A 72,089-nucleotide genomic window follows, 5' to 3' on the forward strand; every position below is an offset into this window, starting at 1 on the left:
GTTGAATTTTTGGTACTATGTTTTTTCCTTTAGGCATAAACAAGAGATAGGAAGTCCTGGATCTTGGCTGAGCCTGTTCTGATCAAGGAAGTGGGGTGTGTACAAGTAAGTGTGTACACAAACCCTAGAGACTGCAGAGGGAGAAGACAAGAGGAACTCTTCCTTAGGCAGGGTCACAATCAAACCTACAAGTTTCTTGGTGACATTGGGCACCTAGGACATCATAAGATCAAAAGGAGTTTACTCTTTCATCCAGGAAGAGTCCCACTCCCTAAGCTTCTGTTCCTCTTCTACAGGCTACCTCAAGATATTTCTTTCCTTTGAAAATATACTAGACTTTGGTGCCTCAAGGTCAAGGACTTCACTTGGGTTGCTTCTGAGCATTAATCTTTTTTTTTTGAGACAGGGTTTCTCTGTGGCTTTGGAGCCTGTCCTGGAACTAGCTCTGTAGACCAGGCTGGTCTCAAACTCACAGAGATCCGCCTGCCTCTGCCTCCCGAGTGCTGGGATTAAAGGCGTGCGCCACCATCGCCTGGCTCTGAGCATTAATCTTAACCTGTAGTGGGGGACTTGATTTTCTTGTAGGAGAGGTGAAGCCAATGAGCTAGTGGAGAAGAATGACTGAAGTTAATGTTTCTATAATACAGTTCTTAATATAATAGATGCAAAGATTCAGTGAGCAAAATAAGGAATAGGCCATTCACAGTGCTGAATAAAGTGAATGCTTCCATCCAAAGACTAATTTTTAAAAGTGTATAACCATCATTCAATTGCAAATTTATATTTAATTTTACTAAGGATATTGAAACATGAAGAAAAACCATACATGCAACTTAAAGTTTTCTAGTAACTGCTTTTAAAAGGTAAAACTGGAGGTCAGTCACAATGATGAACACTTTAATCCCAATACTCTGGAGACAGAGGAAGGCAAATTTCTGTTTGTTCAATGCCACTCTGGACTACATAGTGAGATCCTATCTTTAAAAAAATAGTGAAACAGCAGTCCAGCAAAAATTGCACAGTGGGTAAAAGCAACTGATAGCCCTAAATTGTTCTCAGACCTCAATCCATGAGCTGTAACTCTGACGTACACATACACCTACATATAGAGATGGTTTCACACCTAGGAGTACATAGCCAGTACTGATTGGATTCAGTAGGAAATATAAAAACAAAAAAAAATCAGGACATGAAGTCAGGAAAGGAGCATGGTGGGAGAAGTGTATTGTAAACATGTATGAAATTCCCAAAGAACACATAAAACGTATATCTTTAAAAGAGTATAAGTTAAACAGAGGGACAGCAAGGTACCTCAGGAGGTAAAGGCCCTTGATTCCCAAGCCTTACAAGCTCACTTTGATCCACACAGCACTCAGTAAAGCTAGACTTGGTGGTGCACATCTGTAATTCCACGTTAAAGCTGGACTTGGTGGTGCACATCTGTAATTCCACGTTAAAGCTGGACTTGGTGGTGCACATCTGTAATTGCATGTTCAAAGCTGGTCTTGGTGGTGCACGTCTATAATTCCTGTACTCCATAGGAAAGAGGAAAAGCAGTGATGGGAGAACTACCCAGAAGCTTGGGGCCCAGCTAGCTGGAACACACTAGATGCCCGCCAATGGAAGAATGGATGAAGAAAGTATGGAATATATACATATTAGAGTACTACTCAGCAGTAAGAAACAAGGACTTCTTGAATTTTGCATACAAATGGATGGAAATAGAAAACACTATCCTGAGTGAGGTAAGCCAAACCCAAAAAGAGGAACATGGGATGTACTCACTCATATTTGGTTTCTAGCCATAAACAAAGGACATTGAGCCTATAATTAGGGATCCTAGAGAAGCTAAATAAGGAGAACCCAAAGAAAAACATATAGGCATCCTCCTGAATATTAACCTTCAGCAAGCGATGAAAGGAGACAGAGACAGAGACCCACATTGGAGCACAGGACTGAAATCTCAAGGTCCAAATCAGGAGCAGAAGGAGAGGGAGCATGAGCAAGGAACTCAGGACCTCGAGGGGTGCACCCACACACTGAGACAATGGGGATGTTCTACTGGGAACTCACCAAGACCAGCTGGCCTGGGTCTGGAAAAGCCTGGGATAAAACCAGACTCTCTGAACATAGCAGACAATGAGGACTACTGAGAACTCAAGAACAATGGCACTGGGTTTCTGATCCTACTGCACGCAGTGGCTTTGTGGGAGCCTAGGCAGTTTGGATGCTCAACTTACTAGACTGGGATGGAGGTGGGCGGTCCTTGGACTTCCCACAGGACAGGGAACCCTGATTGCTTTTCAGGCTGAAGGGGGGGGGCTTAATTGGGGGAGGGGGAGGGAAATGGGAGGCAGTGGCGGGGAAGAGACAGAAATCTTTAATAAATAAATAAATTAAAAAATTAAAAAAAACAGTAAGAGAGACCTCGTCTCAGGACCAAGGTGAAAGAAGAGAACTGACTCCCAAAAAAGTTGTCTGACTTCCATATGTGTGTCTTGACACCTGCGCATCTGCACACATACACATTATAACAATCAATAATAATGAATTCAATGTGCAAAGGAAAGCACATCCATTTGATTTGAATAAGGTACTTTGTTTAAGTTAATATAATACAAATATTATTTCAACAGATCTTCAGGAGTAAATCCAGGTTGAACTTTACACTAGTAGCTCATCACAATTGGGACTAATCATAGTCCATGTACTCAAGAGCCACATGCAGCAACTGGCTCCTATACTAAATAGCATAGACACATTGGTGTCTATGTGGAAGTGGCCATGCCTTGCCTACTTTCTCCTCAGCTGAGTTATTTGCCACACTTGCAGTCAGGCAGCCATTTAGAGAATCCATGTCGACACTGCAGTGAATGAGAAGAGCCATGGGCAGATTAGGGGAGTTAAAAAGTGTCTCAATCCTGGTATTGGTCCTTCATGTTCCTGAGAATTCTACAGTCACAGTCCCTCTCAGCTATCAGCCTACTGCTAATCCCTCTAGCATCTGATGTGGGATTCCCCTCTGTATGCTGTGAATATGTTTTATTACCATCGTTAATAAAGAAGCTGCTGTGGCCTATGGCAGGGCAGAATATTGCTAGACAGAGAAAACTAAACTGAATGCAGGGAGAAAGAATGCAAAGTCGGAGAGACACCATGTAGCTGCTGAAGGAGAAAGGTGCCAGAACCTTACTTTTAGGCCACAGCCTTATGGTGATACATAAAATAATAGAAATTGGTTAATTTAAGATGTAAGAGCTAGCTAGGAATACATGTAAGCCATTGGCCATACAGTGTTGTAATTAATATAGTTTGTGTGATTATTAGGGTCTGGGAAGCTGGGAAATGAAAAAAAAATAGTCTCTGTTTACAAGTTTCTTTCCTTCTCCAGGCCTAGGAACATGGCACTCACCTCATGTGAAAATAATGGAATCACTTTCCTAGCACGCATATATGCTCCAGGATAAAAAAATGAGCATTGAGTGAATTTTATCACTTAATATCACATTCAGGTATAATGAAAAACAGTGGTATACCTATTGGATTGACACAATCAACACTCCCACTAGAAAAAAAAAACTTTTTGCTATTTTGTCTGGTTTATTTTTGAGATAAAGTCTTAGTACATGTAGCTCTGGCTGTCTTGGCACTCACTATGTAGATCAGACTGGTCTTGAACTCACAGAAATCTACCTGCATCTGCCCGATGAGTGCTGGGATTAAAGGCATGCCTCACCATACCTGTCTATAAATTCCCATACTTCAACTTTACAAATTGATTCTAAGATTTACATTGGTAAGAGTCATGAGCAGTCATACCATAAGGACATGTGCTCAACTATGCCCATAGCAGTATTATTTATCATAACCAGAACCTGGAAACAAATGATCCTTGACCAAAGAATGGATAAAGAAATTATGGCACATTTATACAGTGGAGTACTACACAGCAGAAAAAAATGGCATCTTAAAATTTGAAGGCAAATGGATGGATCTAGAAAACATCATATTAAGTGAGGTTACCCAGACCCAGAAAGACAAATATAATATGCACTCACTCATAAGTGGCTTTTACACATAGAGCCAAGAAAAACCAGTTTACAAATTACAATCCCAGAGAACCTAGACAACAATGAGGACACTAAGAGACACATACATGGATCTAATCTACATGGGAAGTAGAAAAAGAAAAGATCTCCTGAGTAAATTGAGAGCATGGGGACCATGAGAAAGAGTAGAAGGGAAGGAGTAGGAAGGGTGGGAAGCAGAGAAAAAATTTATAGCTCAATAAATACAATTAAAAAGAGTCATGAGAAAGAAAATGCAAGGAAAAGAATATTTCTAACAAGCATGAAAAAGCCATCAAGAACTAAAGTCTTACTTGAACTTTTCTTCACGCCTGCCCCATCAGCTCTCCAGTGAAGACAGCTCTCCAGTAGGGGCCAAATCATATTCTTAGGATTCTTCTCTCTTCCCACCTAGATATCAGTAGGTGGGGAATATGTAAGCAGATATCTAGGGCCTTCACAAAGGAAAAAGGAAACGGTTCCCAATGTGTAACCTATGGCCTGAGGAATTTTGAAATGAAAGAGAGAAGAACCAGGAGTTCTTATCCCTAGACTTTCCAACCCTCTCTCTAGCTAGAGGCCATTCTCAGAGCCCTGACTACCTTGCTCTTATCACCTCTCCTCTATTAGACCCAGAAATGACTCAGATCTGAGCAAACGTTGGAGTAGAACTGAAAAGCAGAGCTCACAGACCTGCATCAGATTATGAGATGAACAAAAATCAAAATCGCTGATATTGAGGGCAACTTCTTGCTGTAGCTCATCCTGTTGTGATGCAGTGTCTTCTGGGAAAGGACAAGTCTAATAGAATAAGAAGGCAAATGTCTGTAATATTCCATAAAGAAAGCCATCTCTGTGGCTGGGGATCTACCTCAGTGGAAGAACCATTTACTAGTACTTGTTCCAAGAAGGGAAGAAGAGAGAAGGGAGAGGAGAGAGAAAAAGAGAGGAGAGGAGAGGAGAAGAGAGGAGAGGAGAAGAGAAGAGAGGGGAGGGAAGGGGGAAAAAGAGAGGAAGGGGAGGAGAAGAGAGGAGAGGAGGAGAGGAGAGGAGAGGAGGAGAGGAGAGGAGAGGAGGGGAGGGGAGGGGAGGGGAGGAGAGGAGAGGAGAGGAGAGGAAAGAGGAGAGGAGAGGAGAAGAGAGGAGAGGAGGTATAAGAAAACAGAGGATAGGGCAGGAACAACTGGACTGGAAAGGCAGACATCATGGTACATACCTGGAATTTCAGCAATCAGGAGGCTGAGGCAGAAAGAGTATCATGAGTTGATAACCAACCTGGGCTATTAGAATAGACATACAGACATACTGTCCTTACTCTAAAGCAAGGTCCTCAGTTTCCAAAGCTGCACAAAGAGGAATTTGGCTGATAAAAAGGGAAAAGGATATTTCTGCTTTCCATCTCTCCTGTGGTTAAAGTTCTAAATGCATATGCCATTTGCCATTTAACCTTCATCCCTTCACGAGACTTAAATAAATAGTGTGTTCTCCTCCCAAGTACAAAATCAAGAAAATCCAAAGCATAAAACCAATCCTTCTTAAATAAAGAATTTTATATCAGATGGAAAAGGATTCTTAAAACCTTAAAGCTATCTCCTTGCATATCATGAGTCTACTTATTTTCCCCCCTTTGAGAATGAATTTTCCTTCCTGTGAGTCTATCCAGGCAGTCAAAAACACTATAAAAGACTGAATACTTTTCCTGATCAAATGTGCACGGATTATAGAATGTGCCAGCCACGGAGTGCACTTTGTTTGAACTTTAAACTCATTTCAGTCCTCAGGTTTATTATTTTTTTTTCTGTATAATTTGCTCAACGTTTCTACTCTATTCTGGGAACAATTGAGAAGGTGGCATTAAAATTAAAACCTGCCACTTGCCACAAAATACGTGTAAATAGAGTGGTGGTGTTTGCGTTTTTAAAGGCAAAAACTTTAAATTCTCTTCAGTGGTATTAGAAATTCCGTGAGTTAATATAATCCAGTGTTCTCCAACCCTTCGCATTCCTACGAATTTTAATTAATGGGAAGGATTAAGCATCTGTATATTTGGCCTCCACCTGACATCTGCCATTGGGTAGAGTTAGTTTATCATCTGCATATGGCTGAGTGGTCTCTTAATCTCATTTGTCAAGTCTATGGAAAGCAACCAAGATGGAAAAGGTTTTCTGGGTCATGCCTTAGAAAGAAATATCCTGGTCAATATAACCAGAACCAGATTATCGGAGAGTTCGAAGTCTTAGAAATGTAGTTCAAAGAAACTCTTCCACTGAGTGCTTATCATAGTCACTGTTCTGTTATTGTGAGAAAAAAAAAACACCATGACTAAGGCAACTCTTCCAAAAGAAAGCATCTAACTGGAGCCTGCTTACAATTACATTACCATCAGGCAAGGAACAGGGCAGGATGAATGGTGTTGGAGCATTAGCTAAGAATTATATCCTGATCTGCAGGTGGGGTGGGAGAGAGAGAGAGAGAGAGAGAGAGAGAGAGAGAGAGAGAGAGAGAGAGACCGGGCCTCCCTTGGGCTTTTGAAACCTCAAAGCCCACTCCCAGTGACACACTAAGGCCATACCATACCTATTCCAACAAAACCACATGTCCTAATCCTCCTAAACCTTTCAAATAATGCCATTCCCTGGTAACTGAATGTTCATATATATGAGCCTATGGTGGATATTCTTATTCAAACCATCACAGTGCTCTTAAAGAACACAATCATTTTGTTAGCTTGTTTTTGATATTTTAATTGTTTATAATGTATGATGTTAATAGCAATGCTTGTGTTTTGTTCTTTGATATGTGCAAACACTAATGAATCCCCGATGCTCCCTCAAGTCATCGAACTTCTGGAGGCACTCCTCTTGGATATTAAAGGCTCTGAATCCCGAGTGAGTAAGGGTAAGCTAGAACACGTGGCCGTGATAAATGATTTCTAAATTCTAGCAAAATTCAGTGTGGGCATCTAGCTCAGAGGACCTCTCAAGTGGCTTTTCTTCAAGCAGTGACTCCAGAACCCAGGTTCTGTACAAGTTGTGGCCGTACTGGCTAGTTTCATGTCAGCTTGTCAGAGTAGAGTTATCTGAAAGGAGCGGACCTCAATTGAAAATGTCTCCACAACACCCAGGTGTGGGGCATTTTCTTCATTAGTGATGATAGATAGGGAAGCAGCCCATTATGTGTGGTGCCATCCCTGGGTTAGTGGTCCTGGGTTCTATAAGAAAACAGGCTGAGCAAGCCATGGGAAGCAAGCCAGTAAACAGCACCTGTCCATGGCCTCTGCATCAACTCCTGCCTCCAGGTTCCTGCCCTGCATGAGTTCCTGTCCTCACTGCTTTTGATGATGAACTGTTACATGGAACTGAGAATGAAATCAACTCTTTCCTCCCCGAGTATGGTTATGGTGTCTCAGCACAGCAATAGTAATCTGAACTAGAACAATGATCATTCTCTGGCTTTTCTGGATTTGGCTGTCTGATAATTATGAAAGAATATGATGATCACAGGTTTAGGAGCCTGACCCATCTTCACCCAGCCTGAACAGATCACATGGCTCTACCTAGTTGCCAAGATGCTGAAAGTGCTGTTGTCTGAATGCCAAGGGAAAGGAAATGGATTTGACAGCCTCTATGTCAAGCAGCAGCGGAAAGCAGTCTCTCCTCTACCACAACCTGGGACCCTCATCTGCTTTAGTCTATTCTTGGAGAATATGTAATAACACCAGGGTCCAATGGCATTACAGATAGCATTCTAAGTAGTACAATAGCAGTGATTCACAACTGAAGGTGATTTTTCTCCTCTTTCGCAAGCATTAAGCAATGTCTGGAAACATTTTTTTTTTTTTATGATCCTAAGTAGAAGAAAACAGACTCCGTCTCTGGGCCAACATGTAAGTAGCTCACGAAATAGAATAAACTGAAACCATTTGAAAAGCAAAATACACTTCTCAGATCTAACAGAGGAGACAAACCACTGTCTCTAAATTTGGAGAGACAGGCAGAGATAAAGAATGACAGCTTGCCATCAAAAGCAATCAGTAGCAGGATAGCCTAAGCTTTAGTCGATGGATTTCTGAAGGCGCCATTTGGACAATCCTAAGAGTTAAAAATAAGGAACATGCTGTTTGGAACCCCTCATTTCTGTTAGCTATACTTCCAGGATCTCCAACAAGTTATCAGTTTAGATTGAGAGGTGAAAGTGCTCCCTCTTGATTCTGTGAGTAGGGTGGTAGCCATTTTGAAATATGCTCAAGCTTTTCTCTCTTTTTCAGGAATGTCCCTCAAGGAAAAGTATTTATGAGAGTCCAAGTGACCTGGGAAAGGGAAGTAGCCAAGTCCAGCCAGCTTCTCCCTATGTCTCACCTAAGGAGCTTGTAAGAAGCATGTGTGGTGTCCCAGCTACACAGCTCACTGAAAAACAGCTAGGATCACAGGATGCAGAAAGCAGTCCTCTCCACAGCCTTTGTCTCCCCGTCCCTAGGCCCTGTACAGTAGGGAACACAGCAGCACAACAGAAAGAAAGCCAAAGACACAGGGGAAACCTAAACAGGCACACGAGAGAATATTGAAACCTTTAACATCTGAGGCTGTAGAAATGGCAAATACAGCCAAACTCTTAGTCACAGAAGGTTTCATGCTAAAGATCTCAATTTCTTTTAGCTACTACATTATGCCCGGCTTTCAACAAAAGATTCTTTACTGTTATCCATCTGCATACTTGCCAAATAAATTTCTTGACAACTATTTAATACCAATAGCTGGATATGACATGAAAGGCTAAAGCAGAAGGCTTGCAAGTCTGAGACTAGTCTGGGATCCATACATCTCTTAAGATAACCGCAAGATGAGCTGAAGAGATGGCTCAGTGGTTACTAGTACTGGCTGCTCTTCCTGTGGACTGGTTTTCTGTTCTCAGTAACCACACACTGACTCACAGCTGTCCATAACTCTGCTCTCAAGGATTTCTGGCCTCTGTGGGTACTAACTACACATGGGCTCAACAGCCATCCATACAGACAAAACACCAATATACCATTTTTTTATTACAAGAAAAAACATATATCCCTACTGGGAAAATAGTTGATAAATAGACAGAAGAGCAAGAGAAGAAGTGCAAATAGCTGATAAACCTGTGAAAAGATACTCAACTTCCAACTAATACAGCGATGCAAGTTAACACAAGATATTAATTTTACCCTTCAGTTTGATAATAATATTTAGACTTCGTCCTACCAGCTTTGATGAGGTAAAAAGTTTCAGTGTATTCTTCAAGCATTTAACATTGGTGAGGTTTCCTTGCAAGTGGTTTGACAATATGAACCAATGATCTTTGAAAATAATTATAAGCTGACTATTCTAAGAACTCTTTTGAGCCATAATGCCAAAGCTTATGCAATGATGAATGCACCTGGATTGTCCTCCCACCTCTGTCTGCAACAGCCCTCTCCTGGGAATACCCAGAGAGATGGCTTAACTGGGATCACATTTATTTAATAAAGCCATAAACATCCATGAAAGAATCTATTTTCAAGGAAAATATGTCCATATGAGAAAATGCTCAGAACATAACGGGGAAAGGAGGATATAAAAGTGCACACTTCATATCCCAATTTTATAGTGAGCGTATGGAGGAAGGCAATGAAGAAATATTAATAACAGCCTCTGTAGCAAAATTATGGGCCACTTCTAGTTTCTCTTTTATTCTTCTCAGTGTTTGTCCCATGTTTTCTATAATAAAAAGGGTTTATGTTTATAATCAAGAAAAAAAGTAAATGGAATATCCTAGTCATTTGTAACTTGACTACATTGCTGCTAAAGGGAAATTCTGCCTTGATTATTTGTAAAGTAGAACATGTTTATGTCAGACCGTGGAGAGTCTCTATACTTTAAGGACTGACTCAGATATCCAGATGGTTCTAGGCCACTTCTCAATCCATTGTCTCCCGTTATCAGTCCTGTCTGTGGCACAACTTGGAAGTTGGAATGTTTTGAAGAAATCAGTAAGATGCCACAAAAACACTTCATTGATAGCTGTGCCTTCAGCGCCATGGGGAAAGTAACAGAAAGGGAAATAGAGGGGGGTCATTGAAAATCATTCATTTACTTTCCACTTCATTCAGAAAGAAAGGAAGAGGGAAGGATGCTTCTTGAATAAAAAAAGAAAACAAGGACTTCATGCAGTGTGCATTGAGGACCCCTGCTCTGTTTGTATGATGCTCTGGAACAAATTGTTCCCAAGTTAATAGCTATACAAAACAATAACCGTTTCTATTTCTCAGGGTTTTCTGAAGTTTACCTGGGTTTTAGGTCGAAGTGTCTCAGGAAATGGTAGTTACGATGCTGGCCAGGGATTCAGTCACCTGAAGGATTGCCTAGTACTGGACCTGGATTCATTTCCAAGATAATTCACATATGTAGCTGGCCAATTGGTGGGTACTATTGTCTACAGACTTGAGTGCCTATGTGAGACACAGCACAAGTGTGTGGAAATGACCTCATATTATGACATCTGGTGTCCCTAGAAGAATCAACCTGAAGCATAAACTACAGTCTAACCTTAGAATTCACACACTAAATTAGCACATTATCCTACTGTTGACACAGACCAGATCTACTCAAGGTCAGAGAAATGGCATTTTTCTAGCCCCCAGGATTAGTTGAGGATTTTCTGTGTGATCTCATTGTCCTGTAAGGCAAAGGATGGTACTTTCAAAGAGCTCTGGAAACAGCTGCCATAGTTCACTGATTTTCTGCACCAGTGCCAAGAACACACAGGGAAAGAACAATTCTGTCGAGAGATGGAGTTAGGGGAAAAGCATATCCACACACGGAAGAATGGCAGTGGACCTTTGTCTCAGCCTTAATACAAGAGTAGACTTAAGAAGATTATTAATGACTTAAACATAATGTCTGAAACTGTAAAAACCACGAGAAGAAAACACAATGTGCTAATCTTCCTGACATTGGTGGGAATAATGATTTCCCTAAAATACAGAGGAAAAGAAGGGAATGGGATTATAATAAATCAAAAATATCTCTGTGCAGCAAAGGTCTAGTAAGGTGAGCATCCAAACTGCCTAAGCTCCCACAAAGCCAGTACGTGCAGTAGGATCAAAAACCCATTGCCATTGTTCTTGAGTTCTCAGTAGTCCTCATTGACCACTATGTTCAGCGAGTCCAGTTTTATCCCATGCTTTTTCAGACCCAGTCCAGCTGGCCTTGATGAGTTCCCAATAGAACATCCCCATTGTCTCAGTGTGTGGGTGCACCCCTTGCGGTCCTGAGTTCCTTGTTCCATCCTAGGTATATATTTTAAAAACTTAAAACAACTATGTCATAGCCGGGTGGTGGTGGTGCACACCTTTAATCCCAGCACTCAGGAGGCAGAGGCAAGTGGATCCCTGTGAGTTCAAAGCCAGCCTAGTCTACAAAAGCTAGTTCCAGGACAGACTCCAAAGCTACAGAGAAACCCTGTCTCAAAAAACAACAACAACAACAAAAACTATGTCAGAAACATATGAACTCTCATGTTCATTAGAGTACTATTTACATGTAGCCAGATCATACAAATGATAGAAATGCCCATCAAGAGATGAATGGATTTTTAAATTGTAGATTGTATATAAACATATATTTCTATGTAGATATATGAAATACTATCCGTTCTTTACAAAACTGGAAATTCTGCCATTTGCATCAACACAATATGCCTGGAGCATATTATGCTGCTAAAAAAAGCCAAACACAGTAAGACAAATACCTCAATTACACATGAAATCTTAATAAGTTGCATTAATAGAAGTAGAAAGTAGAATGATGGTTTCCAGAAGTTGAGAGGGAAAGGATTGGCCCATGGGTACAAAGTTTCATTTGGATGAGACGGATGCACAGCCCAGTGGACCCAAGTTAATGATTATGTAGTATTATGTATTTTCCAACAGCTGAAATAATTCCTCTGTTTTCTATGTTCTTACTACAAAGCAATGGTTAAGTCTAGGAGATAACTAATTTGTTAAATAGCTTGATTTGTATATTGCAAAATGTATATATGCATCAAAACTTCATGCTCTGCCCCATAAATTCAAAGAATTATAATTTGTTAATGATAAATAAAACTTTAAGCAATCTAGAACCACCATTAACGTCGTTTCCCGTGTCCCTTGGGTGTTGGAAAGGACATGGATATGAGCCTTGGATTTGCAGCAATGTTTTCTGCAGGAACAACTCTCTTCTGCAGGATGAGTTGAAAAAAACCTCAAGACAAAATGAGTCAGTCTTGATAGTACGGCTTTTCTTTGGGGAAATAAGCTTCCAATTCTATTAATGCCATTTTAATATAGGTTGTCTAGCATCTGAAACCAAACCTTTTTTTTTCCCCACTTGCACAGAAGTAAAAGAAATGAATACAGATCCAGCAAGAGACTTTGCCTCCAAAGAAGACAGAGAATAATAGAGAGTAAAACCCTCCTAATTGTCCCCTGGAGCCTGTGTGCACATGTAGCCATAGGTGGGTTTGGTGGCAGTACTGACTCTCGGGTCTGGGGACTTAGACTGCACAAATTGGTTCTGTTGCCTTCTTCCCGGTGAATAGTCTTTGATTTGTTAAAAATGCAGAGCTAGGCCTGGTGGTGTAGATCAACACTCCCAGCTACTCAGGAAGTTGCAGCCAGAAGATGACCCGTGTCCAGGACTGCTTGGGCTACAGAGTCAGTCTTAGCAACTTAGTGAGACCCTAGGTCAAATGTTAAAAATACAAAAGGGGCTCAGTGGAAGGACACTTCGCTAGCATGTGTGAGGTCCTGGGTTCACATGCCGTTCTGAAGAAAAGTGCAGCCGATTGTGAGAGCTTCGAAGGAAGCAGTTCCCTTTTCGCACCAACTCTCTCCCTGATCATTGCAGGCATCTGCCCATCAAACAGCCTCCTCCTTAAATACTATCATCAGTGGCAGGGTCATTAGGGAGAAAACCGATGAAGAGGAAATGATTAGAAAACTTACATCTGCTATTCAGGCAGCTGTTATCTTTCCTCATTAGGACAATCAATCATTTTTCAACATCATTTTTGCAACTAGGAAAAGGCTTCATTTAGTCGAAGACTCAAAAGCAGGAATGAGGGAATTAAATCCCACAGGTCCTTAGCTGATAGGATTTAAAAAAAAATATTCTCTCCTCACCAATGACCTAATTAAGCTTTCAGAAAATGATAAGCCCTCAGCTCCTCCATATCATTTCCATCCATGCCTCTACACAGTGAGGGGCCAACCACCCCAGCCATGCCTTCCCTGCAGGCCTTCTTCTCCAGCAGCATGCTCGCAGACTAAAGATGACTTCTCAGAATCCTCATAGCCAAGCTCCACGCTGTCACAGAGGCATTGGAACACAAATAGAGCATCATCCTTATGATGGGAACACATCGACTGTCGGGTTCTACGGTTAACTCTGCCCTTTTACCGTATCTTCAACATCAGGCATGTGCCTTAGCCTCTTGGTACCTCAGTGTCCTCGCCCGTCAAATGGAAATGCGTACCTAGGTTGTTTGTGAAGGTCAACTATGTGCGAAGTTCTTGAAACAGTGAATGCTGGGTGTACAGTATACACAATCAGAAGCTTTTTCCCCCACCTTTATGTGTATGACTGTTTTGACTGAATGTATGTCTGTGCACCATGTTCATGCCTGGTGCCCAAGGAAGCAAGAAGGGAGTGTCAGATTCCCCGTGACTAGAGTTACAAGACGTTTGTGAGCCACCTGTGGGTGTGGGGAATTGAACCTGGGTCCCCAGGAAGAGCAGCCTGAAGTGCTGAGCCATCTCTCCAGCCCCAAAAACATATGTTTTTATGGTTGCTGTTGCTATAGTTGTCCTGTCCACTTCCTCAGATGCCCATGTCCCCACCGAGCATTTCCCCCGAATCTCCAGGGCTAGTAAAGCCCAGCTGCCTGCATTATCCATCCCTACAGCCCAGCTGCGAAACGCGTTGGGGAGGCATCAGGCAGGTGTGGAGAATGCTTCATGGCTCTAATGGAAGTCCTGTCCTCAGATCCTTCTCAGTCAGGATCCAGGCAGAAAGATGACCCACAGTGATTATCTTAGCATAGGGAAAGCAGGAATTGGGAGTTTTAAATTTTGGAACCCATTCTCTTTGGAGGGATGCCTTGCTCAGCCTAGATATAGTGGAGAAGGGTTGCTCCTGCCTCAACTTGATGTGCCAGACTTTGTTGACTCCCATGGGAAGCCTTATCCTCTCTGAGGAGTGGATGGGGGTAGGGTGGGTGGGAGGTGAGGAGAGCAGAGGAGAAGGAAAGGGAACTGGGAATGGTATGTAAAATGAGAAAAAAAATGTTTTTAAAAAATACAAGTACACAGAGTGTCAAAGACATAGTAACTTTGGAGGAAGTCACCTATGAAGGAAGCTCCCATGGTTGTCAGAACCTAAAGTCCTGGAGGAGAGACCATAGGGAACTAAAACCAAGGTCCCCAAAGAAGAGGCACCCATAGGTCCTGCTAAAATCTTAGTGAGGGCACAAGGACAAGAGTTCTGATAGTGTTAGGAAAAGAAGATGGATGGGAGCAAATTACGCTCATGGTGACAGGAAGGGGCACTACCATTCGGGTCCCACAGCTAGAATGTTCTTTCTGAAAGGCAAAGGCTTCGCATCTTAAAGCCTTCCTGCAGTGCTTTGTGCCTAGTGGAGTCTAAACCGGAGCCTTTGCTATACATAGGCCCCCTCCCCAGTGGACGGACGCTCACTGACAAGTGGCTGATGAGACACCACATTCGAAACTCGCTCCTGCTACTCCTGTGTGCAAGTCCCGTGGAACTCAATGCATTTTCCCAAAACTGTCCCGGCTTGGGAAGCTTGTCTCTGGGAAGTCTTCATGGCATGACTAGTTCTGCGCAGGCCCCCTCACTTTAAACCCAAAGTCCTTCAGTCAACAGATGCTTCTCGCCCCACCCACCCCTCCTCCTCCTTCTCTGCTTGGGAGGCTGCTTGCTTCTATCACCTGTGGCTTTGTGTCTTGCCTGCTGGTGAATATTTGCTTCAGGTGGGGGTAAAGCTGGCTACTCTAGGCAACTAACGGCCTCGGGCAGTTGTCACATAACGCTGAATAAGGTTTGATGAATCACTGTTGGGGCTCCATGGCCCAGGCCTTCATGATCCGAGGCACGTTTTACAGCGATTCCTAGAGTGGCCTGGGAAAACTGAATCCCAGCTGCCTATAGTATCAGCTTACAATGAACCTTCCAGTCCCTTCCTGCTGTTCCCTCCCTTATTTCCCGGACATTTCTCCCACTGTATCATGGGTTCATGTTCCAAGACCTGAAAATCTGCCTGTACGGCCTTGTTTGGGGAACAAATATGGTCCTTTCTTTGACCATTGTCTAGGTGTGTTTTTTTTTGTTTTGTTTTGTTTTGTTTTTTGTTTCGCCTGTTGAAAGGTTTCTCTCTAAGCACTCTTACTTTTAAGAAAGCCAGGAGTTTATTTCATGACATAATGATAGAAATGCAAGACAAAATGGACCATGGACCATTATAGCTCTAGACTTCAATACCCGTCAGCAACGCACCTGTCCCCTCCACACACACACAAAAGACTTTGTTGAACCAAACAACACCACCAGTCAAAAGACTTTGTTGAACCAAACAACACCACCAGTCAAAAGGGTATAACTTCCGGGCGGTGGTGGCGCACGCCTTTAATCCCAGCACTCGGGAGGCAGAGGTAGGCGGATCTCTGTGAGTTCGAGACCAGCCTGGTCTACAGAGCTAGTTCCAGGAGAGGCTCCAAAGCCACAGAGAAACCCTGTCTCGAAAAAACAAAACAAACAAAAAAAAAAAAAAAGGGTATAACTGACCTCTACAAAACATTTCAGAAAAGGTTAATGGAACCACTGGGGATGTTGAACTGCCTTTTTTAGGTATTCCTCAAGCCTCTCTCCAAAACAACAGCAGCAACAACAAAAATCCACACCATCTGCTGATTTACATCAAACTTTGGGTGCAGAGCGCCCTCTCGTGGTAAAATAGCAGTAACACATCAACTAGAGGCATACTGCAAAACTGCAGTTACAGCGCCATCTCGTGGTAAATTTGTGGTAGTGACTATAAGAGTCAAGGATATAATAAACCAGATGCCTATGTTAAATTTTTGAAAGCACAAGCAGTAAGCCATATAATGAAGACTAGAATAAATATATAATTCTTCGGTGAGAATTAGAATCAACAAGTATAACCTTCTATACAGAAAACAATGAGCAAAGTGAAGAGACAACCTTCCTAATGAGGAGAAATATTTACAGACTATACATATGACAAGGAATTGTTAACCAGAGCACATAATGAACCAAAAAATCATTCAATAGCAAAATACAAATAATCCAATCTTAAAATTTGACAGTTTGGTGTAGTGGGCATATCTGCAGTCTCAGCACTTGGGAAACTGAAGTAAGGGGTTGCCATGAATTCAAGGCCAGTCTGGTCTGTACACTGAATTAGAGAACATACTAAGTTCAAGGCCAGTCTGGGCTACAAAGGAAAACCATGACTCTAAAATAAAATGCAAATAGATAGATAGATAGATAGATAGATAGGGAGATAGAGAGATGTGGAGATGATAGATAAATGATAGATAGATAGATAGATAGACAGATAGATGAAGGCAAAAGGTCTAAATAAACATTTCTGTTTCTCAAAGGAAGACATGGAATGTCACCAAAATGCCCAACATCACTAACGATTAATGCCAATTAAAACCACAGTAAGATATCATATCATCTTGGTGTAGTAAGAATGACTATTATTATTATTAAAATTATTAATAGTCATCAGTGCTGATGAGCAAGTGAAGAAAACGAGAGCTTTGTACATTGTTGGGGGATGGTAACTTAATTCAATCATTCTGAAAAATAGCATAAACGTTCCTCGGAAACAAAATGAAAAAGAAAGCTAACTATAACTGAGCAATCCCACTGCTAGGGGTAAAGCCAAAGATATGAAACTGTGTACTGAAGGGACATTCACAGTGGGTGTAAAATCAAAAGAGAGACAAAGAGAAGGACACAAAAGAGTTGCTATGGCAAGTGGAAGAGCTGGGGCTTGAACTCTGGCAGTCCTCCTCCGGCATGCTCACACTCACCAACCACCACCCTCCTCTTGGACATGCCATCAGCACTGTTATTTTGCTAATGGATACACTGAGGTTCAGAGAATGCAGTCATTTACCAAGGCCACAGATTCAATGAGGTATTAACTAGGCCGCAGGATTCCTGGCCTTCTGAATCCCAGTTCTCCCAGTTATCCATGACACCCATCTCAGAGTCCTGCCATGCGTCTTCACTCACAGGATCTCAGGAGATCCAAGTGTATTATCTTGTAAAAGGGGGAAATTCACGCCAAGTACAATATTCTAGTATACAGGTCCTTCTAGACCAGTGGTTCTCAACCTTCCTCACACTGTGAGCCTTTAATACAGTTCCTCATGTTGTGGTGATCCCCAACCGTAGCATTATTTTCGTTGCTACATCATAACTGTGATTCTGCTACTTATGAATTGTAATGTAAACATCTGATATGCGGGGTAGCTGATATGTGACCCTGAGTGCATCACAACCCACCTGTGAAACACCGCTGTTCTAGAAAGCAACCTGATTCCTCTTCACTTTTAACATGGCTTGATCATCAAAATGAGAAGATATGCACCAATGTGTGGGACTCCTATAGTTACAGTGTTGATGCCAACATGCATGGATTCAGGAGATCCATAGTCCAAGATGAAATTCAAATAGAAATATAACAGGAAAAAGAGAGTCATTGGGGCATTAGAGAAAGCAGGAAATTGTTCCAAATATTTTCAGAGATTTTCAAGCTGAACAAGATCTACTTTGAAATAATTTCATAACCCACTTTTGTCCTGAGAAGAAGTAGATAGCCAGGACACCCAGATGTGAGGGATAGTCTTTCCTTGGAAAGCTTTTTGTTTGATTGGGCTCGGCTTTCATTTTATAGCAATTCATGTTTTCTACCCTGCTTTATTTTACATCCTAACTCCTATTACCTTCCACAAAACCCAAGCTCTGAATCTTCAGGTTATTACCGCAGCACATCAGAACATGTGATTATGTGCTGTCTAATTTCCTTTGGGTCGCGTTCACATGCAGTTATTTTATACAGATTGAAAAGAACTCAATATGTATAATCTTTCCTTTGAATTTTTAAGCCGTCATTTCAGTCTGCTTGAAGATAAATTGGACATTATTCCTAAGGCCTGGAGGACTCTGCTGAGCTGCCTTAAGGCCCTAGGGTTTCAAACAAATGTCTTCCTTTTTCTGTTTTCAGAAAAGCTAAGCTGAGTCTCCAAGTTTGTCCCTTGCTATTGTCATTTCTTATTGTTTCCTTTCATCCCTGGAAGAAATCTCCCAGTTCAGCATGATCCAATGCCTCGGTCATTGGCTGAGTGATGTTTGCTTAAATAACAGCCCTTCCCAGATGGCTGATGCTACCTTCAGGTCAAAACATAATGAAACTAAAGAGTGATCAGTGTTCAGAAATCGTTGGAGTGTTGCTGGGTATGTTGGCATAATGCAATTCCATCATCTCCTCTGATTCATGGCAAACCTGAAAGGAAAATGTGGAGGAGGCGCTTTTTTTTTTAATTTTCTTGCTTCAAGAGTTATTGGAAATGGCAGTTTCTGGCTGCCGAGGGTAAAAGCTTCAGAAAAACGAAAAAGGAGCGGTGTGTGGGTGTGCATGTTTGCATGTGAATAACTAGATGTTATGCTCAACAATCATAACAAATATCTTGCTTCCAGTAAGCATTCCAGGGAAGGATGTCAAAGATAATAGACTTTACCACTTATTTTTAGACTTACAGTACATTTTATTGCCTAGAAAGTCTCCTAAAGAACATGCAAAAAAGTAAGCTCAGGCATTAAGAAAATGTATTCTCTTTTCACCAAAGTGTTCAAATTATGAAATGTCAAAGATCAATTAAAATTGCTATTTTATTATAAAATACATTTATTTATTCAGAGAGAGAGGGAGAGAGAGAATAAGTGCCACAGGGCCAGGGGATGAAACTCCGATCCCCTGGCTTAGCTGAAAGTGCATTTATCTACTGAGCCATTTCACCCACTTTAATACCTCTATTTTCGTCTTCTATGAAAAATTATTTTGAATGACCACAAGAAATGTACTTGCTCTGGGAGGAAGGAATAGAGCTAGCATCAAAGCCAGAACAACCTTTATTCACTACCACATTTTGCACTCAAAGGTAATAAGTCAAGCACAAATGATTCCCTTCATGTATGTGCTGTTCTGTAATCTCAGGGTACAGCTCCACAGGTGGCCTCCTTTCATCTTCACAATACCTCTGAGGACAGGAAGGGCAGGTGTTATTTGTATCATTTTTTTTTCTAGTTGAAGAAACAAGAACCGGGAAAATGTGGTGGAGACTGTCTCTTTTCCATTTTGCCTTGAGTAAATCTACATTTCCCAGGGTCCCTTAGGGTTGGCTCTAAAAGTGATACAAATCCTGTCCAGGAGAACATGGGTAGACAAGCAGACTGCACAACAGAAGAGACTGATCCATTAAACCATCATATGTACACATTCCCATTCTCTTTCCTCATGAACCAGCCAAATGAAGATTAATCTACGGATTAAGGCAACAAGAAAGATACAAGATAGAGAAAGTCTGAGGCCTGAGTCAGTCTAGAAAGGTGACTTCCCAGGAAAGATAGCCAGCTAGAAACATATATTGGATGGTTGTGTGAAGAAGAACTGTGTTGTTTAAAGCGATTAGAGTTAATGTAGAGAAATCAAATGTTTTGCTCACTGTTATACAGCTAGGGTTTTCTTTGTTTGTCTGGCTTTTTTTTCTTTTGGTTGTTGTTGTTTGAAAGAACCAGTGCTAGAATTCTGGCTCTCTAGTGCAAGCATGTCCGAACTGTGGCCTACTGACCACCTGTATTCCAGAAGAGCTGTGACTGCAGCTCAGCATGTCTGCAGAAGACAATGTCGCAGCATCCCGATTTCGGGTTGAATCCCCTGCTGACGCCTATTTTAAAAGTCAGTTACTTACCAGCGTCAACTGCATGTGAGATGCTGGGATGCATCCCATTCTAATCCAGAAATCCAAGTATTTAAAACTACGAGAAAATCACACAAGACTACAGCTCCCAGTGTTCCGTCTGTTTTTTGCTTTTGTTCTTCTGAACAACTGTGCCAGTAACACCTAAACGCAGTGATGGACCCTGAGCTAAAACTATCAACACTAAGCTTTCTTCCTTCCTGATATTACAGCTAAGAGCCATTCATGGGTCTGTGAAGATGGCTCAGTGAGTGAAGTACTTACTGGGCAAGGATGAGGAGCCAATGTAAAATGCAGGGCTGACACCATACATCTGTAACCTTAGTGCTCAGGAGACAGGAAGAAGGGCTCTTGGGAGCTTGCTAGCTAGTCAGTCTAGCCAAAATAGTGATCTACATATTCAGCAAAAAAAATGGTCTCCAAAAGAAAGGCAACACACTCAGACAGAGTTATTAAGCTACTTATTTTCTCCTGTTGACAGTCTCAAATGCACTTTTTCTACAAAGAACCTACTAAACGAAGCACAAACCTGGAAATAAAGCCGTTGATGTTATGTTAGATATGAGCTGTGGGCAGACAGCCTCAAGGCAAAAGGGTAGATGCCAAGGAAGGCTGAGGTACTGGTAACAGGAAGCTTCCAAAATGCTCTGTGATTCAGAACCCTGGAGAGCTCCTCGTGCCCCATTACTGTAGATTGTTTCTTGGGAGACCAAGTTGGGTACTTCATGCTTTCTTCATTAGTCTCTAGGACACATGGAGCTCATGTGTACTCGTGAGTCTTGGTCTTCTCCTCTCAGAAGAGTTCAGGGCCTGATTCCACTGGGCATGTTGAGGCTGTCCTATTCTGAGAAAAGAAACTAGAAAAGTACATAATTGAGAGACATCATTCTCTTTAATTATTGTATTTTCTAGAAATGCTCTCTTTCAGGTTGGACATTTGTGTTTAAGTGGGTCTAGAATCCAAATAGCACACACAACAGAAAGTTTAATACATTAGGAATTACTTTATTAGCCTCTTGGTCCTCACAGGAGAAGCACCTACAATTTCCTTATAAAAGGTATTTTGTCAAGCAAGTGACCAGTGAAAACAGGCCTTCCAGTAAAATAACTTTGCTCTAAGTGGATTTATACAAACCCCAATTATTAAACCTATTTTTTATTATTGGGGTATTATAAGTATTTTCAGTTAATTTAAAATACTAATTCAGTTTTCTGGGGGCTTTTTTTTAAAAAAATGTTTTCCCTGTGTTATGTCATTTCTTCTATACACATGTTTAATTTTAGGAACTTATACCATAAGTATGATTTTTATCACTTCAACACTTATAAAGTTTAGGATAATTTCAGATACCTAAAATGGTAATAATTTCCCTCTTAAATTAATTTTTATACTAATTTACCCATCTGACATCATGGATGAAGTATGAGTTTCAATCGACTTTAAGATACTAACAGATATTCCAATACAATTTATAATCTAATCTTCTTTTGCCCTTATATTTTTTTACTTTAACCATTGGCACTGGTAGCCTGTGTGGATTGACATATAGAAGATAAAAAAGAAGCATAGAAAGATGCATTTTGAATATCATGAAAAGAAGCAACATGAGGTAAGATAAAATTATCCAACACTTTCCTGTGTGGGTTGCACCTCCCCACACTTCAGGGGCTTACAATCTTGCCATCAAAGTTCCAATTTTGTGTATATGTGTGCAAATGTGAGTGCAGAGGCCAGAGGTTGGCATCAGGTGTCTTCTTGCATCACTTTTGGTTTTACTTTTTAAGATAGGGTCTCACACTGAACCTGGTGCTCGTTCACTGGGCTGCATTAGCTAGCTAGCATGGCCCAGATACAGCAGCCTTACCAGCACTAAGATAATGGGTGTGTGTGACCACACTCGGCTTTTTGAGTAGGAAATTAACACCAGGTCCTTGCACTTTAACAACTGAGTAATCTTTCTAAGCCCAGAGTTTAAAATTGTGACTGCACCATTTATGTGTTTGAACATAGCAACCTTGTAACCTTCTAGTATTTTTAACTGGGCGTTCAAATTTCACTTACATAATGCAGATATGTAGTAAAATGTAGTTTCTGGGCTAGGTGTGTAGCTCAGTGTAAGGTTCCCAAGAGCAATCCCAAGCACTACAAAAATGTGCAGCTTTTTTAACCCTTGTAATTTCCACAATGCTTCGATTTGGAAATAAATTTGTTGAGAACCATCATCTGTTGCATAACTTTTCCTGGGAAGGTTTCTAATTTCTATTCACCCCACATAAAGAGAACACAGACAGATTAAAGAAGGGATTTCATATAAGTCCAGTGTGAATCTCCAACAAAGTTTACTGGAATTACTTATAAGATCTTAGATTATTCAAAGATGGCATCACCACTATGATGTCCCACTTGAAACTTATGATGTTTACTGCTTGTGTATCTGTGCTGGCTTGTTTTATGTCCATTTGATGCAAGTTAGAGCCATCTTAAAGGAGGACGCCTCAATTCAGAGAATGCCTCCATAAGATCCAGATGTAGAGCATTTGCTTAATTAGTGATCAATGCGGGTGGACCCAGCTCATGGTGGGTGGTGCCATCCCTGGGCTGGTGGTCCTGGGTATTATAAGAAAACAGGCCGAGCAATCCATGAGGAGCAAGCCAGCAAGCAGAACCCCTCCATGGCCTGCCTCCAGGTTCCTACACTGTTTGAGTTATTGACCTGACTTCCTTTAGTGATGGACAATAATTTGGGAGTGTAAGTCAAATATATTCTTCCCTCTCCAATTTGCTTTTGGTCATGGTGCTTCTTCACAGCAATAGAAACCCTAACTAGGGTAGTATCCTAGGAAAAGGGTGGTACCTCTTTAGTCTCCTGAGTTCCCTGCTCTCTCTACAAGGTGATGTTCCTAAGCCACATCTCATGACCGCAGCTGCCCTGATTCAAACAGTTTTTTGCCCATAGTTTCTGTGGCGTATCTCCCCCCTTTTACCTTTCCTTCATGTCTCAAAATAAGACATAATAATTTTTATTTTCTGGAGGCCTTGCGTGCCTTTTATTAGATTTACTCTCAGCTATTTGTATAAATTTCATTTTCTGTTGGTTTCTGATTTGAAGAAATACACTGGATTTGGGGATATTGAGATTTTTTTATATCCAAAGACTGTATTAAATTGTCTTATTAATTCTAATAGTTCCTCTATCAGATCACTTGGGTTTACTATGACTATAATTATAATCTTTGAATTCTGATAGCTTGCTATGTATTGCATTCCAGTTCTACTTCCTTTTCCTTGTTTTAACCACAGGCTACAACATTGCTCACAATGTTCAACGCTAGTGCTTAGCAGGTGAATCCTTGTTTGGTTTTGTTTCCACACTAATGTGTGTGAGAGAGGCGGATTGCATATAGCTCAAACTGGCACTGACCTCACAATAATCCTGCTTCAGCCTCCTAAATACTGGGATTAGAGCCCAGAGCTGGGAAGCCTGGTAAGGAATGCTTGTTTTGCTCCAGGCCCCAAGAGGACATTTTTCAACATTGTATCATTTAATATATTGCTTAAAATCAAACAGGATTTTAAGATATCAAAGCTTTCTTTTATTCTTACTGAGTTTTCTTTGTTAAACCATGAAGGACGATAAAAGTTCTGCCTCTGTCAGAAGCATGTAAAATGGGAGACCCAAGAGACAAAAGAGACAGGAGCAATAAAGTGCGAGGAAGTCTATATATTGGGTTTCAAGTGCCCAATATACCAGGTATAAAGAAGGCTCTAGATTTGCTGCGAGGCCATCAAACTATTTCAACCCTTGCCATAGCTGATTGTGTTTTGTTTTTCCTTTTCATCAATATAACGTTCTGTCTTTGCATTCGGACTCCCTCAGATTTGCAGAACAACTACTACTCTGGCAACTGCTAAGAATATTGTCTGCTGTGCCACAGGAAAATGCGGGGCAGAATCTTTAATGCGTATTTCTTAATTATAGACTCCAGTAGTCAAAATCATGACCCCCTAAATAGCAAGCTTTCAGAAGCTGAAGGCGTGCATGTCACCAGACAAAGCACTGTCAGAAATGGGGTGAACAGAAAGAGATTCCTTTTAAAACACAACTGCTTTTTCAGAATCAGTGAAGTGAGGTTCCTGAGTTAACACACTGAACCACTTCGTTCCACCACCTGCGACTCCTGCCAGCACTGTTCTAATGTCCTGTTGTTTCCTTCCTTTTTCATGAGCAAGCTATCACTAAGCAGTCCAGGATGGTTTCCAGCTTACCATCCCCTTGCCTCAGACTCCAACAGGCAGGAATTATAGGTGTGTGCTTCCATATCAGGATTCTAGGCTTCTTTTGAAGGATTCGTGGGTCAGGGATATCTCAAGAAATAGGGAAGATGGGTATTCAGTTGAGTTCTTTAGAAAGAATCACTAAAGTTTGGGAAGATTTTCCTGGCTAGCTGAAGCCTGTGCACTGACAGTAAAGCAAGAAACTAGCTACAGGGGGCTGGAGAGATGGCTCAGAGGTTAAGAGCACTGGCTGCTCTTCCAGAGGTCCTGAGTTCAATTCCCAGCAACCACATGGTGGCTCACAACCATCTGTAAAGAGATCTGGCACCATCTCCTGGCGAGTATATATATATATATATATATATATATATATATATATATATAGTAAATAAATTTTTTAAAAAAGAAACTAGCTACAATGTCTTCAAATGCAACAATCCTCAAATATGCAGTGAATGTCATTTCACAGGATGAATATTCATTGTGTGTTTGCTCTGTTGCAAGCAAAGGAACAAGCAAGCAAGAAACTTAAACCTAAATTCAACCATGTATTAGACACTATCTATTATGGGGGGACGGTGTTGTTTTCTGCTGTCTTGCTGTTGTTGGGTTGGTTCCATTTTTCTTCAGAAAGGGTCTTCTGTGTAGTTCAGACTACTCTTGAACTTACATTTCTCCTGACTCTACCCTATGACTGTTGGCAATGTATATATATGCCTCAGTAATCAGCTTTAATCACTATTAATCATTAATTGGTGTCTTAGGGTTTCTATTGCTGTGAAGAGACACCATGACCATTTCAACTCTTATAATGGAAAACATCTACTTGAGGCTGGCTTAGAATTCAGAGGTTTAGTCTATTATATCATGGTGGGACATGGCAGCATGCAGACAGACATGGTCGTATAGAAGGAGCTGAGAATCCTACTTCTGAGTCTAAAGGCAGAGGAGAGAGAGAGAGAGAGAGAGAGAGAGAGAGAGAGAGAGAGAGAGAGACTGAACCTGGCTTGAGCTTCTGAAACCTCAAGCCCACTCCCAGTGACACACTTCCTCCAATAAAGCCACACCTACTCCAACAAGGCTACATACCATAATCTTTTCAAATAATTCCACTTCTTATTAGCCTATGGGATCCATTTTCATTAAAACCACCACAATTGGTAAACAAATCTGGATTTTTTTTTTGAGTGGATGGAAAACAGAAGCCAAGAATGTGTCTATTCATTAAAAGGCACATAGAAAATAGACTAGACAAATAGATAGAAAACTTATATCAAAAAAAAACAGAAGTCCAAGAAGAAAGAATGAAATAGGATCTTTCTTGTCAATAAAATAATTCACCATAAAGCTACAGGACAACTACAGGGCAGTTACTGACATGGCATTCCCACTTTAACAAAATCTGCTAATACTTTTGGCTAAGAGACTAAGTTAGGAGTAGATGGCTGAGATCCAGACATGAGGTCATGTAAAATTCCAAGAAGATTTCATACTATCTTAGCCATTGTTCTATTGCTGTGAAGAGACACTATGACCAAGACGATTTATAAAAGAAAACACTTATTTTGGGGTTCATGATTCTAGAAGGTAGTATAGTCCATGACCATCATGGCAGGGAGCAGGCATGGCCCTGGAGCAGTAACTGAAAGCTCACATCCTTTCCACAGAGGAGAGAGAGAGAGAGAGAGAGAGAGAGAGAGAGAGAGAGAGAGAGAGACTAACAGACAGGCAGACTGAAACACACACACACACAGAGACAGTGACAGGGAATCAGAGACAAAGACAAAAACACACCTCTTCCAAGAAGGTCACACTTCCTAATCTCTCCCCAATATTTCCCCTAACCAGGGACCAAGCTTTCAAGAATATGAACCTACAGGGGCCATTCTTGTTCAAGCTGCCACACAAGGAATCAGAAAACAAGACAAAATGTAGTCTGGGTTTATATTTCCCTAACAGCTGTTGATGATGGAAATTTTTCCATGTACTTCCGTTTGAACTTCCTCATTTGAAAAATGGTATGTTAAGTTCATTTCCCTGTCTGCATATTAGATTATCTTCTCTTTTTGTTTTTAATTTTAGGGTTCTTAATATCCTCTGGGTATTGATTCTGTATCAGATAAATGGCTAACAAGCCTTCACAGATGGAATCTGAGAGACAAGTGAAAGAGGAATTTACTGTGTAACCCAGGTCAGCCTCAAACTCTCAACAGTCTTCCTGCCTTAGTCTTGCAAGTTTAAACTACCACACAAGACTGCAAAATCATTTTTAAAAAATGTTTTCCCTGAGTATTTCATAAATGTATACAATAGAATATGATTCATCTCACCTCTTACCTCTCCTAGTCAGGTCCCTCTGGGATTCCCAAAACATCCCTCTCAAAAAACAACAACAACAAAAAAAAATCACTGAATATTGTTAGTGGTGCTCATATGTGCATGGATTTGGTCCACCCACTTGAGCATGAAGAACCTACTAGTGGCTCTAAGATTCTTCTGTGATAATGTCTGGGCCTTGGCCAGGGTGGGGATGGGGTGATCAAAATGTCTCATTTAGTGATGGTTGCCAACAGTTAGTTACCTTTTCTCAGCATGTGACCAATTATGACTCATGCCAAACCATGTTCACATGAAGACGAGAAATGAGTATGATGGCTTTATTTTCTAGTTGGCCATTCTTCCTGGGTTCACCGTTATAGCCAGTTGAGGCTGTCAAAGCGTTTCGAAGGCTGTTGTACTTTTATAGATAATAAATATTAACTCATTTTGTTTTTAAAATAAGATCACAAAATAAAAATATCATTTCGTTGGGGTTTATTTGTCAATTCCAAGTATGTAAACCTGTTATTTGCCCATTTTTAGAGAAAACTATTTGGTGGCATACATGTCATATTGTGTTAAAATATTTGAATATTATACTTGATGTCCAATGTCTATGCATATTTCTAACCTAACAGGGAAGCATTCTCTCTGTCATGAGGGAAACAGGCTGAGAGTGCTGAGGCATGAATGCCCCTGAGAAAATTATCTTAGGAGTTTAGAAAGGCTAATTTTTGACTCACAGTTTTGGAGATTGCAGACTCTAATTGACTGGCACCAATTGCAAGACAGCACATCACAGCCCACCTTATGGTCAAAGAGAAAAAGCGAGGAAGAAAGTGGAGTACGCTCATTTTCTTTGGGAACAGTCTCCCAACGACCTAAATTCCTCACCCTGGGCCCCGATCAGTGCTTCCAAGTTGGAGTGCCAGCCTGTGAAACACAGGTTCTGAGGGACATTTATCCAAATTGGAGCATTTGCTAACAGCATCAGACCCCAAACTGACAGGCTGTGGCAGCTTCCTTGGCCATACATGGACTTTCTAAACTGTCACTTGTCAGTCCCTATCAGGTTTATGTTTCAATAGCACCCTCTCTGACCTCTCTGCTTTCCGCTTTCACTTCTTCCCTGCCCTCCCCCCTCAACAAGTGTTATCTTCATTTCTCAACTGAATAGCATCAGCTTGGATCCTTATTTTTTTCCATTTATTTATTTATTAAGAATTTCTGTCTCTTCCCCGCCACAGCCTCCCATTTCCCTCCCCCTCCCCCTAACAAGTCCCCCTCCCTTGTCAGCCCATAGAGCTATCAGGGTTCCCTGCCCTGTGGGAAGTCCAAGGAACACCCACCTCCATCCAGGTCTAGTAAGGTGAGCATCCAAACTGCCTAGGCTCCCACAAAGCCAGTACGTACAGTAGGATCAAAACCCATTGGCATTGTTCTTGAGTTTTCAGTAGTCCTCATTGTCTGCTATGTTCAGCGAGTCTGGTTTCATCCCAGGTTTTTTCAGACCCAGGCCAGCTGGCCTTGGTGAGTTCCCGATAGAACATCCCCATTGTCTCAGTGTGTGGGTGCACCCCTCGCGGTCCTGAGTTCCATGCTCATGCTCTCTCTCCTTCTACTCCTGATTTGGACCTTGAGATTTCTGTCCGGTGCTCCAATGTGGGTCTCTGTCTCTGTCTCCTTTCATCGCTTGCTGAAGGTTAATATTCAGGAGGATGCCTATATGTTTTTCTTTGGGTTCTCCTTATTTAGCTTCTCTAGGATCCCTAATTATAGGCTCAATGTCCTTTGTTTATGGCTAGAAACCAAATATGAGTGAGTACATCCCATGTTCCTCTTTTTGGGTCTGACTTACCTCATTCAGGATAGTGTTTTCTATTTCCATCCACTTGTATGCAAAATTCAAGAAGTCCTTGTTTTTTTACTGCTGAGTAATACTCTAATATGTATATATTCCATACTTTCCTCATCTATTCTTCCATTGAAGGGCATCTCGGTTGTTTCCAGGTTCTGGCTATTACAGACAATGCTGCTATGAACATAGAGCATATACTTTTGTTGTATGATAAGGCCTCTCTTGGATATATTCCCAAGAGTGGTGTTGCTGGGTCCAGGGGTAGGTTGATCCCGAATTTCCTGAGAAACCGCCACACTGCTTTCCAAAGTGGTTGCACAAGTTTGCATTCCCACCAGCAATGGATGAGTGTACCCCTTTCTCCACAAACCCTCCAGCAAAGGCTATCATTGGTGTTTTTTATTTTACCCATTCTGACAGGTGTAAGATGGTATCTTAAAGTTGTCTTGATTTGCATTTCCCTGATCGCTAAGGAAGTTGAGCATGACCTTAAGTGTCTTTTGGCCATTTGAACTTCTTCTGTTGAGAATTCTCTGTTCAGCTCAGTGCCCCATTTTATAATTGGGTTGATTAGCCTTTTACGGTTTAGTTTCTTGAGTTCTTTATATATTTTGGAGATCAGACCTTTGGCAGTTGCAGGGTTGGTGAAGATCTTCTCCCAGTCAGCGGGTTGCCTTTGTGTCTTAGTGACAGTGTCCTTTGCTTTACAGAAGCTTCTCAGTCTCAGGAGGTCCCACTTATTCAATGAGGCCCTTAATGTCTGTGCTGCTGGGGTTGTACGTAGGAAGTGGTCTCCTGTGCCCATGTGTTGTAGAGTACTTCCCACTTTCTCTTCTATCAGGTTCAGTGTGTTCAGACTGATATTGTGGTCTTTAATCCATTTGGACTTGAGTTTTGTGCATGGCGATAGATATGGATCTATTTTCATTCTTCTACAGGTTGACATCCAGTTTTGCCAGCACAATTTGTTGAAGATGCTCTCTTTTTTCCATTGTATACTTTTAGCTCCTTTATCGAAAATCAGGTGTTCATAGGTTTGTGGGTTAATGTCAGGATCTTCTATTCAATTCCATTGGTTGACTTCTCTGTTTTTATGCCAATACCAAGCTGTTTTTAATACTGTAGTTCTGTAATAAAGTTTGAAGTCAGGGATAGTAATGCCTCCAGACAATCCTTTATTGTATAAGATTGTTTTGGCTATCCTGGGTTTTTTGTTTTTCCATATAAAGTTGATTGTTGTCTTCTCCAGATCTGTGAAGAATTTTGATGGGAGCTTGATGGGGATTGCATTGAATCTATAGATTGCTTTTGGTAGAATTGCCATTTTTACTATGTTGATCCTCCCAATCCAAGAGCAGGGGAGATCCTTCCATTTTCTGTTGTCCTCTTCAATTTCTTTCTTCAAAGACTTAAAGTTCTTGTCATATAGATCTTTCACTTCCTTGGTCAGAGTTACCCCAAGATATTTTATGTTATTTGTGGCTATCATGAAAGGTGATGCTTCTCTGATTTCCCTCTCTGTTTCCTTATCCTTAGTGTATAGGAAGGCCACTGATTTTTTGGAGTTGATCTTGTATCCTGCCACATTACTAAAGGTGTTTATAAGCTGTAGGAGTTCTTTGGTAGAGTTTTTGGGGTTGCTTATGTACACTATCATATCATCTGCAAATAATGAAAGCTTAACTTCTTCCTTTCCAATACGGAAACCAGAAAATGAATCCTTATTTTTAATCGGCATCTGAGGGCCCCCAAACTGATACAGTCTCACTGAGGGGAAAAAATGCAGCAGGCCTTCCTTGCATGATTTCTATTTACTGATTAGTGCTAGAGATGATTGAGCATTTAATGTTTGTTTTGATTTTCTGAAATGGAGAAATGTTCAAATGTAACCAACTAGTTTAGGAGCACCTCAGCCTGTGTAACAGGTTAGTGATGGCCCCATTATTGGCAATAGAACATTACAGTGTAATGCTGTGTGGATTGCTACTGAAGAAGAGAGGAAGGGAGGATTTCTTTCTTTCTTTCTTTCCTTCCTTCTTTCTTTCTTTTTTGTTTTATTTTGTTTTTCCTGAGACAGGGTTTCTCTGTGTAGCCCTGACTGTCCTGGAACTAGCGCTGTAGACCACACTGGCCTCGAACTCAAAGAGATCCACCTGCCTCTGCCTCCCGAGTGCTAGGATTAAAGGTGTGCACAACCACCACCCAGCAAAGGAGAATTTCTAAGGTCCATAGACATAACAGATCGTAGTGGAGATGTGTGGGTAGAATAGAGTTAATGACTCCTTGTAGCACGGGTTTCATAGATGTGGGCACTTTAAACTGTGACACAGTTTCAATGGGGTTTTTGATGTCACTGAACTGAATGGGAACAGAAATAGCCAATGCTGCTGGTTCCTTCATGGAGGACATTTTCTTCCCCCAGAGTTCTCTTGTGAAAACAGTGTCCTGAGTGAAAAGTGTGAGCCTGAGTGCAAACAGCCCACTCCACAGCTCACCATTCTCAGGAGCTTTATTCTTTTCAAGACGATTTTGAGTCATTCATTGTTCCTTTTTCACAGACCTGCTCAGGAAGTTCGTAGAGATCTGGGAGACAGGTGGGTGTGCCAATCAATTCCAGTCACTGCCTTGCAGTGTCCTGACACCCTTCTTTGGTGAGAAAAAAGTCACTAAAGATCACACCAAATATTCCTTTGAAGGGACTGGCAGGACAAGGAAAAACAGTTCAAACAGATCCTTTCTTAAAGAACTTAAGATCTTGCTTCGCCACTATGTAGTTTAAATAGCCTTTGGGGTTATATTTTTGTTCCTCTTCCTGTTTTATATCCATATCTTAAAAGGCCCAAATCACTCTCAGTAAATAAGGGTTTATCTGCAGCAAACTGGATGTGGAATCCTTTCCAATGCACGAGTCCTGCTTCTGGAACTATTGCTTTTCATCTTTTTTGGGTAATAACCTTTCATTCTAAATAAATGACATGCACATTAGAAACTGTGACAAGGCATGAGGAAAATAATGAGATGATGGATAATCTGTATATATACTTACATATGTATGTAAAATATTATAACATATTTTGTTTCTTCAACATACACAATATAATTATTTATTCCTGGGCTGGAGAGATGGCTCAGAGGTTAAGTGCACTGACTGCTCTTCCAGAGGTCCTGAGTTCAATTCTCAGCAACCACATAGTGGCTCACAACCATCTGTAATGAGGCATGGTGCCCTCTTATGGCCAGCAAGCATACAGACAGACAGAACACTGTATACATAATAAATAAAAAAATGTTTAATTATGTATTCCTTTAAAATGTAGCAAGGAGGAGCTGATGAGATAACTCAGTGGATAAGGTGCTTCCTATCTGATGACCTGAGTTTCATCCTCTGAACCCATGTGCTGGAAAGAGAGAACCCAACATAGCCCCCACATGCACATACACAAACACACACACACACAAATAAATAAATAAACACAAAATATTTTTAATTCTTTAAAAACCACATATGTAAGCCTTTTCTTTGTGTCTTTCACTGATACCTAGAAACACTTCTTCCTACTGGCGAAGCCCAGTGGCCACATGGGTCTGGGACTCTGTTAGGTGATTCTCACCACCCTTTCCGTCCTCCAGTATTATCTCTCCAGACTCCCTGGCAGCCAAGTAGCCCTGCACTTGTTCTTACTCCTCCTCCAACTTCAACTGCATGAACCAGAGACTCCACCTCTTGGTGCAGACCCCCACCCTTTTATTTCCATCTCTCCAGATAGTCTTTGTCCTACTGCAGACTACTTGCAAGAATTCCTCCTCCCAACACATCTCCACTCCCTGGGAACTCTGCCTCTTGGTGTTGACAGGGCAATAGAATCAAGAAATGAAACACCCACATATCAAAAGTAAGACAGGTATGAAAACCTAGAATCACCGCAATAATGATAACTCTAGATAGACAGAAGCACAAAACACAAATATGACCACCCAAGACAATATGTGTCTACTAGAACCCAGTTAACCTGACTACAGTAGGCCTTGACAAATGCAGTGTAGCTGAAGCTAAAAACACGATTATCAAATTAGCAGTGATAAATATGTCCAAGGACCTTAAAGAGAATGTGAATAAATCCCTTAATGAAGTCTGTGAAAACACAAACGGTGTAATAAAATAGTAAAAACTATTCAAGACATGAAAGTAGAAAAAGAATCACTAAAGAAAACCCAAGTTGAGATAAAACTCAAATCGAAATATTTAAGAAGTCAAATACAAGCCTTCTAAGTAAGCTTCATCAACAAAGTGTGAGACGCAGAAGAGAGAAATTCGGGTGTTGAAGCAAGGTAGAAAAAATGAATACCTTAGTCAAATAAAAATTTAAAAAAACTCCAGACACAAAATATAAAAAAATTATGGGCTATTATGAAAAGATAAAAATCTATAAATAATAGGGATATAGAAAGAAGAAACTCAGGTCAAAGGAACAGAGAATATTTTTAACACCATAGAAGAAAAATTTCCCAACCTAAAGGAGTTACCAAGCAAAATTCAAGAAGCATACAGAGCACCTAACAGACTGACCTCTCCATTAAGGGCTCAGAAAGCTACAAAAAAAGGAGGCAAATGAGTGTAAAAGCCAGAGGTGTTGGAGGACTCCAAGGAAACTGTCTTCTAGACACAACACAACTGTTGCACACATGAGCTCATGGATACCGTGGCTGCGTGTGCAGCTTCAACACAAATGAACCAGAGGCTATGTTTGTAGACTTTTGTCTCATATTGCTTTGTTTGGGCACTTTTTTTCTTACTGGCCTTTTGCTTATATATTATGGTTCTAGTGATGTGTTTTTATAGAGTTGGTAGTGTGTGTATGTTTATTGTGATTTTCTTTGTTTTTTTTAAATTCTTGTTTGTTTTTTTCTTTGTCTATTTAAAGGAAGGAAGGGTGTAGAGTTGAGTGGGTAGACAGGTAGAGAGGGTCTGGGAGGAATTGGGGGAGGGGAAAACATGATCAGAATATGTTGTGTGCATTTTTTCAAATAAAATATATAATAAAGAAAAAACACTTAAAATGACAAGTGGAATGGATACTCCGTTGTTCTAACTCATAGTTATTGTAGAAGATGGCCTGTCGAGGCAGAAATGACCCAGTGTTCTTTTTCAAAAGTTACAGCAAGGATACAAGAGACCAGCAAGGTCTGATGCCAGCTATGCTTAGCATGGCAAACCTTTCATTTTAATCCTTTCCTACTTCCACTTTCACATTCCACGTTTAGGAATCTTTATGTCTAGAGGTAGGAGAGGTATTCTAGATCAAAGATTTTCAAGAAAGAAACATTTTTGAATGATTTATCCTTATGTATATGAATTTTTCTGCATAAAAGTATAGGTATCACATGCCTGCAGTACCGCCTGAGGCCAAAAGATGGCGCTGTATCCACGAAACTGGAGTTACAGATGGTGTTACAATGAGCTTCAGGTAAGACCCAGGCTAGCGCCTTAGGCTGCCTCCACTATCCTTCCCTCAACCGTGGGCAGCACTGTGTGAAGAAAGACACCAGGGGGGAAATAAAAGGAAGTAAACACAGGAATCTTTCCTGGTACTCAGCACCAGGCCCACAACAGTGATATAAAAACAGCAGCCAAAATAAATAAATAAAAAATAAAATACAGCAGCCAAAAGCAGATGCAAAGATCCTGGGCGGAGCTCCAGGAGCTTGCTGAAGAAAGGGGGAGGGATTGTGCCAGCTAGTAGAGTTCATGAGAGGTAACCCACAGAGACAGATGCCCTGGGCTCCTGGGAGTTCATGGACGCTGGACCAGCAGCTAGGAAGCCTGCGTGGGATCGACCTAGGTCTCTGCATGTGGGTGACAGTTGTGTAGCTTGGTGTCTTTGTAAGGCTCCTAGTAGTGGGATCAGGACCTGTCCCTGGTGCTTAGCTGGCTTTTAGGAACCTGTTTCTCATGCCGGGTTGCTTTGCCCAGCCTTGATGCAAGGGGAGGAGCTCGGTCCTGCCTTAGCTTGATGTGCCAGGCTTTGATCAAGCCCACGGGAATCCTGCCCCTTTCTTAACAGAGGCAGAGGAGAAGTGGAAGGGGGGTACATGGGAAGTGGGGAGGAGAGGAGAGAGGGAAGGAGAGGAGATACCAGAAACTATGGTCCATATGTATAATAGATGAAAAATATTTTTTAAATTAAAAAAAAAGGCATCAGTCAAAGCACAGCAACCCCTGACCCCAAGGCCTGTGCCTGAGGATGAAGCCCTGGACCAGTCTTCACCTCAAGCAAGGACTCCAGCCCTCACCAGGCAGAGTTATATCATGAATCCCTTCATTGTCAGCTAGCCACTGGCCATGAAGTTCATGCTGTAAATAAACCCCAGTGGCTGAAGGATTGTAGAAGTGTGGGCCTTAGCTTATGTGGCAGTTTGAATGCAATTGCTGCCCCCCTCCCCCAATGTCATAGGGAGTGGCACTATTAGATGTGACTTTGTTGGAGTGGGTACAACCTTGTTGTCTTTTGCTTAAGCTTCCCTCAGTGTCACAGTCAGCCTACTTCCTGTTGCCTGCAGGATGTAGGACTCTCAGCTATTCCTCCAGGACCATGCCCTCCAGCATGTCACCATGCTCCCCATCATAATGATAATGGACTGAATATTTGAAGCTGTAAGTGAGCCACCCCAACTAAATGCTTTCTTTAGAAGCATTGTCTTGGTCATAGTCTCTTCACAGCAATAAAAACCCTAACTAAGACAGCCTGTCTCTTGCTGGACTGTGTATATCATTGTGGAATCAAGTTATGATGCAGGATCACTGTGATTATGGTAGTCATGAGGCCTTCCCAGTTCATCCTTTTCCCAAGCCAAGGCAGCACAGCATGAAGAGTTCCTGCCCACTCGAGGAAAGGAGAAAGAAATAGACCACCTTCCCATGGCAAGGCCCAGCATCAGGCGGAGACAGACAAGAAAAGAAAATGAGAACAAATAAAAACCACTCCCAGGAACTGCAGAGCTGAATGAGCAAATACTCGGCTCTGCAGGTTTCAGGAGAGGCTTAAGAACAAAGTTCTGGAAAGCTTATTTTAAGAGATAATACCACAGAACTTCCCAAACCTAGAAAAAGACACAAATATTAGGTACAGGATGATCAAAGGTCACCAAAAAGATTCAACTCAGAGAGTCAACTCCACTTCATGCTATCATCAAGTCTCCATACACTGATGTGTGGATAAAGCAAATGTTCATATATACCCAATGCAATAATATCCAGCCATAAACAGGACGTAACCCTGCCATTTGTGAGAACATATTTAAACTTGGAATGCATTATGATCAATGATATAATCTAGACAGAAAAACAAATGTTACATGATTGCAGTCATAATAGAATCTTAAAAAAAAAACTAGATCTCCTAAAAGCAGAAAGTAGAGTAATGCTTACCAGGAGCTGGGAGAAGAGGCTGAAGGAGGGGCAAGAGAGGCTGAGACTCATGTGCAACTAGAAGAGAAGAAGAAGTCCTTGTATCATACTGCATGGTGGGATGACTCTAATTACCAATGATATAGTGCACATTTCAAAATTGCTACAAGAAGGCTTTAAATGCTTCATTACAAAGAAGTGACTTTTGGAGATAATAAATATGCTGTTCACTCTCATTTGGCAATATGCCTATGCATCGCATTATACCCCCATCAATTTGTATAATTTTGTCACTTAGAAATAAATTTTAAAACAGAATCAGAAGGGCTCAGTAGTTAACATCACTTACGGTTCTTGCAGAGGATTGGCATTCACATCCCATTACAGATGAGTTATCTCCCAACTTCCTGTAACTCCATCTCCAGGGAATCTGATGCCCTCTTCTGACCTCAGAGGGTACCACATTCAGGTACAAAAATCCACATAGAGACACACACATATGCATATAATTTAAAAATATTTTTTGAAAGAACAAGAAATGGAAGGTTCCTAAGAAATGACACCTGGAAGTGTCCTCTGGCCTCCCACACATGCACATACATATGGTCAAACAAAAACATACACACATGCATACACATGCACACATATACCCACAAAAAAGGAAAAGGGAAAGAAAGTATACACACATACAACTGGAACATGATAGTAACACAGTTCTGACACATTGCATATCGACACATCATATTGTAAGTTTCTTTATTCGAAGATCATGACAATTAATAGAGTATAAAAAGGTTAGAACTGTGCTTTTACATTAATAGAAATATATGTGGGTCTTGAAAGAAAAAAAATATGCAAAACTGGGCAGCCCTGGTGCTACAGGCCTGAAATCTCAGCTACTCAGAAGGCTGAAGCTAGAAGATCAAAAATTAAGATCTTTCTGAAGTAAAGATCAAGGTCAGCCTGGCCAACTTAAGAAGACCATATTTCAAAATAAAAAAGTCAACAAAGGTTATGGATATAGCTTAACCTAGAATGTACATGATGGGTTCAACCCCCAGTATCACTCTCCAGAAGGCAAACCTGTAACCTTTCAAAATAACAATATAAAGTTCATAGGAACTTGACTATAACAGACAAATTACAAAGAAAGAATTACAAAGAAAATTGTAAATTAGATGCTATTGTTTGCTCTTTCAGGCACAAAACCCACCCCGAAGCTAACAAAAAAAAAAAAAAGCTGCCCTACCCAAAGTTATATCTCCACAATGGGGATGGGGGTGGTTGTGGGACTTAGCTGTCCTTTGCGGAGATCCTAAGGCCTTTCAAGTAAATGAACCATAGTTAAGACCTTCCCGAGTATGAAACCTGTTGCTTTGTTATGAGAGCGTCATCCCACCGGAGTTCCCACCTGCTTTATAATTGACAAGCTGATAAGTATGTGTATGTGGACACTGGGATTCTCAGGCCTATAGCTTGCCAATTGGTAACAGCTTTTTAAATCCTTATTCTTTGAGAATGCAATACATGTATACAATGTATTATGATCATCTCTGGCTCCCATATTTTTCATTTTTGGGAGATAGATTAGGAAATGTTTTGTTGAATTCAAAGTGTGGGAAATATTGAAGATCTGTTTACTGAACATCATGCAAAGTTTATGAATGCAAGAAGGCTCTGTTTACAATGTGTTCTTTCTGTCTTGATTCTTTAGAAGGTTTTCCTTTTTAAATTATTACATTTGTTCCGAAACCTTTTACATTCATGGACTGGGAAAAAAATATAAAAAGGACCATTCTACCAAAAGCAATCCACAAATTCAGTACAATACCAACAAAAGCTCTAGGTCCATTCTTCACAGACACAGAAAAACAATGTTAAATTTTATGTGAAATAAAATAAGACCAAAGATAGCCCAACAATGCTCAAAAGAAAAAATAATATAGGATGTACCACCACACCTGGTTTCAAGTTATACTACAGAATTGTTGTTATGGTTTCCTGTCTCTTTAAGAGACAAGCCACGCCCACTCCCGCTACCTCTGACCTTCTGTACCCATCTTGGCTCCCCACTTACTGTTCCTCTCTCACCTGTTCACTCCTGTCTGTCTCTGTCTCTGTCTCTGTCTCTCTCTCTCTCTCTCTCTCTCTCTCTCTCCCTTAATAAATGTCTGCTTTATGCCTATTTTATGTGTCTATGTGTCTTTTACCCACCACCGGTTTACACTCGCCCGCTTGGCTCTCCCAGACCGCCGAGGGCTGGCCCTGCCCGCTCGCCACAAGAAGGGGCCGCCCGCCTGCCAGGGATGGGCCACTGCTCTTAAACCACCAGGGGATCTTGCAGGGACCCACAACCATTTCTGCCAGCCTGGCAGCTGCTCCGCGAACATTTAGAATAAAAATTGTGATAATAAGACTAGCATGATACTAGCACAAAACAGACCATAGATTGTAGTATGGAGTACAAGACCCCTTTGTTTCATCCCACCCAGTTAGCTTCGCCCCCAAAATAACCACACAGAAATTGTATTAATTAAATTACTGCCTGGCCCATTATATCTAGCTTCTTCTTGGCTAACTCTTACATATCGGTTTAACCCATCTCCATTAATGTGTATCACCACTTCACTGTGGCTTACCAGCATGAGTCTAACCAGCATCTGTCTCGGGCAGGAGAACCATGGCATCTGCCACACTGCCCTTCTTCCCAGCATCCAGTTCTCTTTTCCACGCCTATCTAAGTTCTGCCCTATCAAAAGGACAAGGCAGTTTCTTTACTCAACCAATGAAAGCAACACAAATACAGAAGGACTTCCTATATCAATATATAAATGGAATAGAATAAGGAACCCAAGTAGAAGGTCACACAAATACAACAACCATATTTTTTATAAAGATGTCAAAAATGCATTGGAGAAATTAACTTCATTAAATGATAGTTGGAAGCCAGAGTACCAAAAAAGTAAAAGAACAAAAATAGATCTCTAACTCTCAAAGAAAATTCAACTTCAAATGGATCAAGAACTTGAATATGGTCAGGTGGTAGTAGCACATACCTTTAATCCCAGCACTCTACGGAGACAGAGGCAGGCATATCTCTGTCAGTTCAAGACCAGCTTGGCCAACAGACCAAGTTCCAGGGCAGCCAGGACTGCTACACAGAGAAAGAAACCCTGTCTTGGAAAGCCAAAACAAACAAACAAACGAAAAAGAACCTCCATATGAAACCAAATACACCCCTGAAACACATAAAAGAAAAAGTAAGAAGTACTCTTCAAAACATAAATATAGGTAATGACTTTCTGAACAGGTCTCCTCCAGTAGTTTTGGAAATAAGACCAATGATTGACAAATGGGGTCTCGTGGAACTGAAAAGCTTCTATACAGCATAAAAAGCTGTCATTCTAAAGAAGAGTCTACAGAGTGAGGAAAAAAATCTTTGCCAACTCTACATCTGAGGATTAGTGTTCAGAATACACAAAAAAAAATTAAACATCAGTTGTTTTACTTGGCTTTCTATTGCTGTGATAAAACAACATGGCTAAAAGGAAGTTGGAGAGGAAAGGGTTTATTTCAGCTTACAGTTCATGAAGAGAAGTCAGAGCAGGAAGTTGAGGCAGGAACCTGGAGGCAGGAACAGAAGCAGAGGTCATGGAGGGGTGTTGTTTACTGGCTTGCTTTCCATGGCTTGATCAGCCTGTTTTCTTATACAGCTCAGGACCACATGCCTGGCACCACCCACAGGGGGCTGCGACCTCCCTCCAACTTCAATCTTTACTCAAGAAAATGTCTCCATATCCACCAGGGCAGCCTCCTTCTGATCTTTTCCATAAAGCCCAAGGGATCGGCCCAAGTGCCTCAAGATGGCATTAGATTGGTACAGGGTAAGGTCTCCATCCTGAAACTTGGGGAGCTGCCCATACAGACAGATGGACTTGAGCAAGCCTTTCATCCAAGTATCTATGGACACCACCTCCTCCTTCCAGCTCTGGTCCTGGTCAGCCAGTAGTATGTGCATGGCCTCACAGCGCCCTCGAACTGGGAAGTAGACAATGGTGTACAGCAGCATGGCTGCTGCATAGATGGAGGCACGAATTCCGAGCTGCGTAGATGGTAACATCAGAAGGAGGCTGCCCTGGTGGATATGGTGAATGATGGGGTGGAAGACCTTCGCCTGAAATACATCACCCTCATCTACACCAAATATGAGGAAGGGAAGGATGACTATGTGAAGGCCCTGCCTGGACACCTGAAACCTTTCGAGACCCTGCTGTCCCAGAACCAAGGAGGCAAAGCCTTCATCGTGGGTGACCAGATCTCCTTCGCCGATTACAACTTGCTAGATCTGCTGCTGATCCACCAGGTCCTGGCCCCTGGCTGCCTGGACAACTTCCCCCTGCTCAGTGCCTATGTGGCATGCCTCAGTGCCCGGCCCAAGATCAAGGCCTTCCTGTCCTCCCCTGACCATTTGAACCCTCCCATCAATGGCAACGGCAAGCAGTAATGTAGGGAGAGACCGGAGCTGCCTGTCCTCCTTTCCCCAGCACTAATAAAGTTTGTAAGACAGAAAAAAAAAGAAAATGTCTCCAAAGACTTGTCTACAGACTAATTTAATGGAGACATTTTTTCAACTGAGGATTTCTGAGTATAGTTTGTGTTCACTTGGCAAAAACAAACAGCTAATCAGCATACCAATGAAACAAAAGCCCATTTTTAAATGTATTATTATTCTCTCATATATTACATTCCAGCCACAGTTTCCCCTACCTCCATCCCCTTCCCCCAGTCTCCCCCCAGATCCCCTTTCCCCCAGACCCATGCCCCCTCCATCTTCCTTAAGAAAAGAGCAGGTCTCTCAGGGACATTAACTAGATGCTACAGTAAGATGAGGCACATCCCATCACGTCAAGGCTGGATAAGGCAACCCAACAGATGGAAAAGGGTCCCATAAACAGGCATAAGAGCCAGATACCACCTCTCCACTCCCTCTGTTCGGAATTCCAAAAGAACACCAAGCTACTCAGTCATAACATATATGCAGAGGACTACTTGGGTCAGACCCCTACATGTTCCCTGATCTCTGCAAGCTCCCATGAGTTCCAGTGAATGGATTCTGTAGGTCATGTTCTCTCTGACTCCCTCTGGTTCCTCCAATCCTTTCTCCCCCTTCTTTGTAGGACTCCCCCAAGCTTTGTCTAATGTTTGGCTCTGGGATGTTGCATCTACTCTGTAGTAGCTTGAATATAATTGGTCCCTATAAGCTTATAGAGCATGGCACTATTAAGAGGTGTGGCCTTGTTGGAGTAGGTGTGGCCTTGTTGGAGAAAGTGTGTCACTGTGGAGGTGGACTTTGAGGTTATTATACGCTTAAGCCACTCTCAGTATCCCAGACCACTTTCTGTTGCCTACTAATCAAAATGTAGGACTCTCAGATCCAGCACCATTTCTGCCAGCACACCACCATGTCCCACCATGAGGATAATGGACTGAGCCTCTGAGGTGTAAGCGAGCCACTCAACTAATTAGCTCGATTAAATGTTTTCCTCTATAAGAATTGCAGTGGCTATGATATCTCTTCACAGCAATGGAAACTCTAAGGCTCATTTCCACCAGTTGCTGGATAAAGTCTCTCTGGTCTCTTTACTGAAAATTCTGGTAGGCTCTGAAACAACCCAATTTTTAAAAATGGACTACTGTTTTTAGAGAACTAAGTAAAAATGTTGGAGAAAAAAACAAAAAGAACAAATGGCTAGTGAGTGCTTTGATGTGTTGGATATACTTAGCCATCAGGGAAATACAAATTAAAACTACTGGAAGATTCCACCATCATCAAGACCACCAATAATACACATGCTGGTATGGATGTGCGGAAACAGAACCAAGATATAGTGTTTGTGGAAACTAGAGCAGCCACTTTGGAAATCTTTCTGGAGAGTTCTCAGAAACACTAAAATAAAATCATCCAATTAACTTGAACCAGAAGGAAGGGTTGCAAACAGTGGTGAGGTGTCAACGGGGAAGGCTGGGAATAAGAAAAATGAAGAAGATAAAAAGAAGGCTGGGTCCAGCAGCGTCTTGCATAACCAGATGACTTATGTCAAGTGAATGTATTAAGAAGTACAACATTTTATAAATGGTTCAAAAATGTAAAATGGGACGAAGTCAGCAGGAAGCTGGTCAAACAATTTTGCACAGAGGAACAAAGGATATCTCAAGTGTTTCACAGACCAAGTACATAGCAGCCTTAAGACTGACCATACCAGTCTCTTCAGAGAGGAAAAGTCAGATTCCCAGAAATGGAAACCCTAACTTTTTCAAGGCCCTAGCCCCAAACCCAGACTGAACCTTTCCAAATCTGCCCCTGGGCAAGGACACAAAATGAGCATTTCATTCCCTCATCCTTTCATCAGAGCTCATTCGCATCGGACTATGTCATACTACAAAGATACCTGCACGTCCACGTTGATTGCTTTTCTATTTGCAATAAACCCAAGAAAGGGGACCAATCTAGATGTTCATCAGTTAATGAATGGATGATGAAAATAATGTGGTTCTTTTTCAGCTAAAAAGTGAAACTGAAATGTGTAGAGGAATGGGTGAAAATAGAAAAATTATGCTAAAAGTAGTAACCAAGGCTTAGAAGGACAAATATCACGTATTCTCTTTCATATGAAGAGCCCAGCTTTTATTTTTTATTTCTGCTTGTTTAAGATGGAGTACTTACTCATGGAAGCCAGAAACCTAGGACTGGGACATCTGGAGGGTAACTTAAAGGAGAGAAATAGTATAAAATACTATTAAAATAACAGTATTTATAATAGTATAAGATAAAAAAGAAAGGAAAGCAGGGAAATAGCAGTCAGGGAATGTTTGAGTAGAGAAGGAAGCAGGAGAGAACAGATTGGGGAGTTGAGGGTACAGGAATGGAGGAGATGGGAAACAGAAATGGAGAGGATTAACCAGGACAAAGAGAGTAGAAAGAACGCTGGAGGTCTGCTGTCCTGCAACCCAAATAAAACACACACAAGAATGGAAGGGCAGTCCCCTGCATGACTGGGTGGTGCTGTTTCTAGAAGCAGTAGGTTACTAGATATAGTTCACAGCTGCAGATACGAAACACTTCCACAAGAGTTGGTAAGGAAGGTCTCGGAGCACCCCGCTCCAAATAATGTAAGATTTTGTGGCTCTCCTTGGTTGTCCAGCTGAACTAGTGGATAAGATCATATTTGCAGAGAACACCGTATACCTCGGATGCAAATAGAGAAAACACAAGCTGAAGCCAAACTGTCAGCATCCTCCAGGATGGTTGGCATTCAGGGCTCCAGATCCTTCATGCTGGCTAGTGTTCAAAGCTCCAGCGCGTACTGTGCGGGCTGACTGGGGAATAAAGGACATCCCTGGTCTTGCCCAACTGTGAACCACCTGAACCAGAAAGCCAACCTTCCAGGCAAGATGCACTTACCTTTTACAATGGCACTTGACTGTCATTGGGATATGCAATTGTCCTCTGATTGGATGTGGCAAACAATCTGGCTTGGGATATGATAGGCCTAGGTGGAGAACCCATTACTGTTGTGTAATTAAATTGATATAGATTTTCTTTTAAGCTCTTACTTTCTTTCAGTAAATCAGAGGAATGACTAACTACATAGTTCTTCTAGTGTCAGTCCTGCACTGCAAAAATGTCTTCACATTATTTCTTCTTTCCACAGACATTCGTGTAAACCTGTCATTCGTGTAAACCAACAATTAGGTTGAAAACGTTTACAAGTGCTAATGAAGCAAAGTGGTTTCCTCTATGATGTAAAATTTAGTTCAAGGGCATTTACTCTTAGGAGAGCTACTTATAAACACATTCAGGTAGTGCTTAAGTCGCAGCATTTCCAAAATGTCAACATACTTGAGAAGTGGGGTACGGTGCAGATGTAAATTCACAATAGCTTCCTGGGGTTGGGTTTGAAGTGTAGTGTTGAAATGAGAGTGGAAAGATGTAATATCTGGAATGGATATCTCAGTTAAGCAAAGAGTGTATTCAGGAGTAATATATATATATATATATATTATATATATATATATTATATATATATAATCTCTCTTTGTGTGTATATATACATGCCTGTGTGTATGTGTGACACTCTGTGTGTCATATGTATGTGTGTGTGCATACATGTATATTCAAGTTTTCACACACATAGGAAAAAAGAAACCTCTATCTTGAAAGGTGCAATTTCCTTTAAGCAGATACCTGAAATAGCTTTGGCTTTAAAAAAAATTAAGATGAGAGAAAGGAAGGTCACTGGCTCTCAACAATTTAAAAAGCAAGGACTCCAAGGGTCAGATGACTAGTCAGGGAAGTTCAGTTCCCTAAATAGAACCTCACCTTCTAAGCCCAGTCTGGAGGGTCAAATTCACTCTGAATGAATCACTGAGGCCGATGGAAGGAAGGCTCATACATTCTCTGTAGTTAGAGGGAAAACCATTCCCACACAGTGGTCCATGCCAATCGTGTCCAAATTCCAAACCTCCTGTATGCTGCTTATGTCAACACACTGAGTATGACCTAAAAGGGCCCAAGCGGTTAAAGCCAGTGTCTTTCAAATACTTTTCACTGACTCAAATAAGAAATCCATTTTGTGGAGGCTGGAGAGATTGTTCAGTGGGTAAAAGAATTTCTTAAAGTACGAGGACCTGAGCTCAAAGTCTCAGAATTCATGTAAAAGCTGGGTACACTGACACAGGCCTGCAGCACCAGCGCTTGATGGCAGAGGACCATGGAGTCTGAGATCCTACTGGACATCCAGTCTAGTCAAAATGGTGAGCTTACGTTACTGAAACATAAGAGATTCTGTCTCAAAAGGTTTTTTTTCCCCTCTTTGTTTGTTTTCTAAAAAGAGAGACAGGACATGGAGTTGGGTGGATGGGGAGGTAGGGAGGATCTGAGTGGAGCTGGGGAAGATTAAGCCATGATCAGAGTATAATGTATGCAAAAAAATCTTTCAATTAAAAAATGTGAAGTGGAGAAATAATCAAGAAAATATTTTTTGACATCACCCTTTGGCCTTCACACATACCCTCACGAGTGAGCACACCTACAAACACACACACACACATACACAAAATGTGTTTCTACATATAGTATAGATATAAAATAGACAAGTTTTTCAAACCAATTTTCCCACTGCTTTTTTTTTCTTTTTACTATTCTATGCTGTTGCGTTCTATTCTTTTCTTCTTATTTTTTAACATGATTTCTTTACTAATTCTTTGGGAATTTCACAACATTCACCCCAATTCCATTTCTTTCCCAGGCCTTCCACATCTGTCCTTCACTCTTGCAATGTCCCCTTCAAAAGAAAACCAACCAAGCAAAACTCACTTTGCTCCTCCCTCTTTTCTACCTCCTCCAAAACCTCTTCATTCACCCTAGTGTGGCATCGGGAGGCACAGTGTTCACGCAGTATACCCTTTTGTCCATCAGCCTTCCTTGCTCATTTTGAAAGAGTCATTGGTCTGGTTCAAGGCCTCTGGCTTCTGGTACATCATCATCACTGAACCCAAGTCATGGAAATCCTGAGGAAATAGTTCCAATGGACCAGTAGGTCATAGATGGGGTAGATGTTAGGGTCGGCCAACCTGAGGTCCTGGATGTGAGCCTGGATGGTAGCTGATCTGGTCAGACCTGGCCCCTGGGACCACCCCCTCAGGTGAGGGACAGAGCCAGCACTCCCATGCCTGGAGTAAGGGGTAAGGCCATTTCACCCCAGTGCAGGGGGCAGCTCTACTGTGCTCTGATCACTGGGGTCAGTTCTCCCATGACAGTAGAGGCCACCTCTTGCTGCAGTGTTCAGTGAGGGGCAGGAGTAGTGAAGGGCAGGACTTGGTCAGCCTGGCCTTCAGATTTCACCAAGCATGGTTCTTTTGGCCCCTAGTGGTAACCTGAGCCATAGACATCAACACAGACCCCAGCTGCAGCAGGAGCACCAACCCAGATATGGCCGTTTGCAGCAGATCAGGCCTGGATGTCACCACAGCCTCAGTGGCAGCACAGGTCACCCAGATCAGTATGGTCCTGGTAGCAGCACCGCTCTTGGACACCAACATGGTCTCAGGTGACTGACCAGACCCCAGACATCCACATGGCCTTTGATGGTAGCAGGAACCCTGGACATCTAAACAGATACTGCCTGCCGTAAGGACATGGAACCAGACATGGTCCTTAGCTGCAGCTTGGGTTTGGATGTCGCCATGGCCCTGGGTGACCGCAAGGCCAAACCCATATCATCATGGCCCCAGTGGCAGCATGACTCTCTGATACCAACATGGACTCAGGTGACTAACCTGACCTAGGCATCTGAGCAGCCTTCGGTGGCAACATGGGTCATGGACATGAACACAGACTACCCAGATCAGTATGACACAGCTGCAGCGTGGCTCTTGTACACCCACATGGCCTCAGGAGGCAGGCCAGACCCCGGGCATCCCTATGGCCTTTGGTGGTAACAGGAGCCAAGGACATCAACTCAGACCCTCGCTGAAGTAAAGCCACAGATCCAGACGTGGCCCTCAGTTGCAATTTGCTCCTGGAAGTCACCACAGTACTAGGTGGAAAAGCAGGCCACTCAGATTGGTAAGAACCCTGCAGTGGCAAGACCCTCCAACACCTGCATGACCACAGGTGGCAGCCCAGACACGGGAAATCCTGTGGCCTTTCGTGGCAACATGGGCCATTGATGTCACACAGAACCCAGGTGTGGTGGTACCATGTACTCAGAGATGGCCCTTAGCAACAGACTAGACCTAGACATCACCATGGCCCAGGGTACCCATATCATCCTGTTCCTCAGCACCTTCACTTTGTCCATTCTGCTTCTTTCCACAGCACATGAACTAGTTCACTTCTCTTTCTCTCCCATTTATCGTGAATGTCTTCAGTTGGTCCAGGCCTTGAGGACCCAGGCTGGCCTGTGGGTGAACCGAGTGGCATCAGGCAGGTTTGTAGATATCTTCCCACCAAGCCAGGCCTTGAAACCCAGGCTGACCTGTGGGTTGCTTACCCCTGCCTGAGCCAAGTGGCATCTGGCAGATTTTTTTTAACAATGCTAGTCCCACTTTATCAAGCTCCCTGAGGTCAAATCTGTGTTTTTATCCCAGATTGCTGATGCATCCCCTATGTTTTGAAACCCTGGCTTTCAACATGATAGGTATTAGGAGGTGGGATACTTGGAAAATGACTAGGGCATGAAGGTAGAGAATTCATGATTGGGATTAGTGCCCTTTAAAAAAGAAATGCCAACAGGCACAATGGTACATACCTGTAATTCCAGCACGGGAAAGGCTAAAGGTGAAGGATGGCAAGGCCAGGGCCAGGCAGTGCTACTTAGTGAAAACTTGGAGAACTTGTCTCAAAATGCTGAGAAAGCCAGGTATGGCAAAGTCCTTAATCCTGGCATTCAGGAGGCCGATACAGACAGATCTCTGTGAACTGGAGGCCACCCTTACCTACCTAGTGAGCTCCAGGTCAGCCAGAGCTATATAGTGGACTGTGTGAGAAAGAAATTAAAAAGGAGAGGTAGGAAGGAAGGAAGGAAGGAGAGAGAGAGAGAGAGAGAGAGAGAGAGAGAGAGAGAGAGAAGGAGGAGGAGGAATGGTGGGCATGGGTGGAGCTGGAGAGTGACTAAGAGTACTTGGGGCTCTTATAAAGGATCTGAGATTGCTTCTCAGCACCCACATGGTGGTTCACACGCATCTGTAGCTCCAGTTCCAGAAGACCTAACATCTTCTGTCCTCTACAGGCACCAAGCATGCACATGGCACAAAAACATACATGCAGGTAAAAAATTCATTTACATAAAATAAACCTGGGAGGGAGGGGAAAGGGAGAAGAAGAGAAAGAATCCGAGAAAATAGAAACCACTCACTCCTTCCATCATGTGTGGGCATGCTAAGAAGGTTGCCTGTGAACCAGAAAGCAGCTCTCCTCACACACTGAATTTTCTGGGGCCTTGATCTTCAACTTCTCACCCCAGAATTGTGAACAGTTGTACCTGCTGCTTCTAAGTTATCCATGCTAAGGCATTTTGTTATGGGAGTCGTAATGAACTATGTATGACTGCTGGATTCAGAGATCTTTGAATTTCATTTAAAACTGAGTAACATCTCAGTGTCTGAGATGAGCCATATTATTTTTATTATTATATACATTAAAATTGGGCAATTTAAAATTAGACATTCATTTCATAAATGACTAAAACAATAACATCACTCCAGACCAGTTTCTTTCTGATCCTGCTTCCAGAAGTAACCAGAAGTTACCTTCCAGGCAGTTCTTCGCTGACTTTTGGGACACATTTTTATAGCATGCATAAAGATACGTGGTTTTCAACAATGAAAGTAGAACTGTACTCCACTTACTGCTCTGTCACTTGCTATTGGACCTGAAGAACTATGTTGTGGTGAATCAGGATATATAACCCAGACCGGCCCTCCAGCTCATGACAATAATTTATCTAACAATCCAGTACTGGGATAGCAGTCATTGGTCACCATGCACTGCTTTCTGCTGTTGCTATTAGGATGCCTTCAAGCTCTTCATGTAGCAAGTATAAATTTCAACCTCTGAGATTCCTGACTCTGCTTACAAAAGACCAGGATTACAGATGTGTACTCTCCTATCTGGCCACTAGATTCTTTTATTACTGGTACTCTGTTTAGGTATAATATGTGGACCCCAGTCAAGTACATGTGAGTACAACAGCATCACTTGAGTCCATTTGTGACCACCACCCAGATTGATCTGTAAGACAGTCCCATTACCCCAGAAAGGCTCCCCGTTCCTCCTCCAGTTAATGTTTTCCTCATAGAAGCAGTCACTATTCTGATGCTGAACACCACGAAGTGGGCTTTCCTCTAAATGCCACTTTCATAGACTATATTTTCTCAGATAAAATACTAGATATTTTCCTAGGTTTGGATCCGTCTATGCTTTCTCATATATTGATACTTTAGGGGTGTTATCTGCTGCTGAGTGGCATTTTGAGTTCTTCTAGTTTGAGGGTTTTATTAATGGACATGTTATGAACATTCTGGGAGAAGTTAACTTGTACTCTATGTCAGGAAGTTGTGGGGGGCATGGAGAGAGACAGGCAAATTTTGGAAGATTACTGATCTGTCTCAAAGATAAGGTGAAAAGAAATTCAGGAAGACATCCAAAATGTGCGCCCACATTCATGTGCACCTGCACACATCAAAATTAAAAGTCATTTTGTGGTCATCACACTCAAGGAATACACTTATAATTATATTCAAACATTTTTTTCAAAGGGGCAGCACTATCTTATACTCTCACCAGCAACATTCCCATTGTTTCAGTCTTGCCAGGATATTGTATTGCCAGTTTTTACAATGTTAACCACACTGACATATAATTTCAATTTTAATTAGCATTAATACGATGATGGTGACGTCATGCACTTTTCCAGTGCTTATTAACCACTCTCATGATTTCCTTATTAAGTGCCTATTAGAGGCTTTTGCCCATTTTTCAACTGAGATATTCACCATTTTATTTTTTACTTATAGAATATTTATATATAATGCATACTATGTATATATATTATATATTATTATTTTTTTATTTTTTAATTTATTTATTTATTAAGGATTTCTGCCTCCTCCCCGCAACCGCTTCCCATTTCCCTCCCCCTCCCCTGATCAAGTCCCCCTCTCTCATCAGCTCCAAGAGCAATCAGGGTTCCCTGACCTGTGGGAAGCCCAAGGACCGCCCACCTCTATCCAGGTCTCAGAAGGTGAGCATCCAAACTGCCTAGGCTCCCCCAAAGCCAGTACGTGCAGTAGGATCAAAAACCAACTGCGATTGTTCTTGAGTTCTCAGTATTCCTCATTGCCCGCTATGTTCAGCTAGTCCGGATTTATCCCATGCTTTTTCAGACCTAGGCCAGCTGGCCTTGGTGAGTTCCCAATAGAACATCCCCATTGTCTCAGTGTGTGGGTGCACCCCTCGTGGTCCTGAGTTCCTTGCTCGTGCTCCGTCTCCTTCTGCTCCTGATTTGGACCTTGAGATTTCTGTCCGGTGCTCCCATGTGGGTCTCTGCCTCTGTCTCCTTTCATCGCCTGATGAAGGTTAATATTCATGAGGATGCCTATGTGTTTGTCTTTGGATTCACCTTCTTATTTAGCTTCTCTAGGAACATGAATTATAAGCTCAATGTCCTTTATTTATGGCTAGAAACCAAATATGAGTGAGTACATCCCATGTTCCTCTTTTTGGGTCTGGCTTACCTCACTCAGGATAGTGTTTCCTATTTCCATCCATTTGTATGCAAAATTCAAGAAGTCCTTGTTTTTTACTGCTGAGTAATACTCTAATATGTATATATTCCATACTTTCTTCATCCATTCTTCCGTTGAAGGGCATCTAGGTTGTTTCCAGGTTCTGGCTATTACAAACAATGCTGCCATGAACATAGTTGAGCATATACTTTTGTTGTATGATAGGGCCTATATTGGGTATATTCCCAAGAGTGGTATTGCTGGATCCAGGGGTTGGGAGGATCAACATAGTAAAAATGGCAATTCTACCAAAAGCAATCTATAGATTCAATGCAATCCCCATCAAAATCCCATCAGAATTCTTCACAGATCTGGAGAAGACAATAATCAACTTTATATGGAAAAACAAAAAACCCAGGATAGCCAAAACAATCTTATACAATAAAGGATCGTCTGGAGGCAATACCATCCCTGACATCAAACTCTATTACAGAGCTACAGTATTGAAAACAGCTTGGTATTGGCATAAAAACAGAGAAGTCGACCAATGGAATCGAATAGAAGACCCTGACTTTAACCCAAAAACCTATGAACACCTTATTTTCGATAAAGGAGCTAAAAGTATACAATGGAAAAAAGAGAGCATCTTCAACAAATTGTGCTGGCAAAACTAGATGTCAATCTGTAGAAGAATGAAAATAGATCCATATCTATCACCATGCACAAAATTCAAGTCCAAATGGATTAAAGACCTCAATATATTATATATTATTATAATATATATTTTTTATAGTGCATTCTACTTTCTTAAACTCTGGGTCATGTAACTGAATGTGTGGTTTGTATAAAATTAGGTAATAGCAAGTTTTCTAAACATACAATGACAAAAATATTTATCCACTATAAGATATTTCTGACAACTTTTGACCCATACAACATGCACAGTTTTATATTTTCATGTGTGTGAGAAATGTGCATATGTATGTATGTTTATAAGTTTTTGCATACATGTGGGTGTATGCCTTGCATACATGTGGAGACCCAAGGTTGATGTAAGAAACCATTTCCAGTCACTCTTCCACCATATTTATTGAGGCAGTCTCTAACCCAGGGCTCCCCAGTATTGTTAGTCTGCTTTGCCAGTTCCTTCTGGGGATTCCCTGCCTCTGCCTTCTGAAGCTAGAACTAAAGGTGGGTCACCATGACTACATAGAATTTTTGTGAGTTTCTAAGGATCCAAGCTCTAGTCCTCATATTCACACGGTGAGCACAGGACCTGCTGAGCCAGCTCCCTAGCCCAACACATGCATTTTGTACTGGACATGCATGTCGTCACACCACACGATGCTGCCTAAAATACCATGACTTTGATTTGAAACTATTGCATATTATGAACTGCAGTGTTTTTACTGCATACACAGGGTTTTCTAATCATATAGAAACCATTTAATTAGACAGATTGTGGTGGCGCATGCTTTTAATCCCAGCACTCCGGAGGCAGAGGCAGTGAATTCTGTGATTTCAAGGCCAGCCTGGTTTACAGGACAGGCTCTAAAGCTACAGAGAAATCCTGTCTCAAAAAAAGGGAAGAAAAGAAAAAGAGAGAAAAAAAGAAAAAGAAACTCTTTAATTGCAAAAATGAAGAAGTTTTAATATTTCCATAGCAAGGTAACTATTAAGCTTGTGTATCGTTACACTGTATTGTGTTAGTGTTTGATTTTGAAAACTGCTGTTTGAGTTGCTAACTTCTCATTAAAAATGGCTTAGTAGCTGTAGTGGCATTTCAAATGTATTTCAATAAATAAAGTTCAGCCTGAAGATCTGAAAAGCAAAACAGCCAGCCACTGGCTCTTATCCCGACATCAGTCTGAAATGGCGATCCTGTCTCCAGGAATCTTAGAATGACACTGTGTGAGAGCTGTCTCTTCGTCTTATATTCCTGTCTAGGACTGGGATTAAAGGTGCACCATTAGGATTAAAGGCATGCACCACCCAATTTCTATAGCAGCTAGGGTGACTACTGGGATTAAAGGTTCATGTCATTGTGGCTGCCAGGATTAAAGGTGTGTGTTACCATAATCTGGTCTGTAAGGCTGACCAGTGGGACTGTTTTACTCTCAGATCTTCAGGAAGTCTTTATTTATTAAAATACAATTTAAATGCCACTACAAGTAGCCATGAGGTGGTGGTGCATGCCTTTAATCCCAGCATTTGGGAGGCAGAGGCAGGTGGGTCTCAGTGAGTTCGAGGCCAGCATGGTCAACAAGTGAGTTCCAGGACAACCAGGGGTGTTACAGAAAAAAAAAAAAAACCCTGCCTCAAAAAAAGGTTTAGCAAATTTCATTTTGGGATTAGGAAAAAATTCCAACAATTTCTGCAACAGTCTAAAACATAATTCTGCTATTTATTGTACAACATATTTGTCCAAAATGGAGTTCTCAGCATTGACAAAATATCACTCAATTCTGAAAACATTGAAGATGTTCTCCATTTTGTAGTATCAATATTTAATTATGTAATGGCAAGCACATTTGTCCCATTAGAATGCAAACTTGCTTTCATGTTTAACAAATAGTAAAATCACATGGATGTCAAAGAATTGTTTAAGAATAAATTTCTAATAATGTATTTTCAACAAGTGTTAAATTTCTAATACCTATTTTTACGTATCTATATACATAAGGTTATATAAACATTTCTAGGTTGAAAGGGAATCACTAGTGGAAAAAATTAAAGAATCTCCACTCTGTTAGACGTAGTATAATGCACATTTTAGCTCTACACATTAATATTGACTGTATTTTTTATTTTTAATTAAAATTTTTCATAGATTATATTTTAATTATATTAATTCCCATTTCCCAGCTCATCCAAGCTCATTCCCACCTCCCTATCACCAACTTCATGTTCTTTCTTTCTCAATGTTTTTCAAAAGAAAACTTAAAATAAAAAAGAACAAAAATTCAGCAAGACAAAATGTATCTAAACAAAACAAACAAAATCCCACAGAATCATGGAACCTGTTTTGTGTTGGCCAACTATTTTTGGGCACTGAACCTGTCTTGGAGTGTGGTTGATACACCCAGTGAGACCCCACTGGAGAGCTAATTTACCCTTTCCCAGCAAGTATCTATTACAAACAGCTTCTTGGTAAAGAGTGTCATTTTTTGTCCACTTTCCACTCTCAGTGCAGAGACTTTGTCTTGTTTGAATCTGTGCAGGTCTTGTACATGCTGCCACAGTCTCTGTAAGTTCATATGTGTGTGTATCAATCCTGTTTCATCCCAAAAGACATTGTTTCCTTGTATTCATCTATTATCTCTGACTCTTAAATCTTCCTGCCTCTTTTTCTGCATAGATCTTTGAGCCCCAGGGGAAGGGGTTTGATAAAAACATCCAGTTTAGGAATGGGTGCTCCAAAGTCTCTCATTCTCTGCGCATTGTCCAGTTGTGGATCCGTGTGCTAGTATTATTTTTTGTTTCTGCATGTGCTTGCTTATCTATGCATACAGTACTCACAGAGGACAAAAGAGGGTGTTGGATCCTGTGAGACTGGAATTACAGATGGTTGTGAGTTATTGTGTCAGTGCTAGAGATTGAATCTAGGTCATCTGAAAGTGTAGATAGTACTCTTAAATACCATCATCACTCCAACTCCTTGAGCATATTATTTTTAATAGATACAGTGGTTCCCATTAGGTTATCTGTGCTTATATTTACACTCATAGGGGAAAACTGTATTTCAGTGGAAAGCAGCATTGTTTTGACCACTTCTAGATTTGTGCTTATCTGATTATAGGCTTCTTATTGTATTAGAACCGTGCTTTAATTCTATACATAGTATATAACTGACAAAGATACATGTAGGAATACGCAAATATATTCTTCCTGGTAGACATTCAATTAACATCCTCCACTATGGAGAAAATCAGTTTTGTCTCCATTTGTGCATACATTTTTAACATTCCTGATCCATGTGTGTCTGTGCTTTTGATGGCCTTTTGAAATGGCTCTAACATCTTACTGGTTTCCTCATTAGTAGTGAATTAAAACAGTTTCTCATTTATGTCCACTTTGCGTTTGTACAACAGCCATTATTTTTACCTTTTAAAAATTATTAACATATTGTTCTTTACTCCATTTATATAGGATGCTATAGCCATTATTACACACTAATGTTTGTGTGTTTTTAAAGTATACAAAGGCTTCATGGTTTCTTCACATTCTAACTCAACCCAACTCTAAGCATGGATTTAATAATCTGATGAAGGCAAAGGGATAAATAAACTTCAGAAATTACAGCTTTATTAGGGAAAAGGTCAAATCAGGCTCAATCAAAGAAATGAAACTAATAGTACCATTCCAGGAAAGGTAACAGAAATGAGGAATGCCTTTGTTTATTTGACACTACTTTCCCCAGATCTTTGTTAGGCACCAGTGACACAGTCTTTGCCATCAGGAAGCTCAGCTCAGTGCCAAAGACAAATTAGGAAAAAAGTTACTGGGGTTAGGGCTGTTGTGTGCCCTCCTGCCACCCACTAGAACAAAGGGTAGGGATCTGTTTCTGGTCTTCAGGTTATGGATTCTGCTGTGCTTTTAGAGGACATGGGAATGCTTTCATGGGGAAATGGCTCTTTATACTTGTAAAAAGAGGAAAGAAATTAAGTTCTGATCTTCATTCATTTTATATAATAACACAAATTCTGCTAACAAAGCTGTTCTGCTTTATCGCTAATGCCTGAAATATTCATTAAACTGCTCCTTGGTGGGTATGGGTACAACAGATTTGTGAATCCTTTTGCTTCTAATGGCCAACTCCGGAGGAAAAGAGAAAATAAAAGTCATAAACAGGCTACCTACATCAGGTGCCAGCTGGGAAAACAGAAGTCAAGCTACATATACGAGGGGTAAAGGATTTTGGCAAGGCGTTTATGGTTTGTAGCACCATTAAGAGGTAGGAAACACAGGGTCAAAGACAATACCACCAAAAATGAAGGGAGCCGATTCTGGAGACCTTAACATGAAGCACCAAAGTGGACCGTTCTCAAGATTTCTGAGAAGCTGCTGAAATTCTCAAGAATCTCTGAAATCACCTTCGGTCTGTCCCAACCCATCTGCAGTTGTCAAAGACATAATCCTCCCAAGTTCCTTGGGAAGCTTCTGTTAAATCTTGTAACTGTCATGGAGTCTGATTATGGAGAAAAACTACTTCTGTTTTTTGTTTCATTTAACGTTTTTATTAGCATATATTCATTATGCATGAGTACATTATATGTTAATACATGTACATAATGTGTTTTGGTCAGTTTCACCTCCACTACCATGTCTTGTTCCCGCCCACTCCTGTTAAGTTCTTTGCTCTTCCCAACCTAAGGACTTTCATTAGGGTTGTTTATAGGAACATGGGTAGAAAATTGCTTACTAAAGTATGTGCCTCTTAATAGTGGCTACATTACTAAAATAATAGTATTTTCCCTTCACATTAACCATTATCTGTGTAAATCCTCAAGAAGGGTTAGTGCCCTGTGGGATCCCACCCCTACCCCATTTCAAACAGGACTTCTACTTAATTCCAGAGATTGGCAAACTAATTTTTCTTTTGAGACTGAGATTCTTGTATCTCAGTCAAGGATGAGTTAAACTGTATGTGTAGGGGGTGTAGTATATGTGTTCATATGTATACGCAGATAGATGTATGTGAATTCTTGTGAAAACTGGAGGTCAATTGTTTTCCTTGATCACTATTTTTTGAGACAGGTCCTCTCACTGAACAGGAGCTCACCAATTAGGCTAGGTTAATTGACCAGAAAGTTCCAGGAAGCCACCTGTCTCTGCCTCTCCAGCACTGGGATCATAGTTGCACATTATGCCTGGCTTTTTTTTATGTGGATTCTAAGGGTCTAAGCTCAGGTCCCTATATATGTATAGAAAATACTTTATCGGGCTGGAGAGATGGCTCAGAGGTTAAGAGCATTGATTCTTCTTCCAGAGGTTTGGAGTTCAATTCCCAGCAACTGCATGGTGACTCACAACCATTTGTAATGAGATATGATGCCCTCTCCTGGCTGCAGGCATACATTTAGACAGAATACTGTATACATAATAAATAAATCTTTAAAAAGAAAGTACTTTATCAACTGGACCATCTTTTCAGTGTAGTTGGAGGCTGCTTGCTCATTTTCTGGCCGCCAAGACCTGAAATAATCACACAGAAACTGTATCATTACAACACTGCTTGGCCTATTAGCTCACACTTCTTATTGGCTAGCTCTTGTATCTTACACTAACTCATTTCTATTAATCTGTGTATCGCCACATGATTGTGTCCTACAGGTAAGGTTTCATCCTGCATCTGGCGTCTGTCTCCTCTGGCAGCTACATGGCTTCTCCCTGACTCTGCCTACTCTCTCCTCCTCTATCTGCTTGGCACTCCTGCCTTGCCCTTCTCTGTACTGCAACAGGCTCAAAGCAGATTCTTTACTAACCAATGGTATTCACAGCATAGTGGGGAACCCCACATCATTCCAGCCCAAACATTGCTTTTGCTTCTCCGGCTCCTCTCAAAAGCATGCACTACTCTCGGCTTTATGTAGTGCTGGGGGTCAAATTCAGAATTTCAGGCATCGTTAGTGAAGCACTCTACCAACTAAACTACATTCCCATTCCCATCTTGACATCATAAAACCAGGTTCTAGAGAAATTTGCATCCCAACTTATCTTTCACTAAGGGAAGATTCCAAGAGGTGGAAGTGATGATGTTGAACTGAAGTTTGATAATCCTCACCCCACATTGAAAGCCCAATTCCTGGTACATAGCTAGAGCTAAGTAAATGGGAACCATCCCTGTCACTACTACTTCAGCCACTGAAAGTCCAAAATTGACCCAAATTAAAAGTGAGAAAAGTAAAAAATTTCACTTTCTAAATAATACCAAGAGCAATTTCATCATTTTGTATTGGGCCAACAATCTATGTATGAAATATACAATATACTGGGGATCTAGGCAAAACCTATTTCCTGTGATGAAAAAGTAACAGCAGCAAAAGGAATTCTGTGAGTTTGTGGGGTTCTTAGGAGCCAGAGGAAGAATCTGATTGATCAGAATGGGGGTTTCTTGTTTATTTTTAAGATTGTAATTTATTCGTCTTTCCCTTCCCTCTCCTCTCTCCAAACCCATACTATACCCCTACCTGCTCTTCTTCAAGTTCATGACTTATTAGTTTTTACTGCATTTTTATATTTCTATAGACATTCTTAAATATAACCTGTTGAGTTTATATGTTACATGTATATATGTCTTTGAGGCTGGAAAACAGGTTTTGAAGACAGAAATAAGAATAACTTTAAGCCAAAAGCTAAAGACAACATGAGATAAAAAAAACAACAAAATACTGCAGCAGATGGTAGCTAAGAAAAATGAGAACCCGATTCTGATACCATCTTCCCAATAATGGAAAGGCCTAACCCTAGAAGGCAATCATGAAAGCCCTCAATTTCTGATACCCTCCCTAGCCTGCCTCTGCTCAGGCCCTGGGTTATTTTTGTGCCATCCAAGGAAATTCATAAGCCTCATGTAACCTCAAAACAGAAATGAAGTTGTTGTAAGAACGTAAGTTTTAAATCATTGCCCATTTATGTCTGTGGTCTGAGATTTGTAGCCCAATTATCTTTCAAGATTATTTTACAAATTATTTGAGATTGCTAATTAGTACATCTTAAAGGAGAATGAAGTGTTTTATAAACATAGTGTAAAAATTCACTATAAAACAGTGTATTGCCTATATTTGCTTAACAAAAAAAGAAGTAACCTAGATGTGTCTCAGTTATGAAACTGACTGGCCAGGTAGTGGTGGTGGTGCATGTCTTTAATCTCAGCACTCTGGAGACAGAGGCAAGAGATCTTCGTGAGTTCAAGTCCAGCATGGTGTACAAGAGCGAGTTCTAGGACAGCCAGGGAAAACACAGAGAAATCTTGTCTTGAAACACCCTCCCCCAAAAACTACATCATTAACATGAAACACTGTAAAATAACCTTACTATGAGTTCTGTAAAATGTGTTCATTAAAAAAGCAACCAAAGCATTTATGTTAAGGATAGTTTAAATGTTTACTCATTACATGTATTTGGACAACAAAAGTAAAGATAAATGTACTTATCAAAAGCAAGTCTTAAAAGTAGATATTTATTGAGCTAACACAACAGGATTAATCTGTAAAGTTTTGAAGACAGCAAGTGTACAATAAAATATTCAGTACCATCATGAAATTATCTTGCAGTATACAATTTTCAGAGAAGATATACACGTTATATCTCAAACCACAGGAACTATTTTGAGTACTTTATACAAATAAAGGGCATTGTTTGGACTTGAAATGCAATGAAGTACTTGCCTAGCATGTATGAGCCTTAAAATTCAATCCTTCCAATTCCAAAATAAAAAGCCAATAAATATCAAATGTGACATTCAACCCTACCTAACTTTTAATTTTAGTCACCCAAAATTTAAATTTAATTCCTCTAATTTTTCAGATCTTTAGCAGTTACATAGTCCTGGTGACTACCACAATGAACAACTTAAGTTACTTGTATTTCCATTTCTGTAGAAAATGTTATTGGAGGACTTTTCCAAATAACATATATAAGCAATGGTCATATGTCCTGAAAACAGAACATCTTAATCTTGTATTTTTTCAAAAAGGACAAATTTAACTTGAAATCTGTAGATGAGGTTTGGAGTTAATTCTTGCCCAGCATATAATTTCACTTTTCATTTTAATTGTATTTTAACTACCAAACAGTTGGATGTATTTCTGAAGGACAATGTTAAGTTTTGATGTGTGTTTATAGCAAGGATTTTTATTTCTGTTATTGAAGCTGTCAATATTTGTGAAACAGGTTAAACTGAATGGTGAAGCTGGAGTGAGTCTAAAAAATTTTTGTCAAAATTATTTTGGATGTAGAGCTCAGTAACAATCAATAAAAAACAAAAACAAAAAAACCAACATTCTTTTCTCTGATTATGGGAGATTTTTAGAACTCTACTTTTAAAACCTTTGTAAGCACAGCATTAAAATAAAAATGTACATAAAAACACTATAGCTTTGTTAAGTTAAAGGAAAAACTTATTTGCTTACTTATTTATATAGAGGCCAGAACCTTAAAACATCTATTTCTTTTGTTCTTTTGGTGCCAGGATTTAACCTAGAGTCTTGTGCATGTAAACATGTGTTCTACCACTGAGCAATTTCCACAGCTATCTACAATGTCTAATACGTCATGAATAATCCGTACTAAAACTCCAAAAGTTGAATTTAGTTTTCAAAAAAGTTGTGTTTGTGTGTGTATGTGTGTGTGTGTGTGTGTGTGTGTGCATATATGTGTATACCTTCTATAATTGGTCACAAAAACATTACTATCTCTCACAGGTTGTGAAAATAACAGGACTTCAAAGAAGCTATACTATTTAACTGACTTACAGTGTCATACTTTTCACTAGATTTTTTCTCTGATTTATTAAAACTCTGAAGTTAGTCAAGGTCAACTACGTTAAGAACGAATTTTTGGTTATACTGAAAATTTTCACGAGAAAATTTTGTTTAGTGAGCAATTTAAAATTTACTTCGAGTGCATACAATTTTTGAAATGTTTAAAGATAAAAGATGGCATTATGACTAATAAAATGTTTCCTAAACACAAATATTCAAATAATGGAATTATTCCTGTGGCTAAAACATCCAATAATTTTCTCTATAACAAGGAACTTACTTAAAAAAACAAAATATTATCATGAGCAAGATGGATGTTTTTCACTTTTCCAATATTCGTGCCTGTATCCTTTAAGACAGTAGTTCTCAACTTTCCTAATGTGACACTTTAATACAGTTCCTCATGTTGTGCTGCTTCATAACTGTAGTTTTTCTACTGCTATGAATCATAAGTATCTAATATGCAGGATATCTGATATGCCTCCCCAAAAGGGGTTGAGACTCATAGGTTGAGAACCATTGCTTTAAGAGCACTTTTCTCTGAATTTCTGACCAATGTTGTCTTATACATGAAACACTGTCAATTTAAATTTGTGTGCATTTGACTAGTAGAATATATCTGAAAATGGGAAATATATTAAAATTTTTACCCAGACATTCCAGAAACCAAAAATAATTTGAGTGCCTGAATTTGGTAAGATTCTTGTTATTCACAGACATTGTTTAATTTTAGTTACTGAAAGGAATGCCAACTCCCCTGGTAGTTTTCTGTATTCAACCTGAGCAAACTTGTATGATAAAATGTTGTCAAGAGGTAATTTAAGGAATTATCAGGAGTAAATCAAGGTATCTAGGTTTTTTTCCCTGAAAGGCTTAGGTCAAATAAATGTGACAGCAATCTTATAATTGTATACAATGTATAGAAAAGCCACTCAAGATGTTCTGACTTAAGTAAAAAATACCTCCTTTATGAATGAACCCGTTTATACCTAAGTTCTAAAGGATCAACTCACTTGGCAAATTTCTACTATATTCGAGTTATGCTTAAAAGATTATGGATTGTCCTAAAATATAGTTCTCTACTTACATGTGTGTTGCTTACACTCATCTTTCTTCCATCACTAAGTGCTAAGTATACCACCCTCTATCTATATTCAAATAACCGTGTAAAATGAAAAAGCATGGGATAAGACAGGACTCTGAACATGGCAGACAATGAGGGCTGCTGAGAAGCCAAGGACAATGGCACTGGGTTTTCATCCAACTGCATGTACTGGCTTTGTGGGAGCCTAGTCTGTTTGGATGCTCACCTTCCTAGACCTGGATGGAGGGGGGAGGACCTTGGACTTCTCACAGGGCAGGGAACCCTGACTGCTCTTTGGACTGGAGAGGGAGGAAGGAGTGGGGGGAGGGGAAGAGGAGTGGGGGAAGGGAGAGAGGAGTGGGGGGAGGGGGAAAGAAGTGGGGGGAGGCGAGACCTGGATAGAGGTGGGCAGTCCTTGGGCTTCCCACAGGTCAGGGAACCCTGATTGCTCTTCGAGCAGATGGGGGGGCGGACTTGATCGGGGGAGGGGGAGGGAAATGGGAAGCGGTTGTGGGGACGAGGCAGAAATCCTTAATAAATAAATAAATTAAAAAAAATTAATAAAAGCAAAAACCTACAAAGAAAAAAAAAGAAAAGAAACCATATGTGTGTGTGTGTCCACACCACATATATATGCGAAAATACATGTAAATGCATAACATGTATGCACATGAACCTAGAGACAGTGCATTGTAATAGTAAATCTATGGCTGATCTTGTCTTCTTTATTAAATTGAGAAGTGTTTAAATTAAAAAAAAAAGAAGTGGGGGGAGGGAGAGAGGAGTGGGGGGAGGGGGAGAGGAGTAGGGGAGGGAGAGAGGAGTGGGGGAGGGGGAGAGGAGTGGGGGGTGGGGATGAGACAGAAATTTTTTTCAATAATAATAATAATAATTTAAAAAAAGAATCTAAAAAAAAAAGAATTTTCTAGTATTATCCTAACTGGTGGCTCAAGACAGCAGTATATTGCTCCACACTTTGTCCAGAGACAAAAGTATTTCTTGAAAGCAGAAGATATTTTGTCAATTATTTGGTAGTCAATTCAAAATTTTGTCATTATGACATGTTAATTATAGTAATAGAACTTCAGAAACTTACAGAAATGATCTGTTTTAGAAAAATCGGTAGGTAAGTGCTTCAGTTAGTTTAATCAGACTCTTTGGTCAACTCCATGGAAGGAGCTGCTGCTAGAAATTAGTAATGGCATTAGAAAGCTAGAAATTAGTAAATGAAATATCTTGGGTCTTGTCTAAGAGTTTGGAGACAGATGTTGATGGCTGTCACACACAATTTCCAATAATATCCAGTTTCTTCTAGATCATAATCAGAGTAGTTGTCCTGAAGAAATTCTGGTGGTAAAGATTCAAAACAGAACAGTTACTTGGAAATCACTTCTCAGAGAAACTAATTCATACACTCTTAGTTTTCCTCCTTTACTGTCATTTCCCCCATTTTTCAGTGCTGGGGAATCAAACCCAGGTCTACCACTAAACTGAACCCCCAAACAAGAATCTTAAGAATTTAATGAACTGAAATGCACGTATTGCAACCATTATTTAATGAGCTGGATTAATCTTTTTATGTAAAGAAACAATTACATAAAATATCATTTCAACTAATAATAATCTCCAACAAACTCATTACATGCCAGAACAGAAATCCTCAGCTGTTTTAATTACCAAGATCAACACTCCTTATTGTTAAGCGTCTCAATCATGCATCTAACCTATTCATTATCTCAAAACCAACTATCTTAAATTTTTGAAATGTATGAGAAACTGCAGTGTCTTCACACTTGGAGACCCAGGAAGCTAGCAGTGCTTTTTTTTTTTTTTGCTACTGATGGCCTATCTCTCACAAAAAGAATCAGGGGGTTTAAATCTTCCATTCAGAAGAAGACAGTGCATAAGGAAAGGTGAGAAACCACATCATTCAAGAACTGTTCTTAGAGAAAGTGGCAAAACAAGGGTGAGTGGAGAGAAGAGCTATTTATTCGTATATCAAAGCTTCTCTCAAATGCTTTTGCAGGTTAATGCCTCATTGTCTTTGATCCTTTAAACTCTGGTGGCCCTGACATGTCAGAAGTTGTTTGTAGCATTGTTCTATTTCTGTTTCTGCAAAATTAATACGCTAATAAATCAGGACAACACTGATAACAAAGCACCAATTCAAAATGTTTAGCAATACATGTGTTGAAAGGTTTCACACCCCCAATACTATTGAGATCAGCAGTAGTGTAAAAGGAAGCTTCTGTAATATGTCACTGGATTTAGTAGCAGACAGTATTCTGATGAACATTTTTATTCCTGGGTGTGTTTGTGCTGGTACACATGTGTGTAAGGAAGCCAGAGTACAGACAACCTTGGGTGTCATCCTCAGACATGCCATGGAGTATATTTGAGACAAGGTCTCTTACTGGCCTAGAACTCACCAATTAAGCTAGAATGACTGGCTATCAAGCCTCAAAGACTTTCCTGTTTCTGTCTTCCCAGTCCTGGGATTATGAATTTATACCACAATGCCCTGTGTTTTTACATGGGTTCTGAGAAGCAAACTCAGATCTTCATGCTTGCAAAGCAAGCATGTTTTACTGGACGACCTATCTCCCCATCCCCTGATGGACACTTTTATAAAATTAAAAACAAGTCATGTGTCCATGACTAAAAGCTGTAGTAGATAATGAACACCATGTACTATATTAGTGTAGGTTTCAGCTGTCTGTTTTAAAGGTGAAAAACAATTGACTGAGACAATAGCAAATGCTTACAAAGGGAGCTGTAATTTAGGGTTCTTTAGCTTAGCCTGAAATATCAGTGCTGTTCTAATTTGCTGGAAATGGAATATGTGGTATGAGGAAGAACCAAAGATGTATCACATGAGGTCAGGTTTTTTTTTTTTTTTTGGTTTTTCGAGACAGGGTTTCTCTGTGGTTTTGGAGCCTGTCCTGGAACTAGCTCTTGTAGACCAGGCTGGTCTCGAACTCACAGAGATCCGCCTGCCTCTGCCTCCCGAGTGCTGGGATTAAAGGCGTGCGCCACCACCGCCCGGCGAGGTCAGGTTTGGAATCAGAAGTATGTGATGAGCGTTAGCAACACAAGAAGTGTTCTATTTCCTCCTGTGTCTAAATTTAAGACCTCACAGAATTTTGGAAGAAAGATTTCTTACTTCATTTACATGTGTTATAGGTGTAGAACAGACACCAGGAAAATTCTGCAAATCAATTAAAGCCTTCACTTTGAACCCTGTGCTTCAGTTAATGAAAGTTGAGTTACAATACCTATGTCAGACCATAGTCAGTAGAGCCTTCCCTATCTTAGTTAAGCCGATTCAAGACAGAGCAGTTAGCCTTCAAAAGCCAAATGCAAAGAGAGAATTACAAATCATGAACTTTATTGGTCCTCAGTGAAAGACTTAGTAAAACATTGGTATCTCTGAGGAAAGACAAATAAATTTGATTCTTCTTTTTGCCCTTTTCCCCTAATACCACTGGCTTGCATTTATTCTCTTATAGTCTACATGTAACAAACCTTTGAGAGCATCAATCCTATTGGAATCAAGGGCAAACAGGCCACAATCCATATTGCCATAGACATTACTTCTAATAAGGATTTCCTCTGGAAACAAGTGGAGAATGATGTATTTGGCTGACAGATCTGGGCGAAATCGGGATTTTGCTATTTTCAGTACTGAATATGGTATCTGTATATTTCTAGATGGATCTCCGAGATATACTAGAGGCAAAATAGAAAGACAGAGATTAGATTGTACTTTTAAAATGCACTGTTAGAAAAATTAATTTTTCCAGATTTTTAGTTTCAAGAATTAGAATACTTAAAATAATTAAACATTAAGTTTCTAGCGTTTTGATATTATAGGTTTTTGAGCTTTTCTGAGAGTAAGTAAAAACAAGAAATTTGGTGGAGAAGGAGGTGGAAAAAATCTGGGAGGACTTGGAGGAGGATAAATAATATGATTAAAATACACTGATGTTTTAAATTCTTTGAAATGATTTTAAAACATAACTTAAAATTTTAAATTATTTTTAAAAATTGGTATATAATGAAACATAAAAAGTGAGACATATATTACTGCTAGCATATGCTACCATTGCTCAAAAAGATGACTTTGTGTTCTGCTACCTTCTGGCATGCATTAAGTACTAAAATTATGTTTAGGTAAATTTTGTTGATAAATTCTAAACAAGTTTATGTATTATTTTCCTACTCACAAGAGAGACTTTCAAAAATAAGCAACATAATTCTTACTGTTGCATTTAAGCTTTAAAAAGTAGGTTTTCTATTTAGTAATACAACCATCTCTACACAAACAACAAACTCTGGATTGTCATAGATAACATATTTTAGATATAATAGAACTGAAAAATTATTTTTCAACTCTATAGATTATTAGCATCTACTTTCCCCAATGATTGAAATCAATCATACGTGAAAATTACTATGCATTATATAGGACAAAAGGTTATTTGTGGACAAAAATGTCTCAAAGAAAAATGGTATGATTTTTACAAGTCAATAAGTATTTTTGTCTTATAACAGTCATCATTCAATGCATAGGAGTACATATGTTGAATCACACACATTAAAAGAGAGTAGATTATTGAGAACCTTCTCACTGGGCCCAAAGCCTTAATTCTGGGAGACTGATATACTAAGATGACAATTTAGTTCCACAGAACCTAAGAAAATATTGGATATAGTATTTAAATGAAGGTAAGAAGCCCTGTGGTGGGTAAGCTACTCCTAAAAATAAATTTTCAACAAAAGGCAACAAATAAAGGAGTCAGTTAAATAAATTGGAATATACCAACTCTGGAATGTTATAAGCCAATATAGAGCAATGATTATAAAGACTGTTCTAATGTTTCAAATATTTATAAGAAAAAAATATTGGAGAAAATGTTGTAAAACTCTAAAATAACTCTGAGGCCTCTCAGAGGTGTTTTCACCCCTCCCCTGGGAACCAGGAATCTAACAATTACCCACACATGTACTGAAATGTTGGGAACCTTCCACCTCCCTGAGTCTTTGTGAATGTTCTCCAGATAGAACTCAGTTATTGAAATTGGGGCAAAATAACCCTTAAGATGTTGACTCAGTTCCTGATGTTTTGACTCAGTCTTTGGGAGGGAGGTCAAAGTAACCCTCAAATGTTTCCTCTTACCACACCTGATCTAGCAACTGCCCTCCGCCAGCCCTGGCTCAGACCAATTATTGTTAATAGCCCTTTAAATAAGCCAATCCCAACAGTTGGAAAACAACTCCTGAGTCCCCCCCCCCACCTTGTTTCTATGGCTTTTTGCTTTAAAAGTAGCCTGTACCAACTATTCGGGGTCTTTTGGCTTCTCGAATGCTGAAAGACCCTGTCATGACAGAATTAAAAATCCTCATGCTTTTACGTCAACTGTGATGTGAGAGATAGTCTCTTGGGGTGACTCCTCCTGGTAGTTGGACTTCAGGGTCCAACAATGTAAGTACCCACAATAGTCTCAAAAGCTTTCTTGAACACAAAATCTTCCCCCCTTTTAAATTATTTTATAATTTAAAAAATAAAAGAGCATAAAAATTCTGCACAAACTATGATAGCCAGCTGGTTCAATGTGCTTAGTGAGAGTGAGGTTAGGGTTAGAAAACAGTGAACCATGTTCCTCCAAAAGAAATTTCATTTGTCACTATTGTGGCTGATCTGGCTCTTGCCAACATGAAGCTCCAATTGCTTTGTTTTTTGCGTCTTTGTCTGGTAGTTTTCATTGTTGATTAATTCAGTCAGTTAGTCCAGGTACAGTTTTAACATATACAGCAGTTAAATCACTCATATAATGAAAATTGTGTTTCCTCATAATTCCCTTTGAACATGATTCCCAGTAACAGTCCACTGAGTGTTGTCATGAATGCCAGGGTAGAGACCACCCTAGGGACCACTCATTTTCTAGTGATGTTAAAGGCCAGCATCCTGGGGAGAATGTCATGGAGAGCACAGTGTCTGGTGGCTCAGTTACTTACAGAACCACTGACACTTTACACAGTACACAGTTGGCAGTGAGAGTACAATGCCCTAAGAAACAGGATTTGGTCATGTCCACTCAAACCCTTTATTGAGTGAGCACCACCAGTGTGCCATCCACAGAGACCAAAACTAAAAGCTGATCCAGCTGTAGCTCCTTCCTTTCACCTGTGGAGGACAGAACCAATGGTGTCTTATCTAAGAACTCTCACCAGACAAAATGTCATCAGAAGGTAGCTCTCTTCAGGAAGAATAATAAATTCAACATAACATTTAAAATAATCAATGTCAGATTCTAGTATCTTTGTTTCATTAGCTCATGACTATAAGTTTAAGTTGTTACAATTTCTTACAAAAGTTTTTTTAACAAGCATAGAAATAGAAAATAGTACAATAAAGCCTACAAATGTATTACCAAGATCCACTGACCAGATTGGATTTAGAACTTGTTTTTAGAAGTCACCTACTACCTAGTTTGCCCAGCTTGGTGGCGCATGCCTTTAATCCCAGCACTCGGGATGCAGAGGCAGGTGGAGCTCTATGAGTTCAAGGCCAGCCTGGTCTACAGAGAGAGAGTTTCAGGACAGCTAGGGCTGTTTCACAGAAAATCCCTGTCTCGAAAAAGCAAAAAGCCAAAACGAAACAAAAACAAAGAAACAAACAAAAACTCAAAGCAAACAACAAGAACAAAAAACTCACCTAGTTCATCAGGAATGGTGACTGCAGTATCAGTGGCTTCAGGGTTAGCACCAACATTCGGTTCACAATTCACGATGTCTCTTATCACTGTCTCCCTGACCTCCTGAAAGCACTGAGAAGGGCCCTTGCCCTCATCATAACCATTTCTGACATTCCAGTTTGTGGAGATGGGCACACAGAAGCTTCTATCCTGAAACACAAAATCATATCTATAAATAGATTTGCATAGTGTGAGAGTATGTACATATGTCAGTATCTACCTAGCCACACACCCAAAATGGTAAGGAAACCACTAAACATTTCTAAATTGGAGGATGGAATTATAAATATCAGGCACCCCAGTACTACCTTAAACTGTCAAGACTTGCTATTTCTAAGCTCTGTCTAATGAACTGCTCAAGCCAGTTGTATTTCAGGGAAAAAGATAAACACATGAGTGTTTCCTGAGGATGGGGTGTTTTGTTTTTGCTTTTTAAAAATATGTTATGCTTTTGTTTTTGTTCTCTTTTCCTAATGACTTTCAAATCTGGTTATATATTTAACTTAACTTTAGGAAAGTATGGCTTACAGTTGAAGAGAGGAAGGAGGAATCATATGAGCAAGAGGAGTCAAGATCATGATGGGGAAAAACACAGATACAGCTGACCCAAGCTAGTGGGTGCTCACGAACTCTGAAGTGACAGCTGGGGATCCTGCATAGAACATAACCAGGCCCTCTGAATGTGGGTGACAGTTGTGTGGCTTAATTTATTTGTGGGGCCCCTGGCAGTGGGACCAGGACTTATCCTGGGTGTATGAACTGTCTTTTTGGAGCCCATTTCCTTTGGTGGAATACCTTGCTCAACCTTGATGCCGCCTGGGGTTGGGTAGAACCTGGTCCTGCCTCAACTTGGTGTGCCAGACTTTGTTGATGCCCCAAGGGAGGTCTATGGGGGTGGGATGGTGGACACAGGGGGAGCAGAAGAAGTTGAGAGAGGGGGAACTGGGGTTCGAATGTAAATAAATAAATAAATAAATAAATAGGAATTATTGCTTACAAAAATACCCAAACTGGTTTCCACTTTTACCAAACAAGGGGGGTAGGCTCAGACATTTGTAATGTGTTACAAATGTGAGGCCAGGGCAAGAGGATCACTTGAACCCTTGAATTTGAGACCTGTCCTGCTGAGAGAAGACATAATGGAGTAAGTCTCAATGAACAAAAAGTGCCTCCTGTGATTCTGATATGTACACTAATATGTACAACCACTGTTCTAAGTCAGGCCCCTCAAACTTTAGGGTACTTATAAAATATCTGGAACTGGGGGCTTGATAATGCAAATTTTCCTTCTGTGAGTCTGAGATGGAACCCAAGACTACATTTCTCACAAGGTTTCTGCATAGGGCCACTTTGAAAGCCAAGGACCTATATCTGGCCTCTTATAAAGCACAGTGCAGTCACCTGACAGATACTGCTTCTTTTCCAAAGCCTAAGCAAATATGCAAATTACCATTTCCCAGCCAGCATACTAACTTTTGCATACAAATTGTTTAGGGTGCAGTTTTTGAGGGCTATAAAATGGAATGTTAAAAATAAGCTGATCTGGTTTCCGACAGATGGTGCTTGAGCTATCACTGAAATCCAGTCACTCACTAGGAAAACATCAACTCAGCTACAAATACTCATGGCAAAGAGTTCCATAAATTTACTCTAAAGGGACAGATGTGACTAAATATGGTAACAATAAAGTTGGGTCTTTAGAGAGACTGATGAAAATTAGGAACTGTTATTGACTTAAATACATTACCAGGAAGAGAATATAAATGGCATTCTTCTATAATGGATCATTTAAAGTTAAAAACAAATCTCTAGTGGACTTTGAAAGTGGAATGCATGAGAAAGAAACTACACTCATACTGCCATATACTACACAGGGTAAAAAATACGTGTGATATGGGCTGGGGAGATTGCTCAAAAGGGACAATTACTTGTTGTATAACCATGAGTACCTGAGTTTATATCCCCAACACCTACATAACAAGGCAAGCATAGCTGTGAACACATATATAACAACATCTAGGCGGGGTTGGATAATCATGAGGCTTACTGGCTACTAGCCTAGTTACAAAGTCAGTAAGAAACTGTCTTAAAGAACAAAGTCCTCCTTTAACCTCCAAGCAAACACACAGAAGCATGCACACAAGCACACATACACAAACACACGCATCCATAAACAAAAAAGGAAGAGGAAATAAAAGGAAAGAAAAAGTAGATCTGTAATAATTTAACCTTAAGACATGTATTCTTTTTAACAGGTCCCATCATCACTAGAAATGAACAAGTAGTGAAGGACCCGGCCTGTGCTTTCTTCTGTATAGACCCAGCCACCACTGCTGGCATACATGACTGGCATATATATCAGTAAGATATGGGAAAAGGCTTGGTAAATATTTTAATATATTAGCTATACCCTAAGATTTTATTTCTCTTGAAGTCATTTTACAAAATATGAATATAAAGTAGGGAAACAAACAGGCAATACAATCTGGAAAGATCATCTCTTGCTACTTAAGTCAATTAAACAGCACATGGCCTGAAGATTTTGAGTGCTATGCTATGAATCCTGAAATTTAATCCAATATGGAAACAGCATGTTCCATAATAAGATAAAAGGAAACTTACTGCGGGTACTTCTGTTTCGGCATACAAAGTCTCAGTCATAGCATCAATAGCAGAAAGACAGTCTTCCCAGTCTTTTCCTTGCTCACTCAAGTCATGGTTTGGAAAAACTGTCACGAGATATTCTACAGAGAAAGTAGTCACAAAAATCAGAAAAGAAACTAACAAAGACATGAATAAGAAACGCTTTATTTAAAACAAAAAGGATCTTTGCTTTTTTTTTTCTGTTTTTCCCCCTGGGAGTTTAGAAGGTCTACCTGATGAAAAAGCTTTGTTGCATTATCTCTTCATTTCACATATTTCCTGAAAACATTCACTTGGGGGAGGGGCAAATATTTTGATCTTGGTAATTTATGAAAAAAGAAAGTGCTAACTCACTTTCAAGGTTCTAAGACCACTTAGGGAATATTAGAACTCAAAAGAGGCAACACTCTGTGAAGGGAAAACAGTGTCACTATAAACATGATGATGCCATGTTTTAAATACTGATACGCTTGTCATGTCTGTCTTCCCCTAAATTATTCCTTCAGCATAATATATTCTTTGTATACCGTTCGCCCAGACAAAGACTCCTCCAGAGTAGAACTCAAATTTTCATCCTTAGGGATGCCTCCTCAGTGTAGCTGTCCTGTTCTGAGCCCCTTCAACACCATTACACTGGAAAATATTTCTAACTGTTGCCATCTATGTGTCCCCTTATAGACTCTGAGCAATAGTCTACATGCATAATTCTTACACTATGGTGTGCCCAGTGTCTATAAAATCTAGGACCTCAATACACACTTCTGGAAGGCAGGAAGGTTAACATGATCTGAGTCAACCATGAGATCTTTCTTCAGTGTTGTAAGTTACTGGCACTAAAAGACTATTTCTTCTTCCTATCCTTTATTTATTTATTTATTTATTTATTTATTCATTCATTCAGTCAGTCTTTTCTTTATCTTTCCTTTCACAAGTCTCAGTACTAAAATGTGACTTACTACTTAATAGAAACAACTACAATCAATAAGACTGGTATTAGTACACTAGCCTAAAAACAAGTTTTTTCTTTAGAATCTATATCCATTTTGTATCATTAGATTATAAAATCAGTTTAACCGGGTACAATGAACAGTTCTAAAAATTACAGATTCCATCACTAATTCTTCTATCTGCCAATAACATTCATTATATCACCAAATGATGATAAAAACAAAATTCTTTAGTAACTTACATACCTCTTATTGCAGACATTTTGTTATGATCCGTGAACATACAGTGTGAAATTTGGTCAGCAACTGTATTCAAAAGGATTTCCTCAGAGAGTATCAGGTTAGCCAAGTAGCAGGTTGCATAGCTGGGTGTTGGCTTGTTTTTTGCAGTTGCCAAATGAAAATTAGATACCCTGATGTTTCTTCTTGGATCACCAAGATACCCTTCTAAAATACAGGGGAAAATCAGAACTTGATAGTAAGACCCTATTTGTGAAGACAGCACACATTTTGATCACAGGTCATGAACAACTTAACTGACCAGGTAGCTTCCTCCCCTGAACATAAGGGTGGTAAAAGGGAGCAATGAGATAACTTTCAGGGGACCAGAAGGTGCTAAGAATGCTGCTAGGGAAAAGTCATCAATGGTTTTACCAAGCAGTGAACCCTGTGACCTACACTAATGACCGGCATGGCAAGATATGCCCAGGTATGCAATAGTGGCATAAATGATATGGGGGTAACAATCTGTATTCTGATTGGATACAAGGCCCACTCTACAGGCAGAAATACATGTCTGGTATTGAAAATATAGCCAAGAATTCATGCTTGGAGACTTCATGAGCCCAAGGAGAGAACATACTACTATTATTCTTTT

General features: G+C 40.4%; 1 protein-coding gene across 1 annotated transcript; it reads left to right on the plus strand.

Annotated features, from left to right (window-relative positions):
- The first annotated feature begins 34,012 nt into the window (after positions 1–34,012).
- Positions 34,013–40,571, plus strand: LOC121444537 (glutathione S-transferase P-like). Its single transcript, XM_041646359.1, has 2 exons — positions 34,013–34,066; positions 40,130–40,571. Exons 1-2 carry the CDS (start codon positions 34,013–34,015, stop codon positions 40,508–40,510), a joined length of 435 nt encoding a protein of 144 aa, XP_041502293.1. The 3' UTR covers positions 40,511–40,571.
- The last annotated feature ends 31,518 nt before the right edge of the window (positions 40,572–72,089 follow it).

The sequence above is a fragment of the Microtus oregoni genome, unplaced genomic scaffold (assembly GCF_018167655.1).
Source record: "Microtus oregoni isolate MIOR12 unplaced genomic scaffold, Mior012 000130F_ref0000022, whole genome shotgun sequence".
Classification (NCBI taxonomy): Eukaryota; Metazoa; Chordata; class Mammalia; order Rodentia; family Cricetidae; genus Microtus; species Microtus oregoni.

Excerpts from the sequence above, each read along its gene's own strand:
- LOC121444537 (XM_041646359.1), top strand. The coding sequence starts at position 34,013 with ATGGCGCTGTATCCACGAAACTGGAGTTACAGATGGTGTTACAATGAG. Across the intron at positions 34,067-40,129 it reads GGTGTTACAATGAGCTTCAG|AAGGAGGCTGCCCTGGTGGA; the intron begins GTAAGACCCAGG and ends TGGTAACATCAG.